This window comes from Hibiscus syriacus, unplaced genomic scaffold, assembly GCF_006381635.1.
Source record: "Hibiscus syriacus cultivar Baekdansim isolate YM2019G1 unplaced genomic scaffold, ASM638163v2 tig00002919_pilon, whole genome shotgun sequence".
In the NCBI taxonomy this organism is placed as follows: domain Eukaryota; kingdom Viridiplantae; phylum Streptophyta; class Magnoliopsida; order Malvales; family Malvaceae; genus Hibiscus; species Hibiscus syriacus.
Genome location: NW_024061957.1, coordinates 404,608 through 476,696, shown reverse-complemented (window position 1 = coordinate 476,696; position 72,089 = coordinate 404,608). Strand labels below are relative to the sequence as shown.

At 37.0% G+C, this 72,089-nt stretch overlaps 4 protein-coding genes and 3 pseudogenes across 5 annotated transcripts; 2 read left to right on the top strand and 5 right to left on the bottom strand.

Annotated features, from left to right (window-relative positions):
* The first annotated feature begins 24,899 nt into the window (after positions 1–24,899).
* On the top strand, positions 24,900–28,470 carry LOC120164274 (heterogeneous nuclear ribonucleoprotein 1-like). Of its 2 annotated transcripts, XM_039174040.1 has the most exons (5): positions 24,900–25,169; positions 25,320–25,438; positions 25,700–25,924; positions 26,264–27,458; positions 27,905–28,470. In XM_039174040.1, exons 3-5 carry the CDS (start codon positions 25,706–25,708, stop codon positions 27,916–27,918), a joined length of 1,428 nt encoding a protein of 475 aa, XP_039029971.1. In that variant the 5' UTR covers positions 24,900–25,169; positions 25,320–25,438; positions 25,700–25,705; the 3' UTR covers positions 27,919–28,470. The 2 variants fall into 2 exon arrangements, with proteins under 2 accessions (XP_039029971.1, XP_039029964.1); XM_039174033.1 differs by lacking the exons at positions 24,900–25,169; positions 25,320–25,438 and having other exon boundaries at positions 25,694–25,924.
* A 1,041-nt stretch (positions 28,471–29,511) lies between these two features.
* On the bottom strand, positions 29,512–30,819 carry LOC120164264 (cytochrome b561 and DOMON domain-containing protein At2g04850-like). The gene has a single exon (XM_039174024.1). It carries the CDS (start codon positions 30,803–30,805, stop codon positions 29,582–29,584), a length of 1,224 nt encoding a protein of 407 aa, XP_039029955.1. The 5' UTR covers positions 30,806–30,819; the 3' UTR covers positions 29,512–29,581.
* Positions 30,820–31,950: 1,131 nt separating this feature from the next.
* LOC120163338 (cytochrome b561 and DOMON domain-containing protein At5g47530-like) lies at positions 31,951–34,980 on the bottom strand. Its single transcript, XM_039173311.1, has 2 exons — positions 34,476–34,980; positions 31,951–32,018 (listed from the first exon to the last, which is right to left on the bottom strand). Exons 1-2 carry the CDS (start codon positions 34,978–34,980, stop codon positions 31,951–31,953), a joined length of 573 nt encoding a protein of 190 aa, XP_039029242.1.
* Positions 34,981–34,998: 18 nt separating this feature from the next.
* On the top strand, positions 34,999–37,573 carry LOC120163329 (annotated as a pseudogene).
* Positions 37,574–37,771: 198 nt separating this feature from the next.
* Positions 37,772–40,102, bottom strand: LOC120164245 (annotated as a pseudogene).
* Positions 40,103–41,549: 1,447 nt separating this feature from the next.
* Positions 41,550–51,833, bottom strand: LOC120164236 (annotated as a pseudogene).
* A 10,129-nt stretch (positions 51,834–61,962) lies between these two features.
* LOC120164255 (choline-phosphate cytidylyltransferase 1-like) lies at positions 61,963–65,913 on the bottom strand. Its single transcript, XM_039174014.1, has 8 exons — positions 65,732–65,913; positions 65,314–65,427; positions 64,811–64,906; positions 64,580–64,622; positions 64,340–64,495; positions 64,185–64,265; positions 62,548–62,646; positions 61,963–62,432 (listed from the first exon to the last, which is right to left on the bottom strand). Exons 1-8 carry the CDS (start codon positions 65,872–65,874, stop codon positions 62,229–62,231), a joined length of 936 nt encoding a protein of 311 aa, XP_039029945.1. The 5' UTR covers positions 65,875–65,913; the 3' UTR covers positions 61,963–62,228.
* Positions 65,914–72,089: the final 6,176 nt, after the last annotated feature.

Genomic DNA, 72,089 nt, shown 5'->3' with positions numbered 1-72,089 from the left:
AATAATACTCATATATTATATATAAAATGTGTGTCTACAGCTGCCCCTCTTTGCTCATTATCGTGTAACGAAAATGGAGCAAAGATTTAAAGACACAAATTTTAACAATATCGAATGTCCTCTGTCGTAGAGTTGGAACCCGACGCTAAAACTGGTTTGTCAATCACAAAATGACTTAATCGTCGTGAGGTTGAGTTCAAACTGAGCCCGGAAATCCTTCATTGTGAAGTCGAAATTGAACTCGGAGCTTTTGGCAAGTGGCCTCTGAATCATCTTCTGGTTCAAGGTACTTCGTCGTGAATGTGACCCTTGATCTGAATACTGTGGTGTTGTGGTGTTACAGATGACTCCTTCGTCGCGAAGTTGGGTCAATCTATTTGTGAAGTTGGAATTATATATGGCTCCTTCGTCGTGAAGTTGAGCCTGAGAATTGGATATCCCCCGTCGTGAGGTTGAAATCCAATGCAAGTTGTGTTGTTTCGAGTCCAATATCCTTCGTTGTGAAGTTGAAATTGGCTCTGAAATTGAGAAATGTTTGTTGACAACCAGCGGTCCCTTCGTCGTGAAGTTGAACTTGCGTTGTCTGGAGTCCAATATCCCTCGTTGTGAAGCAGAAATTGGCTCTGAAATTGAGAAATGTTCGTTGACAACCAGCGGTTCCTTCGTCGTGAAGTTGAACTTGCGTTGTCTGGAGTCCAATATCCTTCGTTGTGAAGTTGAAATTGACTCTGGAATTGAGAAATGTTTGTTGACAACCAGCGGTCCCTTCGTCGTGAAGTTGAACTTGCGTTGTCTAGAGTCCAATATCCTTCGTTGTGAAGTTGAAATTGACTCTGAAATTGAGAAATGTTTGTTGACAACCAGCGGTCCCTTCGTCGTGAAGTTGAACTTACGTTGTCTGTAGTCCAATATCCTTCGTTGTGAAGTTGAAATTGACTCTGGAATTGAGAAATATTTGTTGACAACCAGCGGTCCCTTCGTCGTGAAGTTGAACTTACGTTGTCTGGAGTCCAATATCCTTCGTTGTGAAGTTGAAATTGGCCCTGAAATTGAGAAATGTTCGTTGACAACCAGCGGTTCCTTCGTCGTGAAGTTGAACTTGCGTTGTCTGGAGTCCAATATCCTTCGTTGTGAAGTTGAAATTGACTCTGGAATTGAGAAATGTTTGTTGACAACCAGCGGTCCCTTCGTCGTGAGGTTGAACTTGCGTTGTCTAGAGTCCAATATCCTTCGTTGTGAAGTTGAAATTGACTCTGAAATTGAGAAATGTTTGTTGACAACCAGCGGTCCCTTCGTCGTGAAGTTGAACTTACGTTGTCTGTAGTCCAATATCCTTCGTTGTGAAGTTGAAATTGGCCCTGAAATTGAGAAATATTTGTTGACAACCAGCGGTCCCTTCGTCGTGAAGTTGAACTTACGTTGTCTGGAGTCCAATATCCTTCGTTGTGAAGTTGAAATTGGCCCTGAAATTGAGAAATGTTTGTTGACAACCAGCGGTCCCTTCGTCGTGAAGTTGAACTTACGTTGTCTGGAGTCCAATATCCTTCGTTGTGAAGTTGAAATTGGCTCTGGGTAAAACCTGCAAAGATATGCATATATGTGATGTTATGGATGTCATGCTCTTAGGTATGTCTAAAATGCATATGCAACATATGTTATTCTGAGCTCTGGAGAGTAATCTCGATCTCCAGTGGCCTGTCGTTGTTGACTCTTGAGCTTGAAGTTCCGATCTCTGATCTTAAATTCTTCAAATGTTTGATTTTTTTTTTTTTTTTTGAAGATGCTCCTCAACCATCTCAAGCATGTGCATGAGCCTTGATCGGCTTCTGGGTACCTGTACTTTTCAATGAATCTTTGTACAACAATATGCGATTATCTTTCATAAAAATAAATAAACCATTAGGTTTAAATCTAATTCAAGATGCTCAAAAGGTATTGGAGGAAAGATGGTCTTTATTCATAAGGGAGGAGAAGAACAAATAATACATGGCAAACATTCTAGAAAACGAATACACAATGATGTGTAAATGAATGTCTTAGATCTCGATAACGTGGGCACTTCTGAGTTGAAAAGCCGTTTGGTGACTTTGAATGCAGCCTTTGCCAAAGGATCTTTGAAAATGCGGCAACGTTTGGGAGGGTGCAACATTTCTCCGATTTGTTGGGTTCGTAGAAGATTCATGTGCCGGGATATTTCCACCGTTGATATCCAAATCGCCCTTTCCGGGTTTTCAACTTGGACCCATCCTTGGTTGCAAGACGCCCTTTGCGGGTTTTCGTCTTGAACCCCCCTTATTTTCTCTTCTTTTTTCAATTTAGGGTGCCCTTTCGGGTTTTCACCCTAAGCGTTTTTTGTTTTTTTGTTTTTTTGTTTTTTGTTTTTGTTTTTGTTTTTGTTTTTGTTTTTTTTTTTTTCAACTTAAGATGCCCTCTCGGGTTTTCATCCTAAGCGAAGTATTTCTTGACTGCGTCCGAGTTAATGGGATGTGGCAGCTCAGGTCCGTCCATTTCAGCCAGGATAAGGGCTCCTCCGGAGAAAGCCTTCCTCACGACATAAGGTCCTTCCCAATTTGGCGTCCATTTTCCTCGGAAATCTTTCTGGACTGGCCAAATCCTTTTTAGCACTAGATCCCCTTCACGGAATATTCTCGGGCGCACCTTTTTGTCGTGTGCTCTGATCATTCGTTTCTGATAGATTTGACCATGATGAATGGCTTTCAGTCTTTTTTCATCTATCAGATTAAGCTGATCATATCTGGATTGTGCCCACTCTGCATCATCTAGTTTGACTTCTGACAAGACCCTGAGAGACGGAATCTCCACTTCAATGGGTAGCACTGCTTCCATTCCGTAGGCTAGTGAAAATGGAGTTGCCCCAGTCGATGTACGTACCGAGGTTCGATAAGCGAACAAAGCAAAAGGCAACTTCTCATGCCAGTCTTTGTAGGTTTCAGTTGTTTTCTCCACTATCTTCTTAATATTTTTGTTTGCTGCTTCTACTGCTCCGTTCATCTTTGGTCTGTAAGCAGTGGAATTGTGATGTTTTATGTTGAACTGTTCGCAAGCAGCGCTCATCATCTTGTTGTTCAAGTTTGTTGCGTTATCGGTGATAATCCTTTCAGGTAGACCATACCGACATATAATTTCTTTCTTCAGAAACTTGCAAATAGTGGATTGAGTGACACTGGCGTATGACGCGGCCTCTACCCATTTCGTGAAATAGTCAATTGCTACGAGAATGAAACGGTGACCATTCGAAGCTTTCGGATGGATTTGCCCGATAACGTCCATGCCCCACACAGAGAAAGGCCATGGTGACGTCATTACGTGAAGCGGATGGGGTGGAACATTTATCTTGTCTCCATAAATCTGACATTTATGACATCTCCTAGCATATTCGATGCAATCACTTTCCAGTGTGGACCAAAAATATCCGCATCTCATTATTTGTCTTGACATCATATGCCCATTTGCATGTGCTCCACAAACCCCATCATGTACTTCTTCCACTATCATTTTTGCCTCTTCAGCATCGACGCACCTTAACAGAACTTGGTTATGGCTTTTCTTGTATAAAACCTCTCTGTCAAGGACATATCCAGCTGCCAACCTTCTAAGGGTTCTCTTCTCGATTTCAGTGGCTTTTTCTGGATAACTCTGATGCTTGATATACTGCAGAATGTCGTAGTACCAAGGCTTAGTATCTTTTACTTCTTCGATTTGGTAACAATGAGCTGGATACTCATACGACTGCATGTTAATTGGCATCATTTCAGACTCCCCGCCAGCCTTGAATGTGGCTGCCAAGGTAGCTAAAGCGTCAGTCATTTGATTTTCTTCTCTAGGCACGTAGTGGAAGGTGACTTCGTCGAACTCTTCGAGCAGATCCAACACTAGTTTTCGGTACTCTAACAGCTTTATATCCTTGGTTTCCCACTCTCCTCGGAGCTGATAGACTACTAAGGCTGAGTCTCCATACACCCGTAAAGTCTTTATATTTTGCCCCAGTGCAGCCCGAATTCCCAAGACACAGGCTTCATATTCTGCCATGTTATTGGTACAATCAAAGTTCAGTCTGCTGGTAAATGGGTAGTGACTCCCTTCTGGGGAGACTAGAATTGCTCCGATGCCATGTCCTAGTGCATTTGATGCCCCATCGAAGTGCATTCTCCAGGAACCGTCCGTTGAAATGCTTGCTTCCTCTAACGATATGGCCATTAAGTCCTCGTCTGGGAAATCAAAATCCAGCGGCTCATAGCTCTCATCAGTTCTGCTTGCCAAAAAATCGGATATGGCGCTGCCTTTTACCGCTTTTTGGCTCACGTATTCGATGTCAAATTCAGACAAAAGCATCTGCCATCGGGCTAACCTTCCGGATAGAGCAGGTACACCCATCATGTATTTTAGTGGGTCTAACTTGGAAATCAGCCAAGTGGTGTGATACAACATGTATTGTCGAAGTCTTTTTGTAGCCCAGACCAGGGCACAACAAACCTTCTCAATAGGAGGATATCGGACCTCGCAATCGGTGAACTTCTTGCTTAAGTAGTAGATGGCTCTTTCCTTCTTCCCAGACTCGTCGTGTTGACCCAGAACACACCCCATGGAGTTCTCAAATATAGAGAGATACAAAAATAGAGGTTTTCCTGGGATAGGGGATATCAGGACAGGAGTGTGAGATAAGTACTCTTTCACCTTCTCGAATGCAATCTGACAGTTTTCATCCCATGCCCCAGGGCTATTTTTCCGAAGAAGACGAAAGATGGGGTCACATTTGTCGGTTAACTGAGAGATGAATCGAGCTATGTAGTTTAGTCTGCCCAGAAAACCTCGGACTTCTTTTTGGGTTCGTGGTGGAGGTAGATTTGGATAGCCTTAACCTTATCTGGATCGACCTGTATGCCTCTCCTGCTGACTATAAAGCCTAGTAGTTTTCCAGATGTTACCCCGAAGGTACACTTGCTAGGGTTTAGTCTCAGTTGGAACTTTCTCAATCTCTGGAAGAGCTTCCTCAGATTCTTGACATGTTCACTCTCGGTCTGTGCCTTGACAATCATGTCGTCGACATAAACCTCGATTTCTTTGTGCATCATGTCGTGGAACAGGGTCACCATAGCTCTCTGATATGTTGCCCCAGCATTCTTTAATCCGAAAGGCATCACTTTGTAACAGAAAGTTCCCCACATTGTGACGAAAGTGGTCTTTTCCATGTCTTCGGGATGCATCTTGATCTGATTGTACCCCGAAAATCCATCCATGAATGAAAAGTAGGCGTTCCCGGCCGTATTGTCCACCAAAGTGTCTATGTGTGGCAGAGGAAAGTTGTCCTTGGGACTGGCCTTATTAAGGTCCCGGTAATCGACACACATGCGTACTTTCCCGTCCTTTTTCGGCACAGGCACTATGTTGGCTACCCACTCAGGGTATTTGGCCACTTCGAGAAAACCGGCATCAAATTGCTTCCTGACTTCCTCCTTGATCTTAAGGAGCATTTCTGGTCGCATTCTTCTCAGTTTTTGCTGCACAGGTTTGAATTCTGGTTTGATTGGCAGTTTGTGAACTACCATATCTGTGTCTAGTCCTGGCATGTCTTGATACGACCAAGCAAACACATCTTCGTACTCCTGAAGTAAGGCTATCAGGTTTTTTCTTGCTTCAGTCGAAAGAGTTGTGCCGATTTTAACCTCCTTTCGATATTCCTCAGTGCCCAAATTTAAGATTTCGATCGCCTCCTCATGCGGCAGTATTTGCTTTTCTTCTTTTTCTATCATTCTCAACAATTCGGTAGGTAAGTTGTACTCTTCTTCATTATCGCATTCTTCAAATTCCCCAAGACAAATGGTTGATTCAAAATCCACCTCAGGATCAGGATCATTAGTACCCCCATTATCGTTATCTGAGAACCTGAAAGGAAGAAAATATGCATGTGTGAGAGGATAATATCCCACACGGAACGGTCAAGAACTAACTTTGAGAGTAACTGGAAATAAAGTACTGGAATGAAGGAGATAGAGAATGAATTCAAAAATAAAAGAAAAGTTTGTTTGCCATGGAAAAGAAAAATGCATCTTTTATTAAACTTAAACAAAATATTTATTCACCCTTACAAAAGATCACCTATTGCCCCGGGTATAGGCAAATAGGGATAGTTCGAATATTACTCTGAAAGATTCTTGTAAACCACAGGTAATTCTTCCACCGACCAACTGCTAGGCACGAACCCATGTGGCGGAAGGCATATCCCGGATCTATCTCCGTTGTCAACATCTTCTGTGGTCACGGCATTAACGTTCAGATCTTCCAGAGCCGTTTGTAACTCGGACATGGTGGTCTCAAACACATAACCACCTGATTTGAATGTTCTGAAGAGCGGCGGGAATGTCATAGGCTTCCATTGGAGTTCGTTTCCAGTCAATCTGGCTAACCTTCTCTCCCGGTTCTTTTGAATTTCCTTTCTCTTTTCATGATAACCGGGCTGAAAACCGAGCCCAAATTGGTCTAATTTTGGGATAGGACGGACAGAGTTGATCATTCCTTGCAAATATTTCCCAAAACCTCTCCCGGTTCTTGCGCCTCGGCCTAGGGTTTGCTTGATCTCCATCCTTGTACATTTGGAGAGTCGAGGTCTTGGGATTCTCTTTCCTTCCGCCACGAATGTGGCATTCACAAACTCCAAGGAGCGGAATGAACATTCTACCGCCTCTTCGTCTACTTCGATGTATGGAGCCTCCGTGGTCACGCTTGCCACGATATCTTCCTCAGCGTTGATAATTACTAAGGCTCCGTCAATAACAAATTTAACCTTCTGGTGCAACGTGGAGGGTATTGCACCTGCTTGATGAATCCACGGCCTTCCCAAAAGACAGCTATAGGACGGCATGATATCCATCACAAGGAACTCAACATCATAGGTGGCTGGTCCGATGGTCAATGGTACCTCAATCTTTCCGATTACCTCTCTTTTGGTCCCATCAAATGCTCGGACCACATTCTGACAAGCTCTCATATGAGAGGTATCTATTGGTAGCCTTTTCAATGTAATCAAAGGCATCACGTTCAAGGCTGAACCATTATCGATTAAGACACTTGGTAAAGCGTGCCCTTTACAGTAAGTAGTAATGTGTAACGCCTTCGTTCGGCCTCTTCCTCCTGATGGAATCTCATCATCTGAAAACGAGATGAGATTATCAGCTTGAATATTGTTCACCAGTCGATCCATCTTGCTGACTGGTATGTCTTGTGGTACGAACGTTTGATTAAGGACATTCAACAACGCTTCTCGGTGTGCTTCCGAGCTTAAAAATAGTGCTAGCATTGAAGTACGTGTAGGTAAGTTGTGGAGCTGTTCTACAATGTTGTACTCGCTGTGCTTCAAGATCTTGAGGAACTCTTTAGCTTCTTCCTCCTTTATAGGTTCATTGACAACTAGCACATCTTCCTTGAACGGTTCCAGTGGTCTTTGCCCCACTTTACTATTACCTCCTCCGGAAGTACTCACCTGACATTCGTACTTCCATGGCACTTGCCGATTGTCCTTATATTGAAAAGGCCGCGGTGCGGAGATTACCACCTTGGCTGGTGTTGTCACTGTCATACTTGCCTTAGGGGTAATTATCAAAGGACTACCCCTACCAAATTTTCTATCTGATGATTCTCCGGTGGCACAAACATCTGCTTCCTGAGAATCTTGAATTTCTTCGTAAAATTCCAACTCCTTTCGATCCATCATGAGCTGGACTAACAATCTGAACTCTGGGCAATCTTGCACTTTATGCCCTTCTTTGTTGTGGTAACAACAATGGTTACCATCTTCGTTTTCTATCGTATCTGAATATGGTGCAAGAAATCCTGCCTTTACCATTTGGCTCCATACCCAAGCCAAAGGAGATTTAACCTCTGAAACACTTAATTTAACTTTCCTGCCCCCTTCGGTAGTAACGGCATTGATTCCTGTCTCTTGATGATTGGGCAAGGGATTCTGGGCGACATTTGGTGCTCCGGAGTTGAAAGTGATCCAATTCTTGTTTCTCATCCGTTGCACAAGTCTCTTGAATGCGAGACAACTTTCAATCGAATGCCCCTGCACACCGCCATGATATTCGCAGTGAGCGCTCTCGTCATACCATTTCGGGTAAGGGGGATTTATTGGATTCATAGGATAAGGCGACACTGCATGGGTGTCGAAGAGCTGTTGGTATAATTCTTTATACGTCATGGGAATGGGGTCAAACTGCTCTCTTTCCCTTTCTCTTCTCGGTTCTCTCTGGTTCTGTCTAGAAGTACCGGATGGTACAGCTGCTGTGGAATTTGAGCTTGAGATCGTAACCCCCTTGTTGACGTTGTAGGTGTTCACATTGTTGATCTCTCGCTCCTTGTTTTTCGTGGAAGGCTTTTTACTGGAGTCTCCTCCCTCAATCTTTCCTTGTTTAATGGCCAACTCGATCATTTCGCCGGCCATGACTAAATCTGAAAAACTCCCCGACGTGATTGCTACCAAATGCCCGAAGTAAGGTGCCCTCAGGGTCTGTACAAACAGCTTTCTAGTTTCATTTTCATCCAAAGGTGGATGAACTTGCACAGATAAATCCCTCCATCTCTGTGCGTATTGTCGGAAACTCTCATTGTGTTTCTTCTCCAGGCTTTGTAACATGACCCGGTCTGGTCTCATATCGTTGATATGCTTATACTGCTCCAGGAAAGACTTGGCTAAGTCTTTCCACGTTTTGATATGAGTTCGGCTAAGCTGGTTGTACCACCGAATAGCTGAACCGGACAGGCTCTCCTGAAAACAATGGATCAGGAGTTGATCATTCCCTCCATATCCTGTCATCTTTCGACAGAACATAGTGATATGGGCTGAAGGGCAGCTGTTCCCGTCGAACTTCTCAAACTCAGGAATTTTAAACTTTGGTGGAAGCACCAAGTCTGGAACTAGGCTTAGCTCCAATGCGTCCACTCCATAAGAATCATGATCTCCCTGGACCATCTTTATTTGATCTTCTAATATTTTTATCTTTTCTTCCATCTTTTTGGCTTTATCTTCCTCGTCAAAGTCTGGGACATTATAATCATCCGGATGATCATCAGGGATGATTGTAGAAGTTTGTATCTTCACAGCAGGTGCAACTTTCGCTTTGGTAGCGAATGAGTCCCCGGGTAGTGCTGCTTTCCCTTTAGTAGCAGATGCGTCCCCGGGTAATATCCCGGGTGAGAGAACCACTTGCGGGGTTGGTGGTATGGCCACCCCTCGGAAGAGATGCCCCCTGACGCACTAGCTTGCTGTAGACCTGACAACTTGGCTACAATTGGTCGACCAAGGACTCCTGATTTTTCTTGATGGACTCAAGAGTACTTTCACTGTTCTGAGCCATCTTATCTTCTAGCTCCTTTTGAAGTCTTGCCATGTGTTCTTCGATCTTCTCTATTCTGGCTTCCATTTGTCTCTTTTTTGCTCGAGTATTGTGCGGGTGATGTGTATCTGATGCTTGCGGTGGTAAGCTCGGTGTCTGAGACATGTTCTGTTAGTTAATACGAATGTAAAAACATGGAAAGAATATGAAATAACAGACATGAAATATAAAATGCAAGAAATGCAATGCATGATGTATGCAATTGGAGGCATTGATCCAGAAAAGTGTTCATTATTATAAATAACCCTTGTTCAGACAAAAATGTCTTATCTTTTAAGAGACATAAAAACAGATTAAAGGTACATTTGGACTAAATCCTCTAGACCCCGAACAGCTTCCAGTAGGTTGACAAGTCTTCTGCCTTCATCTGTCACTGGTTGAATGCCTTGTCGAACCACACCTGCTTCCCTTGCTAGGCCGTGAAGATGACGGGCTGCTTTTTGCACTTGATCCAGGAAATCTCGGATGGTTGCGTCTCGGGCCCTCACCCTTCGCTGTGCTTGTTCCCAACGGAAACGCCATTGTAATCCTCCGTCGAAAGGCACCATCTGAAGCTCGTTTGCTTGCCTCTTGAACCCCTCTACAATAGCTTCTAACTCAGCTATTGTCTTGCCATCTTTCTCATGTCGTTCTTCTAAGTCAGCTATCCGAACTCTCAAGCGCTGGTTCTGATATTGACTATCTGCCAAGCGTCTTTGGGCAGTCTTCATCCGTTCCTTCCAAGCTTTCTCATCAGGCCCTTCAAACTTCCTTTTCAGGCTATGAGCCTCGTCTTTCCAGTATTCAGAGGTTACCTTCAACTTGGAGTTATCCTTGACTTTGTCTTGATACCCCTTTCTCAAGTCTTCAAGCTCAAAACGGACTCTTTTTTGTTCTTTTTCCAGTTTTTCTGCCCGATCTTTCTGAGAGTCAGCATCGAGCTTCCACTGATAACGTTCAGCTTCAAGTTCCTTTATCCTTTGCTTCAGCTCATTATTCACGGCTTCAAACTCGGTCTTGGCTATCTCGAGTTCAGAAGGGACATGCCTGAGATGTTCTTCCATGGTCCGGGTGTCATCACAGTCTGGCACAGGGATGTTGTCATTCTTTCTTAATCTTCGCCACTCCACATAATCCGGAGTGAGCATGCTTCTGGCAGCTACAACATCCATCCGGAATACTTTCCTCCACGAATCGGCTGCTTCTTTGATCATCTTCTTATAGCTGTCGCCGTGATACTCAAACTCTGACCTAGCTAAACCGCATGTTGCTGGGACAAACTGACGTGCTCCATACTGTCTAAGTGCTAATAGCGGAGCATACCCGACTGCTCCCCAAAGTCCAAGTAAGGTCACGGTGTCGGAGTCACCACACCGAAAAAGAACATCACTGAGGAATAACCAAGGGGCTCTCCAGACAATATCTCGGTCTTGAAGATGCGTAAAGACCTTCATCCATTTTTCTTTTGAAGCGCCTTCATGCCATTTTAAGGTAATAAATTCACCTAGAGGTGAATAGGTGGTGCTGAAACGGCGGTAGGCAACCCCGTCAGTCTTCCAGAAGTGGCTGTGAATCCAGACCTGAAGGAGCTGAATGCACCCGGTGAATCTTCCTCCGCCAGTTCTTCGGCAATGGTTGAGCGATCGAAAGGTCTCAGCCAAGATGGCTGGTGCTGGGTTAACTCGTTTAGAAAGTTGCTCAAATAATTCCACCACGGCAGCGTCAATGCACCCCAAAGCCTTCGGAAATATGATTAAACCGTACAGACCCAGTGCAAAAAGGTCTATAGTCTTCCACTCATCAGGGTGGTTTTTCATTAGTTGCTTTATATGGATCCACTCGATTCCTTCCCCGCTACCTTTGTGCCGGAGTCGATCAGTCACCCACTTTTCATCAACCCCTGCAATCTTGGCCAGTCCGTTCTTGAAGGGCTGACTCTTGATATGTTTAATATATGCCCTCTCTAGTTTGATGCTTTCGCAGTGCAATAGAGTAGTATACTCTTCGATAGTAGGCACCATGTCTTCCTGGTTAAAGGTGAAACAACTATATCCCGGGTTCCAGAATTGAATTAATGCTCGGAGCAAGGGCTCATCAGTCTTGACATGGAGCAAGAGGGCGATATCACCATATCGTTGGCTGAACTTCTGCTTTCTGTCATTCTTCCAACTGTCCCAAATGTTTCGCAGCTCTTGGACATTATTCTGTTTCAGGCTGACAGCGGCATAACTAACCAGTTCTGACACATAGTTTCCCTGAAGACTGTCTCCCTTCTCCTTCTGAGCCTTCTCGGACCATAGTCGTACCTCGGGGTTTTTAATCTCTTGTATTACAACACCTTTGTCCATTAATTCGAATTATTTTGTGTATAACAAACGCTTTTTAGGGATCAATAGCCTCTTGTAATGATGCAAATGCTAGAAAACAAACACAAAGGCAAAAACGTTAGTAAAATAAGAATACAAATAAAAAATGACGGAAGGAAAAAAAAAGCGCAACAAAAACATGGTTAGGGTAAAAATCCTAAGTTTTGGAACGTGGTTTCGGGGTAGGCTCTAATTCTTCATGGTCTCCCGGTTTAGGTTTTAAAAAACGGTACCCGAGTTTTCCTTGTCGGTGCCCCCTTGGGCTTGCCAGACCCTTAGTCCTAAACCCATCACAGGCTTGTATGGACTAAGTTAAACTCGAGGGGACACATTCCCTTATGCCCGCACGGTGAATAAATTCACACGAAGACATAAGGTATATGAATCCCGAAGGCTACTTGCTAGGCCCACACGGTGAATAAATTCACACGAAGGCGTCGCTTTCACCCCCACTTAAAATAGGGTTCGGAGCTCGGGTTTAGAGCCTTAGATGAAAATGTTTGGAAAGCTGAAATCATTAGAAAACGGTCAGTCCAACTATTTACTCGAAAAAATATAATCAAAAATAAGTAATAAGGATCGAAATATTACCTTAAAATTTAAACTTACCTTTTTCGTTAAAAAGACAACTGGAAATTACCTTAGCCTGACTCACTTACCTGTGTCCCCAGTGGAGTCGCCAAGCTGTCGCAACCGTCTTTCGGTTGGGCCCCGGAATTGGGCTTCGACTTGAAAAATGTGGATTGGAGTCGCCACCGATCATTTATTTAAAAATAGATGGGTTGATCGGATACCCTATTTCTTACCTGATCTGCGTCTTACCAGAGATGTGTCGGATTCGGGAGTCGGTTACAGTCAAGGAAGGGCTAGCACCCTTGAACTGCCCTTTCGGTACTGTGTAATTTCCAGTTGTCTTTAATTAAGAAAATTGAAAGTTAAATTGAAAGGTAAAATATTGATCCAAATTGCTTACCACTGATTCGATTTAAAAGTATACCCTTAAAAAGTCATGAGAAGCGTTAACAAATGGTGGTGAAAATAAATCAAAATAAAGAAAGTGCAATAAAGTACAAATAGACAAAATAAACAATAAACATAATTAACATAAAGGTAGAGAACATGAATGAAACAAAAATAAGGACAAGCATAAAAACGTAATGTAAAATAGCGAGAAAAAAAGAAAGTAAAATAAAATATGGCATATAAATAAGGCAATTAGAAAAATAATAATAAAAATTACATAAAGTATACATAATATATATACATATATAAATATATAAAATATTAGAGGAAATACAATAAAAATAAAATAGAAGATAAGTAAACAAATGATAAATAAGAATAACGGTAATAATGATAAAGATGTAAATAATGGGAAAAATAAAAAGATATATAATAGTAATAAATAAATAAAAACTAAAAAGACTAAAATAAATAATAACTATAATCAAATATGTACGTATAAAATAAAAAGGAATAATGAAAATAAACTAAAAATATAAAGTAGAATAAAATGAAAATGATAATGATGTTAAAAAAAAACCCGAAGAACTATATATAAATAACAAATATATTATTAAATAAAACGAATGAATAGAAATAAATATACAGATAATAATAAAAGTAAAAAAAAAATATGTGTTTATATACGCTATCAATAACACTTAAAATTAACGATGGTTATGTATAGAGATAAATAAAAATAAATACATAAAGTAAATGAAAAAATATAAAGTATGTACATATAATAATAAAAGGGAAAAAAATAGATGCTTATATACGCTATCAATGATACTTAAAATAATAAAAATAACGATGATTATATGTGTATATATATATGTATAATAAAATAAAATAAAATATACATAAAATATATATATATATATATATGAATAAAGGAATAAAATATAATAATAATGAAAATATAGTATATAATAATAGTAGGGACTAAATTGAAAACGAAATAAACTCGAGGGTCAATTTACAAGGATTTCGGGTTCAATAATCGATTCAGAGGACCAAATTAAAGGTTTTTGAAACTGGAGAACCAAAACGCAAATCTCTCGCTTCTTGCAAAAACACGCGGGTCCATCAGAACCGGGTCGGGTCCAGACGCGGGTCAAGAGTTGTTATAAAAGTTAAAATTTTTTTAATTTCGCTCATTTCTCTCCTCACCAAACGAGAGAACTTCCTTCTCTCTCCATTTCCTCTGCCTTGTTCTTCAAAACGAAGAACAAGGCTATGATTTCCAGAAATCGGCCTCCCTGGCCACCCCTCGCCGCCTTGCCACCGCCGTTGATCGGCGACGGCCGCCGGCCATCGGCGGCAACCAACTAAAAAAACTGGTTTTTTTGAAAGCTCTTCGCCCGCACGTTTTAAAAACCAAAATATTTTTTCCAACCGAGCCTCGGGGAACCGTAGATCTAAGGGAGAATATCACGGTTCCCGTGTGTTCATCGGCCCCAAATCTTCTGTTTTTTCGAGTAAAACGACAAGGACATAACGCATGCAAGGGAAAGAAGTAAGAAAGGTATAAACTTTCACCTTTTTATTTCTTCTTGAAACGCTTACAAGGCTTGTTCTTTTTTCACTGAGTAATTTCCTGTGTGTGCACTCGTGATTTTCAGTATCTTTTTTCTTTTCTGTGTTGATTACATGCCTTATTTATAGCCTAGAAAAAAACCTATTTTTTAGAGTTCTAATATGATTACAACACTGATTCTTTGTTATCTTCGTGAGTTGTTGGCGAGATTGGTGTTGCAACTACTGAGCAAGGGAAACGTGAAGGACAAGGAGTCTTCGACGTGGAGGAGTCTGTAGAGGAAACGACGCTGCTGGTGAGGGTGTGCTAGGGCTTCCTGATGGTTTGCTGCTGCTGGGCCATCTGGGCTGCTGAAGATGGGCCACAGTTAGGCCTAACGAATTGTAAAGGCCTGTTACAGAAATGTAAATGTATTAGTTTTGAAATAATAATACTCATATATTATATATAAAATGTGTGTCTACAATATGTATATGAGATTAGGTAAAATGTTGTAAAAGAGTTTACATTAAATTACTGTAGCAGTAGCCAAAGTGGGTCAGTCAAAACACATTTTCCAGGAAATACTAGCCATCAACTTTGTCTTTTACCTTCCCCATAACTCAATTTTTTTAAAAAATAAAATCACAAGCCTCAACTACTGCCGTTTCTGAACAAAATACAGTTACTGCTACAAATTTTCTATTATGTTGATTTATGTAATAAGTTTTAAGAATTGTCTATATTTGCCTATACGACTTGTTTTTTAAAAGAAATAGTATTATCATGACTCTTCTTTGATGAAAATACAAACTCGGGACAATATTCATGTGGCTCGGGCTTAGGCTTACCTCATGCCATGACTCCTGCCCACCTTTTTTTTCCTCCATTAATGTCAAATATATTATTAAAATTTTAATGATATATTAATTATTAATCATTTAATTTAATAAAACGAGACATTAAATCCTTTGAATAAAATTAAGTGTTTAAATTTTTACGTTATGAATTGAATAAATTAGGTTGAAAAATTAAGGACGAATCTATATGGTGCTTGAGACAGGCAACCCCTCTTAAATATTTTTGTATAATAACATTTTAAGTCCTTTTTAATTTAAATATTAATTAAATAAGGACTTCACCCCTCCCAAATTTTAGATTTAAATACTTAATAAATTATTTTTTTTATATAAAACTATTTTATCTCCTTAACATTTGATCCTAGCTTGGTCTCCTGAGATAATCATATCTTATAATGGGCTTCTGTGCTATACAATTTAAATTAATTAAAAAAATTATATATCATAATCACCATGAGTTTTTTTCAAGTGGTAAGTAGTTTTATATCACTTAGGCAGGGTCTTGAGTTTGAGTCTTTGTGTAACCTACTAAAATCAGGTGTGCGACATGAATCGGTCTAGTTTTTATCTCCTTTTATTTAACAACTTCTTTTCTATTATTGTAAAAGTAGTTACATTTTGGTTTTATCTTCAATGATATATTTTTTATCTTATATAAGTATTGGTATTATTTTTTATGTTTTCCCTTTTAAGATTAATTTTACCGTCCTTACTCTAGTTAATGTATATTCATTTTTTAGTAAATCTATTATGTTTGTAAATGTCCTTTTCATAATAAATATAATATTCACATGATTAAATTCAAATTTAAGACCTCAAATATCGTGTTATATTTCAAATTTATTCATGTTGGTCTAATTTATTAAATTTTACGAAAAATAAAACCCAATTACCTGTTCGATCTACAAAATATTCCTTATATGCATTTTATACATACATCAATTTAAAACTTAATGTTCTAAAATAAGTATAATATATAATTTTTTTTAACATTCTAAGGTGATTTAAAATTAATATATATTCATAATTTATCCTAAAATTTAAATTATGAATCGGCAGGATGTTCGGCTCAACTTTTTGTCTCTAAAGCTTTAAATTTGGCTGATCTTCGTACGTTTTAGAATGAACTGTGTGAAATTTTCATTGTATTGGCTACAATTAAATTATTTTTCACCATTTTAAAAAATGAAAATTAAAAAAAAATCGCCGTTAAAAAACATTGTATATAAGCAGGTACTTTAGAGATGAAAACATGTACAATTTCGTAGATTTCGTATTATATCCGTTTTAGTTAGAGTGAGGATGGGTATAATTTTAGTAGGTAGTGGACGGGTGTGGATTTAGAAAGTGGTATCCGTTGCGGGTAGTGGGCGGGTGATCGATTTGAAACTTTACCCGCCCCACATCCGCCCGCCCATTAAATACCCATTAAATTTTGGATCATTATAAATTTAGGTATAATTTTAGGATTTATTATTTTTGTGTGCCAAAGAACAAAAATATCATGTGTTTGTCATTTATGTTTCTAGGCTTTAATTATGTATTTTATTATAATGTTTTATGTATTTTAAGAGTTATGTTAACATTTAACTAAGATAATTCATGGTTTATTTTATTATGTTTCTTAATGGATGTGTTTGTTTGTTGTTTATATATAACTTAAGGTTGTTGTCAGACGAGTCTAGTCGGATACGTTTTTAATTGGGTAGTGGGTGTGAGAATGAATTTGAGAATGTATCCGCATGGACGAGTGTGAATTTAAAAAATTTTACCCATCATGAATGATGGGCAGGTAATGAATTTGAAAATATTTAATGTGTATGAGGATGGAAAATGAATATCCGCACTCAACCCGACCCGGCCGTTTGACTAGGTAGCTTGGTTGCCATGTTGGCCTTAACCATACCCCGCAACTATAGAAAAAAGAAAAGTAAAAAACATACCCCACAATTATAGAAAAACGAAAAGTAAAAATTTTAGGTAAAAAAGACTCAATGACTGCATGAACTTTTGTGATAAACACTAGCACTAACTGCACTTCCGTAAATTTGTATATTCTTAATGAATCGGACAATATTTAAGAGATTATTTTTTTATAGATCAATATCAAAATTTTTAATTTTGAATCAATAATACTAAATGAAATAAATTACATATATATTTTAAAACGCTTCATTTAATATAAAATAATTATTTGAAAAATTATAATTTAATTTAAATAAAATCTATTAATAAAATAACTTTAAAAACCCGTAATTGAACCGTCCACTTAGTGCTGCACCAACATTATCATTATCAAAAACTCGTCTACAAAAGGGTGGCCCCTCAATTTCATTTCTAACTTTCAAAGCTTTTCTTTTTTTTTAATAAAAAAAAATCTAAATCCCCCCCTGAAAATTTAAAGAAATCTCTTAATTTGGTTCTTACTCTTGGTAGACAGCGCCTGGAAAATGTGGCGTAAGCTAGCGGTTTTACGGCGGAATCTTCAGAACATCAAGAAAAGCCGCCGTGTCACCGATGAGAACGTTGTGGTTGGGGGAGGAGGAGGAGGGAATAACAATACTATTAATGGAGACGAGATGCCGAATGTGGTGGGTGTGAGGAGATCTCATGGATCGTGGAATGGTCTGTCTGTGGTTTGCAGCGTCGTTAGAGCTCCTTTTTCATTATTTTCTTGCTTCCCTCAACCCCGCGTCAATGGCGCCGATGGATTCTGGGTTTCCAATCATGAATCTGCTCAAATCTCAGAGATGAATCATTTGATGGTAAGTGATGGCATGCGTTATGCAATCTTGATGTAAAATAAAATAGATCTTAACTACTCCATGATATATATAAATATCGATATGTTAGTGAAGAAGCGCAATATACCTCAGCTGTGAAGTAATTTCAGGGTTTGATCTTCTTATATTTTTGTATTGGGAGTTTGCTTGAGTGTTCATATATACTCTGGTTTTCATTTGTTTCTGAATTCGTAATTATGAAAATAGATGTTTATTTATCTTTAAATTAATAAAGAAATATACTAATTACAAGTTAATTTCCAATGACAACAGCATCTATTTAAACTAATTAGTAGGAGACAATAAGCTTAATTAGTAGGAGCTTCAATGGGATCAATTCTAAAACCTCTACAATCCCATACACCAATTCACTCTTACCACGTAACTGATTCCTGAGGGCATATTTGAAGGAAAAACTCAAATTTAATTTATTAATATTATGTTTTCAGTTAGTGATGATCGGGTAAGTTAACCAATTAATGATTTTTAGTTTATGCCGTATTCACTACAACAAAATTGATATGTAGTGGCGTTTTTAGCGGCGTTTGGAATGAAAACGTCACAAAAGTTAAACATATAACAACATTTACAATCGTAGCATCATAAATTGATACTTTAGCGGCGTTTGTTTAATTGACGGTAGTATTAATTGTTGACATTGGTTGTCGATCGCTGTGATTATTAGTTTTTTATTTTTATTTTTTCATATTATGTCATTTATTTTTTTTCTTTTCTTTTCTCTTGTAACACATTTTTTTATACCTTGTGACATGTATTTTTCATCTCTTGTGACACGATCCTTATAGTTTTTGGTACGTTTTTTCATATTGTTATTGTCATTTTGGTGCTCACACAAATCATATTTATTTTATTATTGATTTGTCGGTGATCAAGTATAGTCAGATCCCCTCTTTGGTAAAAGGTTGTTTGTTAATATAATCATAATTGTACAGCAAAGCAACCTACCCAATAGTTTGGTTCGCTCACCACTCATTTACTACTTTGTAAAGTGTCTCATTCGATAGAGACAATAAGATTTAATGAAAGTTACTGAATTTTGATGTTGGTTGTCATTTTAAATAAATGTTTTATTTTTCTTTGTATATTTAAGTTTAATATTTTTAGTTTTGTATGTGCTTTTTAGTGACTGTTGTTTCTTTTTTTTTTTCTCTCGTTATCATTGTTAAAATAAATAGTAATGATAGTGGTTTAAAGATGGAAATGAGAAACAAAAAGTATATTTTTTTAAGAAAAAAATATTTTGAGTAAACTACATGAATAATCTCTAATTTTTAGAGTGTTTGTATTTTTATTTTCAAACTTTTAAAACTTATAATACAACCATTTAAACGTTTAGGATGCTTGCATTATGATTAACTATCGTTAAGAAAAAATGATATAATATGTTAAAAATTTAAAAAAAAAACAATAAAAAAGCTTCGGACAATGACAATGTTAGTGATCCAAGCGATTAACAACAATCGATGATAGTTTACCCAATATTATAATAAGATATCTCAAGTTTTATAGACCATAATGCAAGAATTTTGAAATAAGTTTAGTGATTGTATTATAAATTTTAAAAGTTAAATGAAAATATAATTGATTGAAAAGTATGGTGACTATTTATATAGTTTATCCAATATTTTTCCCCTTTTGGTACTTCTACTACGATCATGAACATTTTAATTACCATTAGTTTTGGAAAATATATTATTATTTTTAAATGTTACGAGTTCAATTCTAAAATCCTTCAAAAATTAATTGAGTTAATGACGCATCAACATAAAGATCATAATGTAATGATATTGATAGTTAATGAATTATATGTAATCTTTTAAAGTTCAAAGATTAATTTAAAACAAGTGTCATAGTTTAGAGACTGATATAAAATATTTTAAAATTCAAAGACTAATTTAAAATAACAGTAATAGTTTAAACACCTATCATGTAATGAACTCTTTGGGCACCCATTTATAATGACCATATTTCCTTATCCAAAATGAATTTCTCTATTTGAAAAGAAATTATTTAAAATGAAATGTTTAATTAAACTTTTTCCTTATTTAATTAGAAATTATCCATATTTATGTTTAGATATATTTTATTTCAGTGGAAATGGGCAAATAATCCAGACGAGTGGATTATTTAGTCCAATAGGGCAACATAAAATTTATTTTGGGATTTACGACAAATGTTACAGTATCCATGGAACTCGTCATGCCAGCGTTATGAGTTTCATTGGATATATTTTTTAATGGGTCGTGTCACGTAGGTCCCATAACCTGAATTTATTTAATATATCCTAAGGGACTTGTCATGCCCGAGTGACGAGTCCCAACAAAAAAAAAATATTTTTTTTAAAAGCATTGTAAAAATATATATATTATTTTATTACTGAAGGAACTCGTCACGCCGGTTTGACGAGTTCCAACGGGTATAATTTTGAATTTGTTGACCTTTGTTGAACGAATAATTTTTTTTAATTCAATGGAACTCGTCACGGTGGTGTGATGAGTTCCAACAGCTAAAAATTTAATATACATAACACACTCATTTCATATATTACACACACAACACACTCCTTTCATCTTCAATCTCTTACACAACATACTACTTTCTTCTAACCACATACATTTCAAACAATGAACAACAAATGCTTCACAGTTGTCCATTATAATGAAAAAATTCTACAAACTGATGTTGGTGTTGTGTTTAAGTCACACAGGCCTATCAATATGATGTTCCCTGTAGATGTATCTCATCGCCAAATTAAGAAAAAAATGAAAGAAAACTTGGGGCTTGTGTTTCATGTTTAAGTTATCGACACCTGATCTCTTCAAATCCAATGACATATGGAAAAGTCCAGCTTGATGATGATGACGATGTTGTTGTTATGTTTGGACTTTATCAATCATCAAATAATAATATGGTGGAGATGTATGTCATAACCACAAATACAACTGATATTCCGACATCATCAGTACCAGCTCGAAGAACAGAAGAAGCAGGTCCCTATGAACCACATGCAAGTGATGGTGATGATAACCTTGTTGGACGATTCGATGAAAGTCTTGCTGAATTTAGCGAAGATAATGAATATATTGTTCCGTTGGTAAATGATGACGACACACCATTAGTTGATGAGTCTGATGTTTTTTAGGTTGCTTCAGAAGGACAAGGTGTGGATGTTGAGGTTGATGTATGAGAGATAACTTTTTCAAGATGTAAAGGATTGCAGAATGCTCCAGATGTTTGGGCAAAAACATACCCTCAACCTGAAATGTCTCGCCATGATTTGCCTCGGTATCATCATGCATTTGTAATGCATGACATTAACTACGATGCTATGCGGAATCCTGAAATATATGATATGCAAGAGTTATATACTGCCCACTGGGGTTCTTCAGACGAGCGATCATCTGAGTTGGCAATTGGGTCTCAGTTTGAAACAAAAAAAGAGGCACAACTAGCAATCAAGGAGTATTGCATCAAAGCTCATCTTCAATTCTATGTGGCGGAGTCGGATCAAAAGACTTATTTCATACAGTGTATACACCATGATGTTGGTTGTAAATAGAGGATACGAGTATCATACCTACAACGGAAGATGTTGTGGGAAGTCACAAGGTTCAATAAACAACACACATGTACAATAACCTCCTTGACACAAGACCACAAATATTTAGGTTCAGATGTCATATGCTTTTATGTGAAGTTGTTGGTGGAAAAAAAATTCAAAAGTGCCCGTTTTGGTGTTAGTGGCATCCATTCGAAATACATTTGGTTATATTTCGACTTATTACAAGGCATGGATGGCTAAGCAGAAATCAATGACCTTGTTGTTTGGTGATTGGGATCAGTCATATAATGATCAACCACGTCTGTTGCAAGCAATGTAATTTTTCATCCCTATAACCATTATTAGGTACTATACTCATCCTGCAGTCACGCTTGAGGGAGACGTTATCCCTGGGAAGAGAATTTTTGGTGGCTTGTTCTGGGTGTTTAAGTCAGCCATCGAAGGGTTTAGATTTTGCAAACAAATGATTCAAGTCGATGGCACTTTTTTGTATGGGGTCTACAGACACGTCTTGATGATAACCGTTACACAAGATGAAGACATAAATATTTTTCCCATTGCCTTCACCATTGTTAAAAATGAATCGGAGGAAACCATGAATTTCTCTCTCCAACTTATGTTCCCATGTTGTCACTCAAGATGGGGTTTGCTCTCAAATCGGTCGCCTGGGTTGTTAAGCATAATTTCTAGACCCGAAAATAGATGGACGCCTCCGCACGCATATATTGCCTATTGTATACGTCATATTGTGTCGAATGCAATGAAAAGGTTTAAGAAGAAAAAGATAAAAAAGGAGATTATCAACATGGGTAAGTATTATATCATTTCTCATTAATTATTTATGCTTTATTTCTGTTTTTTATTTCTCAATAACATTTAATTTACTGCTTTTTAAGGTATCATTTACTCCAACCAAACTTCCGTGCACGACTTGAAAATTTGAGAAGATACGAAGATGATGTGTATGAATTCACAATTGAAATCCCTAGGGAGATATGGTCACAAGCATATGATGTTGAGGGTCGACGTTACGACCATATGACTACCAACCTTGTTGAATGTATCAACTTAGTGCTGAAAGAGACTCGACATCTCCCGATAGCAAGTATTGTCCCAAAGGGTACTGATACTCAAAAGGGTACCAATACTACTTGGCATAGTAGTATTAATATCATGGTCAATGTATCGATACCGTCAGGCCCAACGATTAGTAACTACTAGTTTTATTTAAAAATAACAAAAGAAGTACAAATACCCATAAGAGGAATACCAATACTCCTTGTACTTTTATAAACTACACTAAATATGAATGATTTTTTTAATTAAAGATTTTTCATTTTTGTTTACATATTTTTCAAAGTTCTTTTAATTAAAACTAAAATTATTGATAAATTTTAAACATTTTAAGGATGGAAACAAATAAAGAAACTTATTACTTATCAATGATTTTTTATACAATTAAATATAAAAAACTTAAATAAATAAATTTACTACTTATATTTACGCAATTCTTGTCGGTGCGTTCATATTAGAATTTGTTCGGCTCATGCATTAGCTGAACTAAATTCAGATTTTGTTCGGCTCATGCATACAAACTACTTTGTAGATTGGGAACCTTGCTCACACGTGTTCATATTAGAATTTGATCATTTTCCCCTTTTGCTATAAAGTTTTTCAGACTTTGGTATATAAATATATAATGGACCTCCATAATTGTTTGACCAAGCTCTTCACGTACAAAAGTAGGTTTGAAAAATGTCAAAAAGCCAAAATATAATTGTAACCCACAGGCAATGAATTAATTCTTTCATTAATTTATAATTAATTTAATTTAATACCAACGAAGGTTGGCCTAAGTAGAAGGGGATCTGGTCGCTTAATCAAGTGGTCTCAAGTTCGAACCCTTGTGGATGCAAAAAGCCTTCTTGGGAGAGGTCCCTACCTTTCATGCCCGACAGTACCTCGGCAGGCAAAGCCTGAGGACACTTTGGGATACAAAAAAAAATTAATTTAAAAAATAGAGTTCATCTTTATAATTTGATAGTAAATGATAAAAATATTTGAAAGAAGTAGGTTCCAAGACAGCTTCATGAAATACTATTATGCCATTGAAACATATTAAAATTAAAAAGTAAAATACAAGTAAAGACTATGGTTAGAATAAAAGCCACACAAAGTATACTCGTACTATTGTGAATTAATTCAATATATATGAATATGATAATTGATAATTTTATTTATTACTTTAATATGTTTGATAAACATATTATTATAACAGTAACCTTCATAAATATATTTAAAACATTTATTTATATAGTTGAACGAGTTTAATTGGGTTGATATTATTGTTAATGTGACACATAAGAAATGTAATATTTTTTTAATTCAAAGAGGAAAAGAAATATATATTGTATAAAAATATACTCAACCATACATAATCTAATTATTAGGAGAAAAAAAAAACCTACCTTAAATTTTATATAACAGACCACGATTTTTTATTTATTAAAAAACCATTAAATCTGCGGTTTTAAGTTATTTTTTTCGGACAGAAAAATATAAACTTCTTGACTAGTTAAAATAATTAAAATTTTATCTTAGTCTAAGATAAAGGGTAAATTATATCATCAATCACCAAAATTATCATTTTACTTTGATTACCAAATTATTATTTTTAATAAAATTGTCATTTATATTTTTCTATTTTGATCATCAATTATTAAAAAATAACAATGACGCATATGTATTTTTTATTTTTTTTATTTTTTACGTATTTTGTTCTCTCTACATCAATAACTTATATGTCTTTTTTTATGAATTAGTGCTCACCAATAAGATGATGACACATGTTACCATCTTTTTAGTCAAATGAAATTAAGAAAATAATGCGGGAAAACAAACCTAAAATGATATTTTGTTTAAAGTTTAGAGGTCAAAATGATATTTTATCTAAAATTTAGAGGTAAAATTAAAAATTAACCCCTTTTATTAATATGTCACATAATCGAACTAATCAAATTAACGACTCACTGATCAAAATATAATAATTGATAATGTAAGTGATCAAAATTTAATAAATCAATAATACAAGTGATCAAAATTTAATAAATCAATAATACAAGTGATCAAAATGCAATGTTTTTAAAATTGTTGACCAAAAGTAAACAAAAGTGATCATTTCAGTAGTTTACCCTAAATATATTTTCAAATCAAATTTTCTATATATAAAAATAATTAAGGAAGAAAAAGAATAAAGGTATGTCTTCCATTCTCTTTATAAGAGGCTTTCTACATATGGCTACATAATATATAGACTATAGTCTCTAAAATCTCAAAAAAAGAAAAAAAAATCTCTCTTTCCAAACAAGGTGTTTTCTTATATTTTACTTGTTGCATTTATGTATTACAAATTTATTATTTATATGGACATTTGTTTTAATTGAATTTGCATTTTGGGTGTTAAAAAAATCGAGATTTTTACTACAAGAAAGAACAGAATAAAATTGGAAGAAGGAATTATTATTTGGAGGGGGAAGGCAAATAGAAGAGAACAAAGAGGATGAAACTAACCTCCTCTATTCTTATTCTTATTCTTATTGTGCCTCCTTTCAGATCTTGGTTTTTTTGTTGTTGTTGCAAGACCTGACAGTTGGGTTTACTTTGATTGGTGGGTTTCTTTCTTTGTTTTGATGAATCTGAATTTGTGTTCTAAATCTTTTGCTTAAATTTCCAATAAACTTTTACAGCTAATATCAGGTTTCTGATTGATCATCAATCTGGGTTTTTGGTTTTTGCCTCCTTCATTTCTGAATTCCAGGTGAAGCTAAATTCTGGGTTGTTCGGTTTATTGACCTTCGAAGGATCTGTTTGTTTTAAGCTTTGAATCGGAGAGAATTTTTCATCTTGTATCGGATTACACTTTTTGTTAAATAAAAGGTATTGAATGCTATCTGCATTATTGTAATTATATTGCTATAGTCAATAAAAGACATGATTTTGATTTGATGTGTTAACTTGATTCATGAAGAAGGAACATATGGTATTGGTTTTTGATTGGTTTATTGTTTTTGTAGCAATGATATTTTTATATATTGCATTCGATCCAATAATGAATTTGACTGTGAAAGTTTGTATTTGGTTTAGATTTGTGATTGGTTTGGACTTTGTGTTGATCAAACTAGTTTTTGTGTAATGCAGGGAAAGATGTCTGAGAATGGTAAGCTATTTATTGGTGGAATATCTTGGGACACCAATGAAGAGCGCCTCAAGGAGTATTTCAGCGGTTTTGGTGAAGTGGTAGAGGCAGTGATCATGAAGGATCGGACCACAGGGCGTGCTCGAGGTTTTGGTTTCATAGTGTTTACCGACCCAGCCATTGCTGAGAAAGTCATCAAGGAGAAACACAATATTGATGGCAGGATGGTAAGTTGTTGATCTTTAATTTTAAGCAAACCTCTTTATATTAATGTTGCCCAATGTACTTTTCGTTGGTTTATTACCTTTCTTAAGTAATGAGTTCCTTATCGAGTTTATGAACCTGGTATTGTAGTTGCTGGAATTCATATAGTTCTGATTCCGAGTCCTACTAAATTTCAAAATTAAGCTGTGTAACGGTTTCATGCTTCGTCTTATTTATCTTTTTCTTTGCAAAGATAGTGGTTATGTTTGTAATTCTTGTAATTTAGTATAATTACTTATATTGAGATGAAATAGTTTCTGCTCTAAAGGATTAATTTTCATCATTGAGTTACCCGTTCACAGGTTGAGGCAAAAAAGGCAGTTCCTAGGGATGACCAGAACATTATGAGTAGAAGTACTAGTAGCATCCAGGGTTCACCTGGTCCAGGGCGCACAAGAAAGATTTTTGTAGGAGGTTTAGCATCTACAGTCACAGAGAGTGACTTCAAGAAGTATTTTGATCAGTTTGGGAATGTTACAGACGTTGTAGTGATGTATGATCACAACACTCAAAGGTCTAGGGGTTTCGGATTCATCACTTATGATTCAGAAGAGGCAGTGGATAAAGTGTTGCTAAAAGATTTCCATGAACTGAATGGTAAAATGGTCGAGGTTAAACGAGCGGTTCCCAAAGAGTTATCACCTGGCCCTACACGTAGCCCCCTTGGTGTATATAACTATGGTTTGAATAGGGCCAACAACTTTCTCAATGGCTACACTCAGGGATATAATCCTAATAGCCTTGGAACCTATGGACTTAGGATGGATGGTAGATTCAGTCCAGTTGCTGGTGGTCGAAGTGGGTTTCCTCCTTTTGGTTCTGATTTTGGAATGGACATGAACTTTGAGCCAGGGTTGAATCCAAGTTTTGGAAACAGTACACATTTTAGTAACTATGGACGAGGAATGAGACCTTATTATATTGGTAATACAAATAGGTTTGGTAGTCCTGTAGGGTATGATGGAAGTAATGGAGGAGGAGGTAATACTTCCTTTTTCAGCTCGGTGACCCGGAATCTTTGGGGAAATGGAGGGTTCAATTATAATGCAAATGCTGCTAGTTCCAGTGCCTATGCAGGATCTGGAAGTGGGAATATGGCAGCAAGTACCTTTGGAAATAGTGGAATTAATTGGAGTTCTCCAATTTCCAGTCAAGATGGAAGGAATAATGTTACTAGCAATAGCGTGAATTTCGGTTATGGAAGTGGTGATAACAGCTTCAGGTTGGGGGCTGCAGGGTATGAGAGAAACACTGGGACTAATATGGTGCCAGCATCATCATATGCAGCATCAAATGGTGGCTATGATGGAGCCTTTGCAGATGTTTATGGTGGTGCTTCATTTTATGGGGATACCAATTGGCCATCATCAACATCTGAGCTAGATGGTTCTGGTTCCTTGGGTTATGGACTTGGTAGTACCACTTCTGATGTTCCGGGTAAAAGTTCTCCTGGTTATGTTGGTGGTTATAGTGTTAATAAGGGACAATCAACTAGAGGTAAGACTTCGTGTTTGGTATCGTCAGTGTTATTTGTATTCATGGTAGATAGTAGCATAATTTTGTTTAAATGTTATACAAGCATTAATAAAAGAACCTTAAAACCTTTCATATGACACTAAAGTTTTTTTATCATTCTTTTGTTAATGCTTGGCAATTTATCTTAAATTTTACTTATTGATAGATTCATTATTTGAACTTGTCCTGGTCGGCAATTTTAAACTTCGTTTTCTGCAACTGGTAATTGTTGTTATTTTAATCATTAATTTAATTATGAGATCTCTCGTGCCTCTTGTGATTGATCTACTACTATCTTATTCCTCTGAAGAATACAAGCACTCCTTTAATTTATCCTAGAAAACATGCTTTGTAGTGTACTCCCAAAAACATTGTTATAAATAATTGGTTTCTTTACACCGGCTGATTTTGGTTTTCTCTTGGTTCAGGAATTGTTACCTAGAAGATTAATTCGGTTAGCACTATACTGTAGGTGGAGATAACTTGTGACGCAAGCAATATGTGAGTTCTGCTCATTTCCCACCTTAATCAAAATGTTTAAGTTTTAAGAAAGTCGGTTATCTATAGCTAAATGAAGTGCCTGTTTTTGGAGCAATACATTCTTAGAGTTAGGGATCATAAGGGATTGTGTTGAGGCTTGAGGCTTGAGTTATTATTTTAGGGTTCATTTTTTGGTATTCGAGTGAGATGTAAAATCAGATTCCGGGATATAGTCAGAAGACATACCATGCATGTCATGTAAGGCAGGTGATGCATAACGATATAGATTATAAACTATTTTTTCCCATTAGATTTTATGTTCTGTAATGGTTCTGGTAAAGCTGTGGGTTCTTGTCAGCTATGCTTTGTTTTCCCTTTTTCTTCCATTATTTGGGCTTGTCTTTCAGCCAGAATGTACCTGAGAGATTCTTGTTCATTTATCAGTGTGAAACATTGAAAGGGATACCCATCTAGGGTTCCTCCGAATAAGACTGTTGAAACTTTTGTTCTAACAGGGTTGAAACTTTCTTTTGAAATACTGAAATGAATGTTTTTAATTGATTTTGACACTGAATACGGAAACCTTGTTCATAATTAGTTATGCATATGCTGCTGTTGTTTGTTATATTCAATCTACAATGTCAAGTTGCTTACTCTTTCATGCGCAATAGCCATTAATTAAAATCAGGTTCGAATCAGGCTTTCAGTCCTTGTTTTTGGTGTCAATTTGGCAAAGAATAAGGTTTAAATATCTGCAAAATGCAAAATGCAAAATGCAAAATGCATGGCTTGGGAGATATGTAGCATGATCCAAGTTGTTCCCCCGCTGCATTCAACTATGAATAATGCTTTTAGCTTATAATAATATTAGGGACACCATTTGGCTTGCAGCTTTATTTAAAATAATCTTTTATTCATTCTCAAGCTGCCATTTCCTCAAGTAGTTCTCTACATTATCTAATAACCCAAAAGGGGATGAACCCTTTCTAAAATGTGTTTTTAGTTAATTAATTTGAATTCTTTTGCAACCTGTAAATTGTTAAAAAAAATCCCAACCCTACAAAGCAACACGAGGGTGACATAATTATTACCCAGGGGGAAAAGGAAACTAATGGGGACAATATATCCCTTTGTAAGAACTTAGCCCATTGACTTTGAAAAGAAAATGCACGAGCCAATTATTTAAATGATTATGTGACTGTTCTGGCTACTAGCATCCACCGTTGATGCTTCATCTTTCATGTCGTTGATGTGCCGGAGGTATTGCCGGTAATCTTAATGAATTGATCGAATTCACGACTACAATGTTCTTCCCGGTCTCAAAATTTTCCATCAAAACAAAACGAGTACAACAGGTTGCAGAAGAAATATGATCTGTTCCAACAACATACTTGAAACTTCTCATTGAAAGTACGAACCAAAAACAAAAATCTCGTCGAAAAGCAAAATTTGCTTCAACTTTACATAAAAGCATATGTATATTGGGCCATAAATACAACAAGTAGAAACCTGTTGTTCAAAGCAGCCTCGGAAACTCCTTAAACCTTTGATGTCATAAAAAGATTAAACCCCAAAGATGATGCTTAGTCTCTGGTGTTGAATCTTCTTTCTTGTGTTTTGTTTATTTAGCCAAGGACTCCACTATGGGTTCCACTGTGAATTCCACTACCTTTATCCGACCCTGAAATCAGTCCTTCTCTCCTCATCTTTTCTTCTTTAGATTTCCTACAAAATATCACCCAAGAATTCACTTCCAGAGCTATACAAACACCTACTAATGTCGACAAGCACAAACAATAACCCAGCTTCGCATAGGACCTGCCTTCCCCAATTACTTCGAAGCCTTGGAAGACATTCACAACCCCAAGAACCACACATGAATACCCTACAAAATGGTGGTAAGATTTCCAGTACTTCCTGAATTTATGTGTCGTCTTAGGCCTGAACAGCAGAGCTAGTGTTTGAAGGGCCCCCAAGCTAAATGCTGCGAATCCAAGCTTCCTATGGAGTCCGTAAGTCACTCCTGGTGACATTTCACCCAACCTGATCCCGATAGCGAACCCCACAGTTCCGAAGAAAAATGCCGACAACTGGATCCCCGAATGGACGTAAAACCATGTAGGTCCTAGTGCTTGTATGTGGCGTAAGTATCGTGCCGTGACGGCTCCTGTCGGGAGTAATATGCCCCAGGAGATGGCGTTGAGGATTCCGTGAACGAGTTTCAGCATATCCATGTTGTTGTGCTGTGTAGCGGCTGAGCCAGACAAGACATCGAACGTAGTTATTGAGGAAAGGTCGTTCGATGTCGTGGGATGGATGGTTGGGGAGTAGCCTTGGACATACAATCCTCTGTTCCAAACATGGTGAATTTTGGTCTTGTTCGGTACGAGTTTCACCGTGGCATAAATTTGAACAGTGGCACCATTGTGTATAGTAGCCATCTTGCCACCGTACAACGTAGCCGACGAGGAAATCAAGTGGATGTCGAGCGGTCGAGAGAGGAGCGGAGTTTTTTGGAGCTTGACAGACGGGTCTAGAATGTAAGGCAGTAGTACTAACTGCCCGGAATTAGGATCAGGAAACGCAACGAGAGCACGCGTACCGGTCATCTCCGGGGACGTGGGATTGATTCCCCACCCGACCCAACCGGAAGGAGAAATGAAAGTACCGAAGAAACAAAGGTCTAATGTAGCATTGTGGGGATGGAATGTCCAAGCAATGGAAGCTTGTTGTGTGGGGAGTGTGATGCATTTTTGGAAAGTTTTGGTGGCGGTGACGGTGCTGCAATGGGCTGAGAATGCAGTGCTTAGATGGGAAATGAAAAGGAAAAGAAAGAAGAGAATGATCATGGTTATGGAATTGGACGAGGGTTGTTGAGTATTGGAAGGAAGCTTTGATTTTACCATTTATCAGACTGGTTGGAGCACTGGCAGTGCTCCTGTAATGATTGTGGAACTGCTTAGCTTTGAAGTAAAGACTCCATCAAAATTGGTTCTTATAATTTATAACTGAATTAATTAAAACAATTACCTTAATTAATCAAGATATTTGGTTGAAAATCGTTTCTTCTTGGCTTTGAAGCTAAGCTATAGAGATTAGAATGTGAATGATATGAGCACCCTCTCCACTTTATAAAATGTTAGAAGCATCTCTTTCATGATTGTGGATTAATTATTACTCCCAAGTAAATTATTGTTCCTTTTCCAACATTCCATTTGCCCCATCTGCCTCTTTAACCCACTGACCCCTCACTTTGGTCCATTTGTTGTTTATCTCTATTTTATGCCAAAAGCAACCAAATAATCGTATTCAATAGAGACGTGTATGACAGATACGTCTTCCATTCTAATATCTTTATGGATATTTTAACGGCAAAAATATCTTTTATAACCATATGGAACTTTTATAGAAAATTTATGGACAAATTAATATCATAGTTTTAATGTTTTATATATTATTAAAATCTAACTAATAATATATAAATACATAAAAAAATATTCTTTGTAATTATATTGGATCGAGCTGAATGAGTTCTCTATAATCTCAACCAGATCCAATCAAGCTTAATAAAAAAATTCAACCTATCTAAAATCTGAATTCTATATACAAAAAATCAATTTCATTAAATCAGATTGGATCGAAACCGTTGAATACAAATTTATTTAATCATATATTGCTTGTTTAAATTTCTCTATTGTTTCTCCAAAGTCTTGATTAATGAAGGAAACTAGAATTACATCTTATAACATTTGTGTTGATACTCGTTTTTGTCCGGATATTTTTAATATTAATTATTATTACTATTATTAATATTATTTAACTATATTATTTTTATTTTCTTATTTTTGTAGGCCATTACAACAAGCCCAAGTTGAGCCCAATAACAAGAGGCCAACTGGTCCAAACCCAAGCCCAACAAAACCCAAAACCACTAGAGTTTGAAACCCTAGGGTTTCCAGCCGTCGCCGCCAGCAAGGGTTCCACCGACGCTGCGTCACTGCCAGAACTTCCACTGTCGGCCACTGTTGCTGAGGTCGTCCCCAACAGCTCCACTATCGTCATCTACAGCAAAACAAATAAGAAAAATATCATCTATAGTGATAAACCGAATCCCTAACAAACACATTAAAAAATGGATAAAATCCATGAAAAAAATATGGTTTTTAATGTAGTTTAGGGGAAATCATTTCCCGCCTCCTATTTCACCGAATTTTTCAGATTCAAGAGTTGCATAAAGAGGCTACATCAGAGGTCAAAAAGGGGAGGGCGGTTCGAAAGGGAAAAACAAGAAAAAAAGAAAGAAAAAGAGAGATCCAGAAAAAAAACTAAAAAAAAGAAACAAGCAAAGGAGAGAAAAAGGAATCACCTAAGTTTTATTGGTAGCCTCATCGTCGGTGGTTCGTCAGAAAGCTTCCATCGCCGGAGACCAAGTTACCGAAGGTAAATTTGTAGATCTAGGTGTTTTGATGGGGTTTGAGAGTCGATGAGTCTTAGTTTTGGTTTAACGGAGAAGAATGTTTGAGAATGTTAAAATTTTTCCGGCCACCGTTGACTGTGGTCGGAAGTGACGGCCAGAGGTTTGGTCCTCCACCTCTACGGCCGAAAGATGGCAAGGGAAGTAGAGAGAAATTTTTTTTTATCTCTTTAACCAAATCTGAAGAAGTGAAAAATGAGGGTGGGACTATTTTTTTGCTTGGTTTTAGGGTTATATACACTATGTCAAACGACGCCGTTTAAGGGGGAGAGCTGCGCGTTTTAGCAGCTTGGGTAAACCCTCTCCACAACCATCTGTATCTTGTACACTTCCATTTTAGTCAGTAAAAAGCAAGTTACAATTATCTCTGTTTTGAGTTCAAGTTTTCCCATGTTTATATGTTAGCCATTGTTTGAGACTTTATTGATCTTTTCTTTCAAATATTTTATTTTGCATATATTTATTTTAGTCCCCTGCTTGCTTATGGTTTTATTGTGATTTTGGTGCCTGTAATATATGATGTTTGTGCTTTATGTTCTATGTCTGGTTGACTTGTTGTTGTGACACTAACATTTTCGTTTTTATTATTTAGCCCTATATTTGCATAATACGAATAGTACTTGTTTTGAATATTATCCATGTATAAAATATATGTTGGTATCATTAAATAAAAATATTTGGGAAATTTGTTGCATATAGGTTTAGGATTTAATTTGAATTAATTTGTGTGGTATCCTCATAAACATCACTCGACTCATTCAAATAATTGTATTAAGGGTAATATCATTTCATTTTATGATTATTGTGAAGTGATTGTCTTAACGTATAAGAATGTTACTTCCGATGATTTTTAAAATGAAAGTGTAACCCATTAAGTGAAACCTTAAAATTTGACTACACATAAAATTTGGGAACAAAAGAAAAAGAAATATTCGTCTATTTAAATATATCGAGAAAATGTCGTTAGAACTTATAAAAGGTTTGATCTCGATGTCCTTAAATAATAAAAAATCCTTCTTCTTTCTAAAAGGACTGGTAATTCATATTTAATTAAATTTTATTTTTATCATCATTTATGCATTTGAATTAATAATTAATTTTAAAAGGAAATAGTAATATTTTTTTATTTCGATTGAAGTAAAAAATGATTACTTTAAGGCATGAAAGATCTTTTCTTCTCGATAGGAAATAATTAAATATTATCGTTTTCCTTACTAAAATTCAAGGAGTATGTTTAAAAAGAGGACTTATTAATTATTTTATTTTAATTTAATTTATTTTTATTTATGTATTTGAATTTGGAATTAATAATGAACTTTAGAATGAAATTATAATATTTTCATTTCAATTGGAGTATGAATTGACTGCTTTAAGGCATGAGAGGTCGATTACTCTCAATAGGAAATAATTAAATATTATTATGTTTCGTTCTAAAAGTCAAAGAGTATTATTGGCAAGGATCTTAAATTAAATTAAACTCGAATTCGTAAATTTCATTGTAAAGACAACTAATTAATCGACTAGGTATCGATTTAGTGCACTGTGGGAGTGTTAATATTCCCCACGCGTAACCGACTCCCGAACTCAAATTTTTGGCAATATAGACAGTAAAATTGTTGTTTTAATTAAAATTAATATTTTTATTAAAATGACAAATATGTTTTTGGGTGCCCAATCATATTTTAATCAAATATTGGTGGTGATCCCTCGAACCATGTTTTATTTTGATTTTTTAAAAGGAGACCCAAATTAATCGAGACGATACTTTTTAAAACACTTAATTAAAAATAATTTTTTTAAGAAAAATCGTCTGGACAATTTACTTAAAATCTAAAGATTAGTAGGAACAGTAAAGTGAAGGCCGATCAACTTCCACCAAGAACCAACCAGGTAAAATGTTTTTTTGATGCTGATAATGATGTCTGAAAATTTCATAAACTTTCAATTTCAATAACCAAAATATGCTTCTTTCAGATTTGTCCCTAAGATGAGAGGAAGTTGATGAGTCCGAGTGACTCAACGTTCTGACCCGACAACGGATGTACCTGAGGAATGTTGTCCGAAACCGTACTCCCACCTTGCCATACATGGTTGAAACTCGTTTGATTCCCCCAAAGGCCCCAACACACCAAATACAATCATCTGTTTGTCGACATATTCGGCCGAGATGTCCGTAACCGGAATGTCGAGCTCTGAGGGTAGCATCGGAGGGTTGTAGCTTGCGATCGAAGTAGAGTAAGCGATCATGCTGCCATTACTATGGCGGAAAGCGAGCAGGGCTTGAGAACCGATCATGCCTCTTCCCATTGGGTTAAGCGCCCATGCAATCCATCCCCTGGGAATCTGGACGGCTCTGTATGCAATCTGAACCTTTGTGGTGAGTTGGCTGTAGTTCCAGTGTAATGATGCTTGAAGAACTGGGAGATCGATGCAGGAAGCGAAGACTTGGTTGCCTGGGAATGAGTAGTTTGAGCAAGTTTCAGATGAGGAGATGGAAACCAGAGATGTTAAACTGCAGAGCAGCAAGATTATAGTTGAGGTTTTAGCCATGAATATTAGGGTTTGCTAATGGGTGTGAATGGGACCAACGGTTGGTTCATATACATATTCCCAGGTCTTACCATTTTCATTTCCAACCTAATCGGTAAAATCTGGCAATACGATTATACTATATACTACATAATAGGGTTTTAAAATATCTATATAAATATAAAATACTTTAAGTATGATATAACGACACGAATTTGTCAAATATTAGTCAAGGTCTTATGAAGCAGTGTTGTTTGGATGAATCAACAAGAAATATAGGTGAAACGGCTTAAACTATATCATCTAAAAATTAATGAAGGAAACATCTAAGTTTAGAATAAGAAAACAATAAGTTTCGATGATTAAAAAAATGTTGTTCTTCCTAAAATTTATGAGTTAAGATAATTGTATCTGCAATATGTGTAAAAAGAGTTTTAATAAGTTTTGTAATAACGATTTTTATCTATTAATATGACATTTAAATATTTATTTATTTAAATAAAATAATTAAATTGTTCAATCCCATTTTGAGCCGTTATTTTTCAGTTTTTACGGTTGGAGAAAACGAGGCGGCCTTCGGCACAGTTGGTGGTGTCCGAAACGCTTCCGGCTGGTGAAGGAAACGACACATAGGCAATGGCCTAACAGGAGACGGCATCTGCATTGTTTTGGTCGAACAAAACAAGAAGGTATTGAATTGCTAAAAGAATGACATCTTCATGCATATTATATCTAACAAGAAACCCTTGTTTTGTTTTAACTACCAAAAGGAAAACACATTTTATAAATGAAAATCAAGACTAAGTTTAATTATATTATGATCACACTAATATAAATTAAATTAGTCAAAGAATACAAGCTCTTTCACACAACAATCTGCTCTCCTTTTATCTCTACTTTATTACAGGTTGAATTATATATATATATATACATATATATATTTGTTATTGAGTTCCCAGAGGACTTAACACAACAATCTGCCTTGAGAAACAATTTTTCTGAAATTTCCCCCCCGGAAATCGGTCCTGGAAACTTGTTTCTGTCTCCAAGGTGGGGTAAGGTAATTCTGTTTCAAGATACAGATCAAAGCCTGCAACTTTGTCCTGTTTTCATGGCTGCTGTTTTTTTTTCTTGGCTTCATCGTCTTCTTCCGGAACCTGTCTTTCCCAAACATTTCCCAACAACAGGCAATACGCCAACTGCAGCGATCTTCCAGCTTTGAACATTTTCCTCCACTGGACATATGATGAATCGGCTGAGACAGTTGAGATTGCTTACCGACACACCGGCACCACCTCGTCACACTGTCGACGGGGGATCAATCCCGGTGGACCAAGAATGGTGGGTACGCAAGCTTTGATTGCCTTCGTCAACTCCAGTGGCGTGGCTCAGGCATTCACAACCTCGATCGATAGCTTGGGCCCTTCCATGCAACAGACGGATTTGAGCTTCCCGGTCCCAAGTCTTTCGGCGACTTTCGAGAATAACGAAATGACGATATTTGCCGTTTTGAGAATCTCCAAAAACTTGTTGTCTACCAGCCAGGTTTGGCAGGAAGGTCGAGTGAGTAATGGCCAAATACAACCTCATTCCACTACTGGAGCCAGTGTTCAATCCGCTGGAAGTATCAATTTCTTTACGGGACAATCTGGAGGGGGTTCATCAGCTGGTTCCAGAACAAGAAGAAGAAACGTAAGTTTATTCGAACACAAAAATTATTCATTCCCATTTCCAGGTTTCTAAACTTGGGTTGCATGAATTTTCCAGGTTCATGGAGTACTCAACACTGTCAGCTGGGGAATATTGATGCCGTTGGGAGCCATAACGGCTAGGTACATGAAGCTGTTCAAATCTGCAGACCCGGAATGGTTATGTCTCCAAGTTGCTTGCCAATCTTCGGCCTATGTCATCGGCGTATACGGGTGGGCGACCGGTATTAAGCTTGGCAGTGACTCCCCTGGAATCACTCACGATCCCCATAGGACCATTGGCATTATCCTCTTCTGTTTCGGAACTCTTCAGGTAATTTTTTTTTCTCCTCGTATACATATTCGTATCCAACACTTATTCTGAGTAGTTGCTATCAGGATTACGTATACCAAATGAGAAACTTTTTCTTCAAGACTACTCCAATCCCAAAATTATTAATGACTCTTAATTGTAATACTTATTGGCAGGTGTTTGCTTTGCTTCTGAGGCCAAACAAGGATTACAAATACAGATTGTATTGGAACATTTTCCACCACTTGATCGGCTATAGTGTCATCATCCTTAGCATCGTCAACATCTTCGAGGGTTTCGACATCCTTAATCCAGATGACAAATGGGAGAGAATTACATTGGTATTCTCATATTCTTGGGAGTGTTGGCCCCATTGTTGGAAGCTTTCACTTGGTACGTTGTTATCAGGAGGAAGAAGACGAATAAGCTCCCTGCTCACACCATGAATGGAGCCAATGGACATGCATATGGTGCCACCGCCATGGGACAGCGAGTGTAATAAAATTCTTTCTTGGTCAATCTTATTCTATTACACCATGTGCTTAGGATGTTTCAGATGACCCACATTTGTTATTACAACTTATTGCTCTCTTTTTTTGTTTGTTTTTGGTTATTGATAATATCCTAGTTATAAACTGGAGTTTTTTATATGTACAGATGATGTACTCTTATATTGTATGTATTCACTCTATTTTTTATTTAAATTTCGTATACTATGGTAGAATACTAATGTATATATACATGATGTCAGAGTTTCGCGACCAAAGCTTAACTTCATAAAGAGATGGTGGCTCAAATAACATTTAATCTGCTAGATTGACTTACTAGTTCCTGTCTTTCTCTTTGGTTTTCTCATCCCAAACAATGACAATCTACGAAAGATCTTAATAAGCCTACTAGCATACTTTCTTTGTGAAGCAAAATTTACAGAACCTATGCAACCTGTTACTTCTCCCAAAGGGTTCTTCCTCTTGCTTCCTGACCTTCTTTCTAAACCATACGGTTTCATACATTGCGATTCGTTCGGTTTCAAATCCGTTTTCTTTGACATTTCATGCCATTCAAGGGTTTTCTTCAACGCCATGAGCTCTTGTTCAAGGTTCTGAAGTCTAAAGCTCGTTGATTCGTAGTTTCTCTCTATTGTTGGAAGGTCATCTTGTAGGAACAGGCTCAGTGGTTTGCTGTTTGTCGACTCTACCGCGTCGTTATATGGACTTTCTTCAAGGTTCAGGGTTCTTGAGTTCGGACATCTCGAGCTTGACAGGCTCCCGGAGAATTGACCGGTGAACCTAAATGAGTCCGAGCATTCTTTAAACGCTTGGTGGGTGTTTAGTTGTTGAAAAAAAGAGCTTGGACAATCAAACGCAGTGGCATCAACTCATTTTGAACAGCTTCAATGCAGGCCTCTTGTGAAAGTTTCTCGCAGTTGAGGTATTTGCAGACTGATCCTTTCTCCTCCTGTGTTATACCCCTATGCGCCTGATAACCAATAGGCGGCCCAAGTTTAGCTTGAGACATGAATACACAAAAACGTTTAGATGATGGCGATAACTTATCGAAAATTTACCTGTAGGAAGCTATTCGTTGCTCTATAAAGCTGATCATGTGTCTGACGGTAAGATATCGGTAATAACTCGACGAGTTCCATGAACTTCTTAGGCCCCATTTGTGGATCAGAAGCTATCTGGGAAAGGTATGTGTCCCATAATTCTGCAACGATGGAGTTACTTGCTGAAGGAGAAGGGTTTGTCTCCATGTTAAACGATGCAAAAGTAGAGAAAATGTTCTTCATAATGGCCAATTCCTTGCTTGATGAAATGGACTCTGTTCTAACATGTGGAAAGATAAAATCTTCCACTTGGGCAAAGTGTAACATACTAGCAATCTGGTCTTGCAATTTCACTAGCCTCTCACTTGTTAAACCAAATTCTAAAGATCTAGAAAGCATTGCAAAGTAAAACCCAACAGGAATGGACCTACCGGTTTTTTCACCAATGGGGAGTAATTCAAGAATCCCTTGTAAAATGGCAGAACCCTTGTTGTCTGAGTCACAGTCGTCGGTTTCCTCACATGAATTTTCCCAGAACTGTTGTGTTTTCTTGGAGAGAAGCCATTTATTTGCATATAAAACGATGATGGGTGTCACGTATTTCTCTTTCATTCCTTGCCTTCTTAAGGAACCAATTATCCTTTTGAAGAATCCATATGGTAGAGCTATGAGATCCTTGATCCATAAGTCCTTGCTTGCTATTGCTTTCACTGTTCCACTGCTCCAAGCCTCACCCGCCAATGCTTCCAACGTCACAACTGGTTTGTCCCTTCTCCTCTCTGGATCAAGAATCTCCATGCAGGACATGAAGGCCAAGGATTCGATGCACCGACTCACGATCAACAGCTCCTCGGACCAGGGGAGCAACGCTTGGCTTTTCTGGAGAACGATCAGCGTGTCATCCCAACTCTGCAACACCACTTGGTTCAAATAGAGATCGAACCGCTCGCAGAGGTTGCCGGTGCAGTACTCTTCCGTCATCTCGAGAAACTCAGCTGCACACCGAAGGGCGGCCACATTGAAAGGATCAACCAATGTAGTGGAACCATAGATAAGCAACGTAATCATCTCGAATGTTACAGGTCCCCCAGGGAAATCTTGTGGCAACTCGAGCTCATTCGATTCAGTCAATCTCTTCTGAAAGTATCCGCTCTTTGAAAACAATGGATGCTGGCATAATACATGAAAATCAACATCAATGCAAGTTTTACAGAAACTAAATGAATTTAATTGCATCTACATTTTCCCTCCATACCTTATGCAGGCCAAAGGTTCTTTCGCCTACTCGAACACGAATCGAAACAGGAAGTCCAGTTTCTTGGCACCTGAAATGACCAAAATCTTAGGAACTGGACTGTAAAGGTATGAACAACATAAAATTAAAAGCTATTTATGTTTTTACCACGAAATAACCTTAATCTTCAGCAGGGCACTGACATTGGGTGAAGAGAAAGGACTTGAAGCTACTGAACTATCTTTCGAACTTGAAACTTCCATTATCAATTGTTCATAAAGAACAAAAGAAGAAGAAGAAACCAAGATCAGAACTTTGCAAAACCAACCGAGTTAAATACAACTGCAAATACAACAAACATGCACTGCCATTTTATCTCCTTCAACCGGCTCAAGAATCGAAGTAAAAAGGTCATCTTTTAGAATCCATAAAAACGCTGGAAAATGGAAGGTATGTGAAGTGGGTTTTATCAAGTTGTTTTCTTTAATGAAACAATAGTTTGTGGGGGTTTAAAACAGTGAAAGGGAGATGCTGCACACGAGTGCAGCTCTCAAAATCCAAATTTGAGGCATCAAAAAGGTTCCTCGTGTGGTGAGAAGGTTGAATTCTTGTACCTTGGCCAACAGAATAAGGTGCAGTTATTCTAGTTCATTGCCTTGTCATATAAGCCTCCCCCTTGTTCTTATTTGTGTGACCATGTGAGATTTAACCTTGGGATGAGCGATGTAGAAGAAAGTAAATAAAAGAGATTAAAAAATGAAATGAAATCGGAAAGTAGGGAGATGAAGTGCGGGTGAAGTTATGAGAGCTTTGATAGCGTATGTCAACAACTAAGACGGCACGGCTTCTGAAAATGAGGTGCCTTGAATTGTGATTTCATACGTTTTTGCTCGCTTTCTGCCGCCACATCTCAATCTCCAATATCTTATTTTATTTTATTTGTTTACTTTGAAATGGCATAATTTGCACCATATTTGCATTCATACGTTGTATGTACTTGAGATCCACACAACTTGTTTCGATGAAAAATGCATTTATACGTTGTATGTACGTATAGGGACGATATTCATATTGATGTGTTGGGATGTTAGATTACATGGTAAACTACAAAAAGAAAAAAGGTACAGCTTAGTTCCTTAACACCCAAGCAATAAGTTCCCCTGAAGTTACTTCGTTGAGCAATACATCAAACTGGAGTTTTTTTTTGTTGCCCTCCCGGTTTCAAGGCTTCACTTTGACTAATTCGGACCGACCTACATCGCACATCTGGTTTTGATGGATGGATCTCCTAACAAAGATTTTTTACAAACAAAAAGACTTAATGACTTAAACTAAATTTTACTTAAGCGATACCAAAACTGAAATTCTTTAATTAAGAATGATTGAACATAAACAAATGTACGCATCCAAAGGTAAACGGCAATTGGAGCGTTCTCATGATAATAAATCAACCAACAACTCATTGAAGGTTCATTACATAAAAAGTAGTTGCAAACCTTACGTTCTCATTTAGGATTCGTTCTAAAACCATGGCGCTCGTTTGGCTGTGACTGTTTTGGAGGGGATGATATTGTACCCATGGAGAAGATCACGGTTTTAAGAACACATAAGCGAAGGGTTAAATTTATAAACATATAATATTATTTTTTGTTCGAACAAATGATTATATACACACACATTGCGAGTCACATCTCTTTTTCAAGCTCCAATTTAATTGAATGAAGTAAACAAAATTTCATGAATTTTCGTTTTCCACTACTTTCAAACTCCCAAACCAACATAATACACCATTTACCAGACTAAAAGTGTCGACCAAAGCATATCATTATGATACAAGTTTTTATATGTTATATGTATTCATCTCATAACAAATCATCAGAACAAGATAAACCAATAATCAGAAATCTATGATACTAGAAATTAATATATCCTCCTTTCTATTTGCGAAAAATAAGCAAAAAGGTTGGCAGTTTGTTCAACCAGTTCTACTCTCAGACTCTCAATGGCATAACTTTTATCATACTATATTCCATCCCTGAAAAAGAAACCCTGGCATTACATCTCCAGTACCCTCCTAAGAAACACTTGAAATATTTGCTCAACATATGGTATGTGCAAACGGAGCCAAGTTCAAAACAAAGCATGCAGTTTTCATTTTTGACCACCAGCTTGGACCGGTTCAACCACCTCAGCTTCCAATGTCTCTGTTTGGGGAGCCTGTGATGCTGAGTGCTGGCCGTCAAAAGCCGACCATTTACCCGAAATAGCCATTCCCATCATCTCATATATCTTACCACTTAGTTGTGCTGGATTGTCAGGCTGCATAATGACATCAAGATGATTACAAGTCAACAACACTAGGTAATACGAGGAGTATCAACACATTCACAATTAAGTGCGGCATGTTTCCGGTGATCAATGAGTTAAAATCTTACAGATATTTAAAACACCGATCCTACAAAACTCAAAGAGGCAGGGTAGGAATGAAGTACCTTAAAGTGGGTAAAATGTGAAAATAAAAACTACGTTCTAAACCGATGCAATATCATATTCTTGTCAGAGAAAATTGTAGGAATTATAGAAATGAGTTGTCAATCCCTTAAGTTAAGAGATTCTGTAATTATTTTCTGTTTTTCAATCCCTTATTTCAAGGGATTACATCTCCTAGGATTAGTTTCCTTTCTTAGAGTTTCCTAGTTTAGAGGCATAATTTGTATATAAATATGTACTATGTTCTACTGAATGTACACAAGAATAAAAATAACAAACTTGTTTGTTTTCTACAGTCTGTTTTCTACATGGTATCAGGTTAGAGTGATCAATCCGATTTCCGCTTATCTTTAAATCAATTTCTATTCAACTCTATTTTTTTTTCATGGTTAATCCAGATCCCTCAGCATCCGAAATCACTTCCCAGACCAGCCCCTCTCAATCTGATTTTCAGATTTCAAATTTCAAATTTTCAAAGCAACAGAGGAAAAATCGCCTTTCGTGTGAACATTGTAAGAAGTCAGGCCATATGATAGATTAATGTTGGACGCTGCACGGAAAACCAGCCGATTGACAGCCCACACGGTCCAGGTTTCAAAAGGAGCCTCATATTGCCTCTCAAGATGATTCCTCAAGCAGTTTTAGCAAGAAACAGATAGAGAAACTGCAGCAGATTTTGAGCAGTATAACAGCCAAGCCTACAAATGTGACTTATACTACTACTGATGGAAATAATCCATATGCTTCCTCGGTACAATGGATAATAGACTCGGTGCATCAAATCATATGACAGGAAATATTGATCTCTTGGAGGAATATAGTGAAAGCAGTTTACCAGCTTCTATCAAAATAACAGATGGCTCTCTCACTACAGTCAAAGGGAGTGGTTCTGTTACATTAAACAAAAATCTACTACTTCATAATGTCCTCTATGTTCCTAGACTTGCATGCAATCTGTTGTCAGTCAGCAAATTAATTAATGTCCTCTCAAGATGATTCCTCAAGCAGTTTTAGCAAGAAACAGATAGAGGAACTGCAGCAGATTTTGAGCAGTATAACAGCCAAGCCTACAAATGTGACTTATACTACTACTGATGGAAATAATCCATATGCTTCCTCGGTACAATGGATAATAGACTCGGGTGCATCAAATCATATGACAGGAAATATTGATCTCTTGGAGGAATATAGTGAAAGCAGTCTACCAGCTTCTATCAAAATAACAGATGGCTCTCTCACTACAGTCAAAGGGAGTGGTTCTGTTACATTAAACAAAAATCTACTACTTCATAATGTCCTCTATGTTCCTAGACTTGCATGCAATCTGTTGCCAGTCAGCAAATTAATTAAAGATTTTGGTTGTAATGTTGTGTTTGGTACTGGTGGTTGCATTTTTTAGGCACAGGGCTCGAAGAGGGTGATTGGCAGTGCTAGGCTGGGCAAAGGATTGTACACCCTTGGAGGCAAAGCATCTCATAATCATGCCTTATCCAGTGCTCTTAGGAAACCAATTTTATCTTCTGATCTCAATACCAATAAAATTATGTTATGGCACTCTAGATTAGGTCATCCTAATTTTTTCTATCTTTCCAAAATGTTACTGAACTTATTCATTAATAAAGATCTATCTTTGTTTTCCTGTGAAATTTGTCAAATGGCCAAACACACCAGAAAACCATATATTACAGCCAAATTTGAACCAACACCACCTTTTTCCATCATCCATAGTGACATTTGGGGCCCTTCTCCTGTCAAAAGTATTTCTGGGTATAAGTGGTTTGTGTCTTTTATAGATGATTACTCTAGGACAACATGGGTTTTCTTAATGAGAGAAAAATCTGAGGTTGAGTCTCTCTTTAAAAGTTTTTATCAAAAAGTTGAAACCCAATTTGACACAAAAATCAAAATTCTAAAGAGTGACAATGGGAGTGAGTATTTGAATAAAACCCTTGGGTATTTCTTTAAGGAAAAAGGCATTGTTCACCTTACTTCTTGTGTCAACACACCTCAACAAAACGGGGTAGCAGAAAGGAAAAATAGACATCTTCTAGAGGTTACTAGGTCTCTTATGTTTGCTGCTAATGCTCCTAAGTATCTTTGGGGAGAAGCTCTTCTTACAGCCACTTACCTCATCAATCGAATGCCAAGACTTTAGATTTCAAAATTCCTACTAAGGTCTTGTTTCAGTTGTATCCCCATTTTAAACATTTAAACTCAAGTCTTTCTCCTCGGGTGTTTGGGTGTACAGCCTTTGTTCATATCCACAACAGAGGGAAATTAGATCCTAGGTCCATAAAGTGTGTTCTTGGGCTATTCTTCGAGTCAGAAGGGTTACAAGTGTTACTCACCTTCCACAAAAAAGACCTATGTCTCATTTGATGTTACATTTTTTGAAAACCAACCTTATTTTTAAGGAACAGAAATTCAGGGGGAGAGTTACAAGGAATTTCAGCCTGTTCAAACCGATATTTCTTTACAGCCTATTAATTACAAGGAATTTCAACCTGTTCAAACCGATATTTCTTTACAGTCTATCTTTTCCTTACCTATTACTGTCTCTCCAAAGCCGGCTAGCACTGTCCTAGTTCCCAGGGAGGGTGATGAGAATAACCTAAATAACTCTGATGAATTACCTTCCTCCTTATCTCAGCACTCTAGTCCGTGCAAAACACCTTCCACCACTACTAAAAATGCACCTAACAATGACCCTGAAACTATAACTCTCCAACCGAAACAACTCAGTGTTTACTCAAGAAGAAGGAAAGATATCGCTGAAGAAATCAGTCAGCCTAGCATTTTCCAAGAACCATATTCGGATCCTGTTGCAGCTGAAACAGAAGATAATGATGGTTACCAAGAGGCTATTACTGTTAATCTTGATGACTTTCCTATTGCTATTAGGAAGGGGGTAAGAAAATACACTGCTCATCCCATAAATAAGTATGTTGCATATGGAAAATTACAGTCTAATTTCAGGACCTTCACTGCCAGCATTAACACTGTGAAAATCCCAAGAAATGTGACAGAAACATTTCAATCTCCTGAGTGGAAAAAGGCTATGGAAGAAGAGATAAAAGCGTTGCAAAAGAATAAGACATGGAGTTTGACAAATTTGCCAAAAGGGAATAGAGCTATTGGATGCAGGTGGATATTCACAGTCAAATATCATTCGGATGGGAGTGTGGAAAGATACAAGGCAAGGCTGGTTGCTAAAGGTTTTTCTCAGTCCTATGGCATCGACTACCAGGAGAATTTTGCACCGGTTGCAAAATTGAATACCATCAGAATATTGTTATCAGTAGCTGTTAACATGGACTGGAAATTGCATCAGCTGGACATAAAGAATGCTTTTCTGAATGAGAACCTTGAAGAAGAGGTATACATGGAGGTCCCCCCTGGATTAGAAGGAAAGGTCACTAAGAAAACTGTGTGCAAGCTCAATAAATCCTTATATGGCTTAAAACAGTCTCCCAGGTCTTGGTTTGATCGATTTGCTAAGGCTATGACACATAATGGTTTCAAACAAAGCCAAGCGGATCACATATTATTCAGAAAAATTACACCGAGTGGTTAGATAACCCTCCTAATTGTCTATGTAGATGATATGATTGTAACTGGCAGTGATATAGAAGAAATAGAAAAACTAAAGATGAATCTTGCAAAGGAGTTTAAAACCAAGGATTTAGGGAGTATGAGGTATTTCCTGGGTATGGAAGTTGCAAGGTCAGAGGAAGGGCTGGTCATAAACCAGCGTAAGTATGTTTTGGATCTTCTTGCAGAAATTGGGATGCTCGACTGCAAACCAGTTGAAACTTCAATGGAGCCAGACTTGAAATTTTGCAAGGAAAGGACTGGAAATCCAGTAAACAAGGAAACCTACCAAATGTTAGTTGGGAAGTTAATCTACCTTTCACTGACCAGGCCTGATATTGCATACTCAGTGAGCATTGTCAGCCAACATATGCATGATCCTCGAGAAGAACATTTGGAAGTTGTTAACAGAATTTTAAGGTTCTTGAAATTTACCCTAGGAGCTGGACTTATATTTAGAAAAAATCAAGACAGAACAGTGAAGGTTTATACGGATGCAAGCTGGGGAGGTGAATTAACTGATAGAAGGTCAGTTAGTGGCTACTGTACCTATGTTTGGGGTAATTTGGTGACTTGGAAAAGTAAGAAACAAGCTATTGTCTCTCGAAGTAGTGCTGAGTCAGAGTTTAGAGCAATGGCTCTCGGAATATGTGAAGGAATGTGGATTAAAAGACTGCTCACAGAACTGGACTTAGATGACAAGAAGAATTTTGAGATTTTTAGTGACAGTCAATCAGCTATGAGTATAGCAAAAAACCCAGTGCAGCATGATAGAACGAAACACATTGAGATAGACAAACATTTTATTTACGAGAAGGTCAACAATGGAGTTGCAAAACTGCAGTACATTCCGACGAAGAAACAGCTGGCAGATATCATCACCAAAGCACTTCCACGAGTGACTTTTGATGAGATGTCATTCAAACTGGGTATATACAACATATATACACCAGTTTGAGGAGGAGTATAGGAATTATAGAAATGAGTTGTCAATCCCTTTAGTTAAGAGATTCTGTAATTATTTTCTGTTTTTCAATCCCTTATTTCAAGGGATTACATCTCCTAGGATTAGTTTCCTTTCTTAGAGTTTCCTAGTTTAGAGTCATAATTTGTATATAAATATGTAATATGTTCTACTGAATGTACACAAGAATAAAAATAACAGACTTGTCTGTTTTCTACAGTCTGTTTTCTACACAGTCTGTTTTCTACACAGTCTGTTTTCTACAAAAATAATGAGAAAAAAATCACTGATGCAATATGATATTCTTGTTAGAGAAAATAATGAGAAAAAACGTACAGTGTAACCGCTAGAAACAAGTGTCGCGTCGTACAGAAGATCTATAGCTCTCAAGGCATCTTCATCATCTGGGTTACTCTTGAATGCGGCCTGCAGAGTGTATAACAAATTTGATAAGATGATAATAAATGGGGGTAGAGATTAAGTTTAATGTTAATCACCGTACATTCAGTTCTCTAATGATTGGATGCTCAGGGTTGATCTCAAACACCCTTCTCCCCTTCATGAACTCCAAAGTGGAGGTATCACCAACAGTTTGTGCCTTCATGAGTCTGTAAAAGAATCATATTCATGTTAACTGATGCTGTTTAAAAAAAAAAGAGCAGACAAAAGTTTATTCACCTCTCCATGTTGGCAGACCAACCAAACTTCCCTGATACCAAAACACATGGTGATGAACTCAGACGGTTTGAAATATTAACATTGGCAACTTTTTCACCCAAACGTTTCTTGATCCAATCACAAGTTTTGCCAAATTCCTCCTTGGTTACTTTCTCCTTATCCTCATTCTTATCACCTAAAGAATTGAGCCAAACATAAATATTAAAAATATGGATAAACCATGACTAGCATCAACCTTACTATCGTTCTAACTGCCAAGTAATTCAGAGTAAGCTAGTACACGCAAGAATAAAAGCTTTAGTAAGCCAAAAACAATAAAAGTAAAACTTCTGAGAATAAGAACCCACAGACTAACCTATATCCAAATCTTCTTTGCTAATGTCTACAAAATTCTTCTCCTTGTAAGATTTCAGACTTTGAATGGCAACTTCATCAATTGGGTCTACCAAGTAGAGCACCTAGAAGATGGCACACAAAAAAAGTACCATTGAGAATGAAGCATGATAAATTTAGTCAGTGTAGATTTCAATACTAAATAAAGAAAGAGATGTACTTCAAGATCCTTCTCAAGAAGTCTCTCCAGGAAAGGTGCATTTCGAGCACTGCTCACGCTTTCAGAGGCAATGTAATAGATATCCTTCTGCTCAGGTTTCATGTTCTCAACATACTCATCCAAACTTATCATCTCATCCTCACTTTGGGAAGAGAAGAATCTGAGCAATGGTGCAAGACGCTTGTGATTTTCACGATCTTCTATGCATCCCAATTTCAGATGTTTTCCATAATTCTCCCAAAATGTCTCGTAGTCCTACAATGCAAGCATATTTTAGCACACTAAAACATAGTAGCAGAACACACTGATCAATTCGTATTAGCGCGTAAACACACACACAAAAAAAAAGAGTAAATTCCCTACAAGACTTGCATTATTTAAGTCTCTTTTTACAGTAAATATACTTCCAAAGTCACATAAGAGGTGGGGGGGAGAAAAGGAATCAGAAGAGGAGGAGAAAAGGGAAAATATAATGCATACTCCTTTATTTTCACTCATTGATATTCCCAGAATCATATCGAATGTTTTTCGAACCAAACGCTTCTTCATTATTCGGACCTTCAAGAAAAACACAAAGTTACAGTTAGAAGAATGTTAACCAAAAAAAAACAATTTTTTCAGCATCTAACAAGAATTCTGGGAAAATATAGGTCGTACAATGCAACTTTCTTGAAGAATCTCACGTGAGACATTGAGCGGAAGGTCGTTTGAATCCACAACACCCTTGACAAAGCTTAAATATCGAGGGAACTATTCAATCAAAACAATAAAAGGTGTGCACAAGTCAGATTACATTTGAATCAAGTATTATTCCTCTAATGTATAAAGGAAAGACATTTGGTTACCAATTCACCATCAAATCATCTGAAATGAAGACTCTTTTTACATAAAGTCTTATATTCTTCGTCTTGGGATTGGTTATATCATCCTTTCCCATAGGAGAAATGGCTGGGACATAGAGTACAGAACGGAACTCCACTTCACCCTGCAAAGCCAACGTTTATCAAATTTTTTGAAAAATGAAATAACAAGCACTAGAAGAGTGATGTAAGAACAATGTTAAAATTGCTTATATTTTCAAGTTTCAACAGTATCATCTTTGAAGGACATTAAAGCCACAGTCCAGTTCCTCTTACCTCAAGATAAGAACAAAAGAGAGTGCATAAAGTTTTTGAAGTTGATTTAAATAACTTCCCAGTTCCCATTAAATAATATCATTACCTCAGTTGTAAAGTGTGATGATGCTAATGGATCCGTGTATTCATTAAAAGTCTTCTTGTAGAACTCATTGTATTCCTCTGTTGTCAACTCCTTTGGATTACGAAGCTGTAAAGAGAAGTTAGTTATAGTATCACGATTATCACATATAAAACATCTTAGAAATACACAGCCGAAACTTAACAACTCACCCAAATTGGTTGAGTCTCATTTGTAAGCTCCCAATCCCAGTACCTCTCAACGACCTTTTTTGTTTTCTTTTTCTTCTGTTACATTGAATAAAAAAATCAATCATGCACATTGCTAATGAGCTTTAAGATGATGACAAAACTACATAAAGGTAACAACCTCAACATTTTCATCTTGATTAGCCTCTTTGGATTCAACTGGGTCCTCATCAACTTCAACCTGTGATAAGCTAAGCGTAACAGGTTAGTTATCCCAAAAACTAGTTGATGCCTTCTGTCAAGAAAAATGCAAATGTTGATATCATGTTGAAAGACCTCTTTAGTGATTCCCTTCTCCTGCCATGTGTAAATTGGGAAAGATACAAACAGTGAATAATTCTTCACAAGCTTTTGAATCCTTTCTGGATGGGCAAAACCTTTGTCATCACGCTGAAAGCACACAGACAATAACAAAAAGAGATAAGTTTGAGATACTAACAAAAACAAAGGTACTAAATCTTCATAATTATTTAAGATACCTTAAGATACAATGTAAGGCGTGTTCCTCGAGGAATTAGATTCTCTGGGTTTGTCTCTTCCCGAATAGTATAGGAGCTAGCATTTGCCTCTCCTTCCCATACATATTGTTTATCAGATTTTGGATTCTTTGTTGAGACAACTACCTACAATTACAATAATTTAAATGAGTAATTGCCACTACGGGAGGAACTTCTGAATGCACAGGCTAAAATGACAAGAAATTAATACCTTATCAGAAACCAAAAATGCTGAATAGAAGCCAACACCAAACTGGCCGATCAAGTTGTTGTCTGTACCAGCATCTTTACTTTCCTGCAAAATTATACTTTAGTTAATGCACATAACATTTAGTCCTAGAATTAGGAAATAAAACGTTAGTTTAATAATTAGACCTTCACAGCCTTCAAGAACTTAGCAGTTCCACTCTGTGCAATAGTTCCAAGACAATCAACAAGTTCTTGCCGTGTCATACCAATGCCCGAGTCACTGTAGAAAACAAAGTAAGAATTGTGTATTGCTAAAAACAAATTCATAAACAAAGCATCTTACAGCTCATATACTTACGTAATTGTTATTATCCCGTTGTCTTTGTCAGTTTGGATACGTATGTCAAGATCAACAGCTTCCTTTAAAAGTTGAGGATCAGTAACACTTAGATACCTTAACTTGTCCAAGGCATCACTTGCATTGCTGCAGAAACAAAAATGAAATAGATTATACCAAACATCATATAGTGGAATTAGGCGGGATCTTAGGTAGCTTTAGCTTAAAGATCATTTATTGAAGAGACAACTCTGTATTATCCACGCATTACTGGCATCTCTTCAAATTACAAAATAAAAAATATCAGACGCCACCAACATATATAGTTATCTTGGATTTCATTCACCAGGGCAGCAGATAATAGTATATGCTAAGAGTATGAACTGATTGGCCAATCCAAAATGGAAGAATTTAAAATTTCAGATTGCTCCTCATGTTCGATCAACCACATAACAATAGTCAAATATACTTGACAACCTTATTGTTACTGTAAAAACTATCATATTTTAATAATCCAAGGATGGGCGGATGAATTCTCAAAACATGCCTGATAAGCTCCCGAAGAAACACCTCTTTGTTGCTGTACAAGCTGTTGACAATAAGATCCATGAGGCGACTAACCTGTCAGCATGTATGAAACAGTAAACGTCATAAATAAAACTCATCAAAGCTCTAAATAAGAACTTTATACATGCCAGGGCCTTAACATACCTCAGCTTGATACTCATATTTCTCAGCTGGAGGTGGAGGTGGATTTCCTGAATCAGAGGCGGTCGCAGTTGAAACGTATCGGCTTCCCAATAACAAATCATTTTTCAAGTTCAATTGAGCTGAATATCTGGCCGTGTTGCATTTACCTCCGGTTATTGTCGAGTACCACCTGGAGTTATTATCACTCCCCTCTGCCTGCTCACGGTCCAAATAAATATCAATTAGAAAAAACTACTAGAATCACAGAGTGAAACAAGAACTAGTCCATTACTTTTAAAAAGCTAAACTCTTCCATTACTTCTCATTAATCCTCACTCACAGAACAAAACAAAACAAAAAAGATAAGAAACCTTTTTCCTTTAGTATTAGTCAAACGAAACGAAGGTTTAGATAGTGAAAAGCGAGAGGTAGAGAGTACCGAGACAGGCATGGGAGTGGAGGGTGCGATTGGAGCAGCCGCAGCAACCCGGTAACGAGTACCAGGAGCGCGGAGGGCGGATGAGGCTGAACACCGGGTGAGGCGATTCATTATTGAGGATGAAAGAGAGAAGCGAGCGAACTAATTTCAAGAAAGTTGATAAATGTAGACTCAGTGAGTTTAGTACCTTCGGGAGCTGATGATGAAGTGAAGAGATAAAATTAATACATTTATTAGTGTGAGGGTTTTAGCGGGGTTTTGGTTCGGGAGATAAATGGGTTTTTCCCTTTGCTGAAGCTTCTGGACATATCTTAGAACAGTGAGTGAGGCGCTGGTGGTGGAAATCCGGTACGTTAGGGTCTACGCTGGGCGCTGTTTACTCTATATTAGGATGAATGGCTACCATTCTGCCACGCCACGACTTAAGAAAATGATAAATGGATCGCAATACAAGCAAAAGCCCAATCTGAATGACATTCTTCAAGAAGATGACAAATCCATCCATAACAGTAATGTGCAAGAAGCTGTATTTCAGTAGCTTAGCCCATATCATAGTCTCCAATTCTGTTAAGATTGATCTTCAATGATCCCAACAATCATTGAAGCCCATTGTCATGGACAGGTATAATACCTTTAGGTGGCGTTTGGTTGGATGAATCCCTTGAAATTGGTGGGAATTGGAATCCAATTTCATAACTTTCTCATTTTTGGTTCAAGTTTTTCAAGGGAAATGAAATCCTGATGGAATTCAATTCCATCAAATGAGGGAAAGTGAATTTCATCCAAAAATGGATGGAATTCAATTCCCTTGTTGGAGGGAATTGAAATTTGATCATACTACATTCATTAATCATTTGGTAATTTATTCATATATTAAATAAAAATATTTTTTATTATTTCAGGTCGGGTTTCTAATTCATATATTCGGGTCGGGACGGGTCGGGTTTAGGGTGAAAAAAATTGGACCGACCCGAAAATATATATAATTCGGATCGGGTCGGATTAAGTCACTGTTTTTATTAAATAAAAATATATTTTTTATTATTTCGGGTTGGCCGGATTTCTAATTCATATATTTGGGTCGGGTCATATGAAACTTTATTTTGTTATGGTCGGATTTTTTAAGTGTGATATTCGGGTCGGGTTGGGTCGGGTTTGGGTTTAGGGTGAAAAAAACCGGGCCGACCCGAAAATATATATAATTTGGGTCGGGTCGGATTAAGTCACTGTTTTTATTAAATAAAAATATTTTTTATTATTTCGGGTCGGGTCATATTTCTAATTCATATATTCGGGTCGGGTCGGATGAAACTTTATTTTGTTCGGGTCGGGTTTTTTTAAGTGTGATATTCGGGTCGGGTCGGGTTTAGGGTAAAAAAACCAGACCGACCCGAAAAAATATATAATTTTACCTTATATATTTAGAAATAATTACAATAATACCCCTCTATATATAATTTTTTTCAATTAAGTCAATGTTTTTATTGAATAAAATATTTTTATTATTTTGAGTCGTGTCAGGTCTAGTTTCTAATTCATATATTGAATAAAAATAGTTTTTGATATATTTTTTGATAACTAATTAACATACTCCGATTGTAATGTATCGAAATATTGCTCTATCTTTTGGTAACTTATTAAAATATTTTGATTGCGATGATTTTAACTTATAATGTTTATTAGCATGATTTTTATAAGAGAAAATAACCTCAGTGACCAAAAATGCCTTATAATATACGATTTTAACCAACTTTTTTTGGATTTGCCAAAATGACCAACTAAATCGCAATGCGATCGATAATTCGCAATGCGATCTCCGGTATCGCAAATCAGTTTCCAGATTCGCAATGCGATTTCCTAAATTCGCGTTGCGATTTTCCTAATTCGCAATGCGATTACGTAAATCGCAATGCGAATTAGGAAAATCGCAATGCGATTACGTATTCGCATTGCGATTTACGTAATCGCAATACTGAATTTCAAATTCGTAACTCGATTTCTGAATTCGCAACAGGTTTTAATTTCGCAACACAAATGTTTTGGGTATATAACTACGAGCAGCAGTAACTCATAACCTAAATCCCTAAATCGCAACTCATTCCATCTCCATCTATCACTCTCTCCGGCGACATCTGTTCCTATATCCAACGACATCCTTCCCCATCCGGCAACAGGTTTTAGTTTCGCAGCTCGTTTGTTTAGTAAATTAATTTACAATAATGAAATCATCTAATGTTGATCATGTTTGGATAGATTTGTGTTTTGGAGGGTCATGGGAGAATGTTCATGGTGTTTTACAATATATGCCTTTACCCATGAATCTTCAACTAAAACTGTCATTAAAAAAGTTAACTTATGAAACTCTAATGTTACGTGTTGCAAATAAATTGAATTTAGAGCCCCTAAGTGGATTTAGGTTATCTTATCAGAGAAATGGTAAAGTTTATTTGTTAACCGACAATGAAGATGTTGAACGATTCATTGCTTACATTAGTGTTTCAAGTGATGATGTTACATTGTATGTTGTTGAACCTAGAAGTAGTGAAGTTTGATCAGTAGCGGGTAGTAATCAACTAAGTTTTTCAACCTCAATTTATGGTGCTCAAAATTTAATGGTTCCACAACAATTTCATCACTAAGCAAATATTGTTTCACCACATTTTCAATACCAAACACAATCTCAAAACCCACAATCTTTCCCTAATCCAAATCCCAATCAACTTTCAGCACCAAATTCCGGTTTTCGTATTGACCAGTTAGACGATGATGAGCTAACAGAAAAAATTGTGAGTACTAGTCAGTATTCGAAATTTGATCTTGGTCAATACTCGGACTTTGATCTTGGTCAATACTCGGATTTTGATGATTTTTCAGAAGAAGAAACAGACCATGCGTGTAATGATTTTGATATTGGTCAATACTCGAATTTTGATGATGAAACAGCCGTTGCCAAGGAAGATGTTGTTGATGATAATGAGGAGGAAGTTACGACTGTAAATGAACATGTTGAACATCCATTATGTAATTCATATAACACTGAAGAAGAAAAAAGAAGAAGAAGAAATCCCCAAAGAAAAGTCCCCGAAGAAAAATGCCACGGGAGTATAACTGGAATATGTCAGAATTACTTCAATTACCGGAAGAAGAGTTGGTAAATATAGCAGTTGATTGTTACACAAAAATTATTCGTATCAATAAAGATGATTGTTTTGATACAAAGGAAGACTTGAAGATAGCTTTGTATACGAAATGTGTGGAAGATGGCTATCAACTAAAAGTTAACAAATCAAGCAAAGATCGTTTCGAAACAAGGTGTATGATTGAAAAAAAATTGTATGTGGCGTATGATTGCAAAGAGGATAAAAGATTGCGAAATGTTTCAAGTTAAGACTTTTATTGATAAACATACATGTTAAAGAACCCAAGTTTTTCCTCGCCATAGACAGGCAAACAAAAAGGTGTTGGTGGTTTTCTGGCTGAGTTAATGTTTTTGAATGGTAGGGTATATCGGGGACATGAAATTATGACTGACATGAATGCTCGGTTCAAGATTAGTATCTCATATTCTCAAGCTTGGAGAGCTAAATGTTATGCCTTGGAATTGTTGAGGGGGTCGCCAGAAGCATCGTTTGCCCAACTGCCGGCTTATTGTCACAATTTAAAGTTGAAAAATCCTGGGTCGGTAACTCATATCAAAATAGATAGAGATGGACGCTTTGAGTTGCTGTTTATCGCCATTGGTGTTGCGGTTAGTAAATCAATATAATTTTGTTGACTCATTTTTGTTAGTTACATGCATTTCACATTTAAATGATTATATTTCTTGTGTATATGATTTTGTAGATTCGTTCGTTTATTAATTGCATGCGCCCAGTTATTATAGTTGACAGAGCACATTTAAAAGGTCGATACCTTGGAGTAAACTTATTAGCAGTAGCCATGGATGCTAACAATGGGATACTGCCAATAGCTTACGGGGTTGGAAAATCTGAAACCTCTGATTCATGGACATGGTTTATGGGGCATCTTAGGGATTGCATAGGTCCTATTAGCAATCTGATAATCATATCCGATAGGGCAAACTCAATTGACAACGCTGTTAGAAGGTGTTTCCCATATGCTTTTCATGGACTTTGTGGTGTTCATTTATATAGAAATCTAAAATCAAGGTCTGCTGGTATAAAAAATCACAAATGGACATACTAGAAGGCTGTAAAAGCTTATCGGGAAGTGGATTTTAAATAAGCATATAAACTGTTTAAGACGTGTTTTGCCTCAGTGTGCTCAAACACTAGAAGATGTCGGGTTTGAAATATGGTCAAGAGTACATCAACTTGGAGCAAGATATGGTTTCATAACGCCTAATAGTGCAGAATCAATCAACGCTCTAAGTCGTCATTCCCGGAAATTACCCATTACTATGTTAATGGAGTTTTTTCGAGCCTATATTCAACAGTAGTACTACAAGAAAAGAAACCATGCAGGTATTATTTCTTTAAATTCGTAACTTATCATATATTTTACTAAGTATTATTTATTTAAATTTACAGGAACATTGGAACATCGTGTTACACCATGGACATAAAAAAAGATAACGAAACGTGTTGTGAAGTCAACGTCATGGAGAGTTGAACCATGTTCCAACACTTTGTTTGAAGTACTGGATAATAACTTAAATGAGCTTGTCGATCTAAATGCAAAGACGTGTAGTTGTATGAAATGGCAAACATCTGGTTATCCGTGTGGCCATGTTATAAAAGTTTATCTTCATCTAAACCAAGATGATTCAAGCGCATACGCTATGGATTGCTACACTACAAAAGTATATCGACAGACTTATGGCGAGATTGTCTACCCTATTCCACATCCTTCTGAGTGGGACATACCAGATGACTTACAAACAGTTTTGCCACCAGCCATGGACAGAAGGCTACCTGGCTGACCAAAAAGTCACGATCGTATACCGTCTAAGGGTAAAGAGAATAAGAGATCGACATGTAATCGGTGCAAGGAAAGTGGTCATACAAGGTTGACAAGTGGATCACCAGTGCCATCACAATCATCTTTTCCTCTACCAAAATATGGATCCTCATCAAAATCCAAAGCTCATATGGTGTCAAGCAAAAGGCAATCAAAATCGCAATCATCTTTAAAATCCCAATCACAACCGGCTTCACCTTTTGGGACTGTTAACTTAGGTGATTTTTAAATGCAAACGTTGTATTATGTGGATTTTATGTGTGAACTTTTAACATTTTCAGTTAAGCATGTATTAGTAACTTGAGTTTGAAAATTGCTATGATATGTTCAGTTGTTATCACTTATTAGGCATTCATTTGACTATCGCAACACGGAAATGACGTTCGCAATCATCTTAATGTCTATCGCAACGCGGAAATGACTATCGCAATGCGAAATGAAAATCGCAACGAGAGAATCGCAATGCGAAATGAAAATCGCAATGAGAGAATCGCAATGCGAAATGAAAATCGCAACGAGGGAATCGCAAAGCGAAATGAAAATCGTAACGCGAATTTAGTTTCGCGTTGCGATTTTGTCGACGCGATTTTCATTTCGCATTGCGATAGTCATTTTTGCCTTCAACATAATGCAAATTGAAATCAACAAAATCAACCATTACATTTCAATCAATTAAACAAGCACAAATAAGAATTATGTTCACATCAATTAAACAAATAAACTTTTACAAATCATTTTTTACCAATCAATTAAACAATAAAAAAATAAGCAATAATTATTATTTCCTCATCTACTATTGAATCAACTTTTGCAGCCATACATCATTTTCACGCAGCTCACTTCTGAGATTAACCTGCAGAAACCAAACATTTGCTCAAACAACACTTTCTACACATCCTTCAAACAACACTTTCTATACATCTAAAACCTACAAACAGCAAATCATTTTCACGCGAAATGAAAATAGCAACGAGAGAATGAAAATCGCAACGCGAAACGAAAATCGCAACGCGAAATGAAAATCACAACGAGAGAATCGCAATACGAAATGAAAATCGCAACGCGATTATAGTTTCGCGTTGCGATTTTTGGTTTCGCGTTGCGATTTTGTCGTTGCGATCTTCATTTCGCGTTGCGATTCTCTCGTTGCGATTTTCGTTTCGCGTTGCGATTTTCATTCTCTCGTTGCGATTTTCATTTCAACCAAAAGACAAAACAATGTTGCTAAAATATAGTTTCAAGAATAAACTATTCTTCTTCTTCTGCAAATTGAAACTTGAATGGATTGCATTACTTCAACCAAAAGACAAAACAAAGACAAATACTAACTTTAGAGTATTAAAGAATACACAGTTTAGCAGAATTGGCATCAAACGAACAAATTTACTTTCAACCAAAAGACAAAACAAAGACAAATACTAACTTCACAGTGTTAAAGAATACACAGTTTAGCAGAATTGGCAGCAACCGAACAAATTTACTTTCAACCAAAAGATAAAACAAAGACAAATATTAACTTCACAGTGTTAAAGAATACACAATTTAGCAGAATTGGCAGCAACCGAACAAATTTACTTTCAACCAAAAGACAAAACAAAGACAAATACTAACTTCACAGTGTTAAAGAATACACAGTTTAGCAGAATTGGCAGCAACCGAATAAATTTACTTCAACCAAAAGACAAACACAAAAGACAAATACTAACTTCACACTGTTAATAAACAATTTAGCAGTATTGGCAACAACCGAATAAATTTACTAAGCAATCTAAGTGAAATGGTTAATCTAAGTGAAATTACGAGTAAATTTATCATCAAGTTAAATATGGAAAATCTTAAACTTACCTCGTTGCGTAGAGTATGAACCTCATTCTGCAACGATACTACCATCTCACGTAGAGCGACAACCTCACCACGTAAAGTAGACACCTCCACACGCCATGCACCATCGTTATCGCGTAGAGTACCGATCTCCTCACGCAAGGCATTGACCTCATCATGTAACTCCCTTGACTCATCCCGTGGAGGTGGAGGTGGAGAACAGGGAAATAGAAGTCGTGGCATCTTTGCCGGTCGCCTATCATGAGGTGATGGTGGAGAAGAGGCTCGATGATGTGACGGGATAGGTGATGGCTCTCGTTGTAGAGGTGTATAGTCGGGTCGATCAGGTGATGGCTCTGGTGAGGTGATGGCTCTCGAAGTGGAGGAAGTGGAGGCTGCTCATTATTCGTGCCATCAAGAAAACGCTGACTAGCTTGCCACCAATCAGTGGCAAGCTCAGCCTCCGTGGGTGTTAGTCTCATTAATGGAGTGTTGACCTCCTAAAAATATAAAAACTCAAACAAAGTTAAACGTCTACTATTAATAACTTGTTTATATATGATAGTATTTGTGTTAACTTACATTATTTATTGTCGCATATGGTATTAAGTCTTCCCAATCCAACAGACGTTTCCTCTTCCAGGAAATAGCCCTAGGAATATCATTTGAAGTTTTTAATGCATATGTCTGCATGCTGGGGAAAGCCTCGAATATCCAAATCTACAAACAATATAATAACAAACATTAGTAATTGTTAAATAATTAATTATAATTTTGAAAACATTATATATAAATTCTTACTTTAAAGGCCCAAACAAAGCCTGACAAAGTGTATTTCGACCCATCGCCACACAAACTTTTGCGGTCATCAAAGGCAGTCGACAACTTAGTCCAGGTAGCTTTCAATATATATGAACCCCACGGAAACAGATTCCATGCATTTAGGTCCTCTACCAATAATATTAGCTCCTGAGGAATAGGTTGTCTGGCCTCTCTGCCTAAAAAGCCGGCATACAAAAGTACTAGAAGGCATACTCGGACAACATCGACGTCATTCATCCGAGTAAAACCATCTTTCTTATTAAACAATTTCTTCAGGTCTTCGACGTGTAAGTTCGGCTTCTCTATTGACTCATCAGGAAAAACCCGGGATAACCATGATGGGCGGGTGATATGACGAGTGTACCGGCCTACGTCATCGTGTCCGAATCGTAGACCAGTGATTAAGCAGAACTCCTTCCGCCCAAAACAAGTATATGCCGGTGGAAAATAAAACCATATCTCTTCCTCACCACGTTGTATACTGTCGGGTAGATCGCTAGTCATGGTCTGAAGCCACAAATGGGTCAAATTAGCATCTCCACCCGGATGTTGTACTCTCAGCCATGGCCCGAAACAGGTTTCCTCAAACAATTTTCTTTGTGCAGGTGAAAGCTTCGAAGCAATTGTAGTGGCTAGGCTAACTTTATTCCTTAATGTCAATGAAGCCGAAAAAAAATTTCTACAAAAACAATAAACATATCAAGTTAGATATACCAAAAACTACACTGTGAAGATATACAAAAAACAAAAAACATAAATAGTAGTTTATTCTTGAAACTAAAATCTGCAACATTGTTTTGTCTTTTGGTTGAAATGAAAATCGCAACGAGAGAATGAAAATCGCAACACGTAAATGACTATCGCAACGCGAAATGAAAATCGCAACGAGAGAATCACTAAACAGTTTAGCAGTATTGGCAGCAATCGAATGAATTTAATAAGAAATCTAAGTGAAATGGTTAATCTATTATTGAAATTACCAGTAAACTTATCATCAATTTCAATATGAAAAACCTAAAATAATGCAAAAATTTTAAAATAAAAATAATTAAAAAAACTAACCCTCGGAGGTTGATTTTCCATTTCTGAATTATTGTGAGGGATTTCTGACCGTGAATGGTTGTGAGGGATTTCGCCGGAGATGGGGACGGAAATCTTCGTAGATGGGGATTGATTTCGCCGTAGAGAGTGAGAGATGTAGATGGGAATGAGTTGTGATTTTAGGTTTTAGGTTATGAGTTACGATTACGGGATATACTGTGGACGGTTCAGTTTCCGATATATTAAGAAATTCGTGTTTGGAATTTGAAAAAAAATTTGCGTTAATACGAATGGCGCTATGTAAATCGCATTGCGATAGTCAGATTCGCATTGCGATTTACGTATTCGCATTGCGATTTTCCTAATTCGCATTGCGATTTACGTAATCGCGTTGCGATTTACGTATTCGCATTGCGAATTAGGAAAATCGCAACGCGAATTTGGGAAATCGCAATGCGATAGTCAGAATCGCGTTGCGAATCTGGAAACTGATTTGCGATACCGGAGATCGCGTTGCGAATTATCGATCGCATTGCGATTTAGTTGGTCATTTTGGCAAATCCAAAAAAAGTTGGTTAAAATCGTATATTATAAGGCATTTTTTGTTACTGATGTTATTTTCTCTTTTTATAATTTATTGAAATGAATAATCAATCAATAAAATGAAAATTTAATATTTTTTAATTTTTTATAATATATTACTACATGTAAGTTGTAAAATAAACTAAAATAAAACAAAAAAAAACAAGAAGGACAATTCTATCATTTTACATTACTGAAATCAAATTCATCTGATATGTCTGCGAACCAAACAGAATATGGAATTGAATTTCAATTCCTACAGATTTCAATTCCTACAGATTCTAATTCCCTCATAAATATTCCAACGAACCAAACACCACCTTAATGAGTCTTCTAAACTACCACATTTTGAGTACATTGTGAAAAGACAAGTCTCGACAGAAACATCGAAGATCAACCCGAGTGAATCTGCTGGAATCCTTGCACCTTCCATCTCTTTAAACGCCATTTCAACTATACTAGCGAAACCTAATTTTGAAGCAGCTTGTATCACTGAATGCATTAAAATTCCAAACTAATGGATTTGCGTAGACTCTTCAATCACGTCTAGTTTTGCACAAGTAGAAATTACAGTGCTAACAGTATAGTTGTTTTTCCACTTGCATATAAACTCTGTAATTTCTTTATAAAGCTGAAGCCCATTGACACAATCAACCTTCTGCACATATAAACTCTATAATTCAGTAATGGAATTGCTATTGAATGCGCAGACAAGGTAAGTTACATGATTCTTATTTTCTTATTTCTTTTTCTTGTAAAACCGACTCCGACCAGGAAAGTATCGAAAAGATGATTGGAGAGGCGAAGGCAAAACCAAGTTCAGCAACAGGGATTTTTTAAATAAAATTTTAGTTAAAATGTTATAAAGATACTAAATTAATATTTATTTGATGTTAATAAACTCAATTAAAAATTAACTCTTTTTGTTATCGTATCAAGTCAATATAGTGAAAATTAGCGTCCAACTGATCATTTTGTGATAAATCAATAATGCAAATAACCAAAACATAATTGAAATTGAATAGTCAAAATCACAAGAAAATGAAAGAAAAATGACCACTAATGTCGTTTACCCTTCAATATATTTTATCTATAATAACATAAAACTTAAATGTCCTGTAGCCGAAATGAAAAAAAGTACAAGCCCTTGCATCTTACCAACGTACATGATAAGAACAGGGAAGATCTGGGGACAAAATTTTAGCAAACAGAAACACGGATCCGAACCATAGGGAGACGAGTATTGTTGCTAACACAGCATGGATAAACGAACTACAATACAGCTTTCTGCTCAAAGCCTGGCTACATTTAGCTATAACGTCAACATAATTAGTTAATTGCAACCGGCAACCATGCAGAAGCAAATTTAGTTCTTTCCTTTCTCATTTTTCTCATCTTTGTCATCATGATATTCATTGTCATCATCGTAGTATTCATCATCATTGTCGTCGTCATAATAATAATCATCATCATAATAATAATATACCTCTTCGTCATCTTCACTGTCCTTGCCGTCTAGCAGCAGCTGCCCCTTTAACCGCTCTTGGATTCGATCTCTGATAGCAGTGCCCTGAAAAACACCCCAAATTCTAAGTGAGGCAACATAACCGCATTCCATAAACTATTTCTTTTTATATGTGCATGCACTAGTCATTACTATATGTTAGGTAATTAAATTTGCTCACCATTTTGTGGCAACCTTCTTCAAACATCTCAAGAAATCCCGCAACCCATCGGTCAGCATTTTCCACCCACTCATTACGGTGCATAGCAACAATTTGCATCTGCAAGTATTGTCATGCATTAAGTTTCTGATAAAGTGAGGAAATAAGCATTCAAAATCCAGCCAAATAGTATGTAATGTGGCCAGTTACATGTGACACAAAACCTAAACATGAATATGTGCATACAAATAAATATATGCATAGAGTAAAAGAAAACATAAATATATGAAACCTAAACTATGAATCTGACTGAATAGAGTTTTGATGGCTCACAAACTCATAAAATTTCTATAGAATTTGTAATTAGAACAGTTAATATCGTATTCAGAAGGGCATTAATCCAGGGGATGGCAGAGGAATTTGGAATTTGAAGCCCAACTACAAATCCTTAGTTCAGATGTATGCCATCCATTTTTGGTAATTTTGAAAAGACGGTAACCTTCACTCTAAAACCATGGTAAAAAACAGGGAATAAAATTTAGGCCAATCTGATCAAGCAATGAAAGTGAAGAAATTAGAACTGAACTAAAGAACCCCTCTAAATGTTATGCTGTGAAGGCACTTGATCCCAAATTGATCAAATGTGAATCATAAGGTAATCCAGCATTGATATTTCAGCACTGCGCCAAGGCAACTGATTTTAAGTCAACAGAAATGATTGTTTTTTGGGTGTTTGTTACTATGTATGCATATTAGTGCGTGGGTTTATGAAATTATTCATCAACTTATGGAAGCCAAGGAAGGTCGAGAGAAAAAAATGACAGGTGGACAAGTTGGGAGGGACCATGGTGTCGTGGCAAAGAGGGGAAAGGAGATGGGTTATGGGTATATAATGTATGGGTGTTTACTGAAGGGTCATAATGCTCTTCAAGTTACGTAAACATGTAAAGAATCTGCACAATTTTACATTTAATAAAATTGTAAAGGCTAGATAAATGCATAAACAAAGTCGATATCAAATTACTTAGCCACGGACGCACTTAAATCTACATACTGAAGTTACAAGGAAAATAATGCATCCAAGGACAATTGTGAATGAACTGTTAAAGTTTGAGCAGAATACAAAACACAAGGCAAACCTTTAAACTAACTATGCAATTCTTCAATGTTTTTTTACAAAAATACTATTCTCAATTCAAGTACAAGAGATTTCCTGGATATAGTTCCTCCAAACATTTTACTTAAAAAAATTCATGAAGTTTAGACTTTTATCATAGAAACACATAACATACAATCACAGAAACAAAAGTTGCATGACAATAACAATGACAAGTTGACAACACTATTTCCAAGCTAATTTCTATACTCCATGGTTATTTCTCTAAGAAATGTTTATAACTTCAGTTACCATATTATTTACACACAAGACGAAACATTTCAGGCAAATTTGGCAAGAATATGTGATTAATATGCTTCAAGTATCATGGAAAGACAAAGTGTCAAGAACTGATAAAAAAAGACCTGAAGCACATTCATCACCCTCCAAAAAGCTAAAAATTGAGCATCTTACCTTCCAACAGCATACTGGATTCCAATCGTACAGCCAGAAAAGGGAACGATTATCAAACTAGACCAATATCACTTGAGGGTGAGCATACCTTTTCTCCCACTTTTTCTTGTTGTTCCTTAACTTTTTCTTGTAGTTTCTTCAGTCTCATATTCACTCTCAATCTCTTTTCCTGTTGACATCAATTGGAATATCAACAAAGGAGCAGTCGTTACTAAAACAAGACACTCAGGACAGAGATCTTACCTTCACATAGCTAACTCCAAGCTCTTTCCTTGAGTATCCACGGTCCAAGTTCCGCAGCACGTACTGGTTATAATCTTTAACAATTCTCATAATGATATCTGATGTAGAAATACCTTCAGTTCGTTTGGTCTCCTTGAACTTGCCAGCAGCTTTAACCTGAGAACAGGAGATTGCTTACTATCTAATACAAAATTTTAAAGCACTAAATATATCTGCGCAGGATTGTCTCAATAAACTTACAAACTCATACACATCATTCACGGCTCCACTGGCATCAGCATAGCTGTAAACAATTTATGGCAAATTGTAAAGACTGCATGAATAATTTAAAGCTGGATATTTATGTGTTTACCAGGAAGTATTAATTTAACAGCAGCAAGGAAAGTAGTAAGAAAGCTATTTAAATATGCAGTAGTTTTCTATTCAACATTAATAAATTAATTTAAAAGAAAGAACTGTATATATTCTTACGGAAGCGAATCATGAGCCACATAGTCAATGTTGTGTTTATCTAGAAATTCTTGATCAATCACCCACGGGGCATCAGGAATGACTTCATCAACCCACCTGTGACAAAAAGAAAAAACGAAGTCCTTGAATGAAGCTCTGGATAGGAATATAATTAAATCACATTTTACAAATGAAAATCTCATCATGAGAGATAACAATAGATTTACTTCAATCTTTCAAAGAATTAAAAAATTTAAATAAATCTATAATTAAGGTTCCATTTGATTACAGTCTTTGCTACTTTAAGTTTACATCCTAAAAAGCATTAATTAATTAAAAGTAAAATTTCTCATTAGCCAAAAATTTCTTCAAATGTACTATTTTCTTTTGCATCCAAAGGCATGTTTTGCTTCAAACTCTTTAAAGCAAAACTCAAGCTCCAAAGGCACGTTCTGTTCATTTAATATTTTCAGTAAAATAACTAGAAATGGCTGATAGTTGAGAGATATAGAAAGAAGTAATACTTGCAATGGCGAAGGGATTCATAACGTTCTACATCGGTCATCACAGTTTTGCCCTTGTACTTATGGGTAGTCTCATCATTGCAACATCCAACCAGCAAATACGCGTTGGGAAACCTAAAATTTCAAAGAATTAAATAACATAATCGGGAATACAAAAAAAAGGCAATCATGAAGTAGACGTAATAAGGAAAATCAAGTTACAATATTTCTGCTGTAAATAAGAAATATCTCACAATAAACAAAATTCACAAACACGAGGGCAAAAGAAGAAAAGTTACACGTATAAGAGGGGGAACCCCAAATATGAAGATTCTGAAAGAAGCCAATTAATCAACAATGAATTTCTAAATATACCCAGAAAAACATTGATATCAAACATGGGGAGAGAGAGAGAGAGACAGGAGAGAGGAAAACGGACGATTTCTTGGCTTGTTCGAGGGAACGAGCGTGGCCAAAATGGAAGAGATCGTAGATCCCATCGGCGTAAACACGGACGGGGCGATCTGGAACGGGGTTGTTGCTATTGTTACCGGTGCTCCCATAAGAGGATTCGTTGTTCATGGCGGAGATTCTAGAATTAAGAAGAAAAATGGAAATGGACTATATAGTTAGATATTCTGCTTCATACTAATAAGAATAAGGGGAAAATACACTCTAGGTCACTCAATTATATATCTGAGAATAAACAAATCATTTTTCCTGAATTTTATAAATAAGTCATTAAAAACTATCTAATATATTATTATGAAAGGCTAAAATTATGAAATTTTTAAATGTCAATAGTTAAATTTATTGATTTTTTAATTATAATCAAATTGATAGATTCTATAAGTTTTGAGATTAAAATTATTATTATATTATATCATATCATCATTTTATCTAATATTTATTGAATCATTATATTTTTATTTGAGGATTTATAAATCAAAATAAATTAAATCAAATCAACCTTTTGAGAGCTAAGGGTTTGATTTCACTTTTGAAAAAATAGTTTTCGAACTAAGAATTTGAAATTATTATTTTTAAATTAATATTTGTTACTTCTAAAAAATATAGAAAATAAATAAATAAATATCAAAATTAAAGTGCTTGAGACTAATTTTTGAGATATAATATTTTTTATTTGACAAAAAAAAATAAATTGAAGGTCATAAATCAATATCAAAGTGTTTAAGATTGATTTTTAAGACTTAAAATTTATAATTTTGCCCGGGATAACTTTATCTTTTTTTCCTCTTTTTGTGTCAGCGACGGAAACACAACTTAGTAAGAGGGGACAAATACATATATATTTTAAAATCTGAATTTTCTTATAATAATTATTTATTTTATTAATAATACTTGAAGACACTCAATTTCAACCATATAAATTATAATATAATAAGGTTATAATGCACATGGCATTTACGTTTATGTATATATATGTGTATTACATAACATACATATGATTTATTATAATTATATGATACATTTATTTGGGTTTACATGATACATTCCCAAGAAATCACAAGACCTACAACAAGGACCCAAGAATCGTTCTAAAAATCAGGGTTTCTAGAAAACCCTAGCACGCCGTCGCTTCTTGCATCTCATCCAGAAGCCCCCGAAGTCCCCTGGTTCATCACGTCTTCCTCAGCCGCACTTCACGGATCCAACGTCCCCGTCAACACCACCAACGACGCAAGAATCTCGCAAGGCTCATTCACAACCAACAAATGTTAGAGTCCTATTAGGACTCAAATGTAATCTAAAAATAGGTTTTTTTACTATAAATAAGTGTAATCAAACCCGTTTTCAGGGGGATTGAAATACGAAATAACAAGCAAAGTTACCAGCAAATAGCATCCAAAACACTCAGAGCATTTCGAAAGGTTTCTCACAATATTTCAAAAAAGAAAGGTAAAAAAATCATACCTCCGCGTGTAGTTCTCCTTATTCTGTGCCTTTGCTGTGTTTTGTTTGAAAAGAAACCCCAAAAGAAAAACATTTTCAGCCGATGAACAAAGGGAGAGTTTCAAAACTTTGAAGCTAGATCTACTCCCTGAGGCTCGTTATTTGTTGGATTTTTTGGATTTTTGAGAAGCGTGGGTGAAAGGCTTTCGAACTGTAAAAAAAAAAATTTGTCGCCGATGAACGGCAGCGACGAGGCGGCGCTCGGAGGCCAAAGGCCGGATTCTGGAAAACTTGGTCCATGTTCTTCATGTTTGAAGAACAATGGAGAGAAAAGATTTGAGAGTGGAGGGGGCTACCATTTTTGGTTTTATTAATGGATGCATATCTCTGCAAATTTCATGCTCCAAACTCCTCATGAAGATCATCATCATCAACCCCAAAGTTTCACCAATTAAATGCTTCCATCATGCACACACCAATACTTTCATGGCGTTGCATCATTTCTGGGGAAGAGATCGATATCGTTTTCTGGTATTTATGCATACGAAGAAGCAAACGGGGAGCGAGAGTCGTTAGCAATGCAAGACATCCAGTCTATCGTAGGCAGCAAGGCTAAAGGTGGGGCAGAAGTGTTGAAACGAAAAGGGGGCCAGAACCAAACATCAAAATGGGGCTGCTATTGAAGAAAACTGCTTAACTTTCTGGATTTTTAGGGCCTTTAAAAGGTAACCATCTCATCTGGATTTTGCTTCAATGCACGATTTCAACGTTCCAAGCTCCGAATTAATCTATAAATCTCTGAAATTCTGGATCTGATTTTCTAATGTTTTTAACTGATCTAAATTAACTACTACTCTCATTCCATCCTCACTATAATCTGTGCTATTGGCGTTCTCCTACCAGAATTTTGCTGGATTTTAATAATTATCCATTTGGGACAAGCAGTCCAAAGTCATTTAATGCGTATCCACGGGGTGGCATTATCCTTCTCGATAGTCCCGTGAACTCGTCAAACTTACCAGAAAAACAATTTCTTACGGTTACTTCAAAGATTTTTGTAGTGTTTTTTTTTTGGTTTTCAATGGCTTCGAAGGATGTGAAGACTAGCGAATCGGCGGTTTCGACGATCGTTAATCTAGCCGAGGAAGCGAAGCTAGCGAGGGAGGAGCAGTAACCAGTAGAACGATTGTATCCGAGAATCCAGGACCCATCACAGGAACGAATAACAATCCCCAGCAGAGTCGCCAAGCTGTCGGAACCGTCTTTCGGTTGGGCCCCGGAATCGGGCTTCGACTTGAATAATTGTGTTAGGAGTCGCCACCGACCATTTATTTTTTAAAAAAATGGGTTGATCGGATATCTTATTTCTTACCTGATCTGCGTCTTACCAAATATGTGTCGGATTCGGGAGTCGGTTACAACCAAGGAAGGGTTAGCACCCTTGAATTGCCCTTTCGGTACTGTGTAATTTCCAGTTGTCTTTAATTAAGAAAATTGAAGGTTAAATTAAAAGGTAAAACAACGATCCGAATTACTTACCCTTGATTGGTTGAAGTTCCCTTAAAAATAAATACGTTAAAGAACGAAAATGAACAAAAAAAAAGGAAACAAGAATGAAGATAAAAATAGAAAACAAGGTTAATAAGCGGAGTAAAATAAATCAGTAAATGCAATATTAATAATCTATGTACAACCAATGAATAAATAAATACAATGAATAAAAAATGGCCATCAAAGAAATAAAAACGAAGTAAAAAAAATGGATTGGGAGTCTTTACGCATCTTCAGGACCGGGATATTGTCTGGAGAGCCCCCTGGCTATTTCTCAGTGACGTTCTCTTCCGATATGGTGACTCTGACACTGTGACCTTACTTAGACTTTAGGGAGCAGTCGGGTATGCTCCGTTATTAGCACTTAGACAGTATGGAGCACGCCAGTTTGTCCCAGCAACATGCGGGTTGGCTAGGTCAGAGTTTGAGTATCACGGCGACAGCTATAAGAAGATGATCAAAGAAGCAGCCGATTCGTGGAGGAAAGTATTTCAGATGGATATTGTAGCTGCCAGAAGCATGCTCACTCCGGATTATGTGGAGTGGCGAAGATTGAGAAAAAATGACAACATCCCTGTGCCAGACTGTGATGACACCCGAACCATGGAAGAACATCTCAGGCATGTCCCTTCTGAACTTGAGATAGCCAAGACTGAGTTTGAAGCAGTGAATAGTGAGCTGAAGCAAAGGATAAAGGAACTTGAAGCCGAGCTCTATCAGTGGAAGATAGATGCTGACTCTCAGAAAGACTGGGCAAATAAACTGGAAAGAGAACAGAAAAAGTCTGTTTTGAGTTCGAAGACTTGAGAAAGGGGTATCAAGATAAGGTCAAGGATAACGCCAAATTGAAGGTAACCTCTGAATACTGGAGAGACGAAGCTCATAGCCTGAAAAGGAAGTTTGAGGGGCCTGATGAGAAAGCTTGGAAGTAACAGATGAAGACTGCCCAAAGACGCTTGGCAGATAGTCAATATCAGAACCAGCGCTTGAGAGTTCGGGTAGCTGACTTAGAAAAACAGCAAGAGAAAGATGGCAAGACAATAGCTGAGTTAGAAGCTATTGTAGATGGATTGAAGAGGCAAGCAAACGAGCTTCAGATGGTGCCCTTCGACGGAGGATTACAATGGTGTTTCCGTTGGGAACAAGCACAGCGAAGGGCGAGGGCCCGAGACGCAACCATCCGAGATTTCCTGGACCAAGTGCAAAAAGCAGCCCGTCATCTTCACGGCCTAGCAAGGGAAGCTGGTGTGGTTCGACAAGGCATTCAACCAGTGACAAATGAAGGCAGAAGACTTGTCAACCTACTGGAAGCTGTTCGGGGTCTAGAGGATTTAGTCCGAATGTACCTTTAATTTGTTTTTATGTCTCTTAAAAGATAAGACATTTTTGTCTGAACAAGGGTTTATTTATAATAATGAACACTTTTCTGGATCAATGCCTCCAATTGCATACATCATGCATTGCATTTTATATTTCATGTCTGTTTATTTTATATTTTCCATGTTTTTACATTCGTATTAACTAACAGAACATGTCTCAGACACCGAGCTTACCACCGCAAGCATCAGATACACATCACCCGCACAATACTCGAGCAAAAAAGAGACAAATGGAAGCCAGAATAGAGAAGATCGAAGAGAACATGGCAAGACTTCAAAAGGAATTAGAAGATAAGATGGCTCAGAACAGTGAAGTACTCTGGAGTCCATAAAGAAAATCAGGAGTCCTTGGTCGACCAAATCGTAGCCAAGTTGTCGGGTCTACAACAAGCTAGTGCATCAGGGGTCATTTCTTCCGAGGGGGTGGCCATACCACCAACCCCGCAAGTGGTTATCTCACCCGGAATATTACCCGAGGACGCATCTGCTACTAAAGGGAATGCAGCACTATCCGGGGACTCATTCGTTACCAAAGCGAAAGTTGCACCAGCTGTGAAGATACAAACTTCTACGATCATCCCTAACGATCATCCGGATGATTATCATGTCCCAGACTTTGATGAGGAAGATAAAGCCAAAAAGATGGAAGAAAAGATAAAAATATTAGAAGATCAAATAAAGATGGTCCAGGGAGACCATGATTATTATGGAGTGGACGCAATGGAGCTGAGCCTAGTTCCAGACTTGGTGCTTCCACCAAAGTTTAAAGTTCCTGAGTTTGAGAAGTTCGACGGGAACAGCTGCCCTTCAACCCATATCACTATGTTCTGTCGAAAGATGATAGGATATGGCGGGAATGACCAACTTCTGATCCATTGCTTTCAGGAGAGCCTGTCCGGTTCAGCTATTCGGTGGTACAACCAGCTTAGCCGGACTCATATCAAGACGTGGAAAGACTTAGCCAAGTCTTTCTTGGAGCAGTATAAGCATATCAACGATATGAGACCAGACCGGGTCATGTTACAAAGCCTAGAGAAGAAACACAATGAGAGTTTCCGACAGTACGCATAGAGATGGAGGGATTTATCTGTGCAAGTTCATCCACCCTTTGATGAAAAGGAAACTAGAAAGTTGTTTGTATAGACCTTGAAGGCACCTTACTTCGGGCACTTGGTAGCAATCACGTCGGGAAGTTTCTCAGATTTAGTCATGGCCGGTGAAATGATCGAGTTGGCCATTAAACAAGGAAAGATTGAGGGAGGAGACTCCAGTAAAAAACCTCCCGTGAAAAACAAAGAGCGAGAGATCAACAATGTAAACACCTACAACGTCAGCAAGGGGGTCACGATCTCAAGCTCAAATTCCATAGCAGCTATGCCATCAGGTACTTCTAGACAGAATCAGAGAGAACCAAGAAGGGAAAGGGAAAGGGAGCAGTTCGAACCCATTCCCATGACATATAAAGAATTATACCAACAGCTCTTCGACACTCATGCAGTATCGCCTTATCCTATAAATCCAATAAGTCCCCCTTACCCGAAATGGTATGACGAGAGCGCTCACTGCGAATACCATGGCGGTGTGCAGGGGCATTCGATTAAAAGTTGTCTCGCATTCAAGAGACTTGTGCAACGAATGCGGAACAAGAATTGGATCACTTTCAACTCTGGAGCACCAAACGTCGCCCAGAATCCCTTACCCAATCATCAGGAGACAAGAATCAATGCCATTACTACTGAAGGGGGCAGGAGAATTAAATCAAGTGTTTCAGAAATTAAATCTCCTTTGGCTTGGGTATGGAGCCAAATGGTAAAGGCAGGATTTCTTGCACCATATCCAGATACGACAGAAAATAAAGATGGTAACCATTGTTGTTACCACAACAAAGAAGGGCATAAAGTGCAAGATTGCCCAGAGTTCAGATTGTTAGTCCAGCTCATGATGGATCGGAAG

Coding starts and splice junctions, on each gene's coding strand:
- LOC120164255 (XM_039174014.1), bottom strand. CDS start 65,874: ATGAACAACGAATCCTCTTATGGGAGCACCGGTAACAATAGCAACAAC. Junction 64,907..65,313: donor GAATCCCTTCGCCATTGCAA/GTATTACTTCTT, acceptor TTTTTGTCACAG/GTGGGTTGATGAAGTCATTC. Junction 62,647..64,184: donor AAGAAAAAGTGGGAGAAAAG/GTATGCTCACCC, acceptor CAATACTTGCAG/ATGCAAATTGTTGCTATGCA.
- LOC120164264 (XM_039174024.1), bottom strand. CDS start 30,805: ATGATCATTCTCTTCTTTCTTTTCCTTTTCATTTCCCATCTAAGCACT.
- LOC120163338 (XM_039173311.1), bottom strand. CDS start 34,980: ATGGCTAAAACCTCAACTATAATCTTGCTGCTCTGCAGTTTAACATCT. Junction 32,019..34,475: donor TTTCGGACAACATTCCTCAG/GTACATCCGTTG, acceptor GTTTTGCTGTAG/ATGACGATAGTGGAGCTGTT.
- LOC120164274 (XM_039174033.1), top strand. CDS start 25,694: ATGCAGGGAAAGATGTCTGAGAATGGTAAGCTATTTATTGGTGGAATA. Junction 25,925..26,263: donor ACAATATTGATGGCAGGATG/GTAAGTTGTTGA, acceptor ACCCGTTCACAG/GTTGAGGCAAAAAAGGCAGT.